We start from the raw sequence: 72,089 nt of genomic DNA, 5'->3' as shown, positions 1-72,089 counted from the left end.
AATTATAAGCTCATCAAGCATGATTTTAAACCATCATTACTTCAAATTATCACTAAATTATTACATCAATAAATCATCAAGCATGTTTTCATTGAACACAAAGTATCTTCAATCAAAATAAAAAAGCAATATGAAAATCATCAAGATACACATTATTGCTTCTTAAAAGCATACATAGGATTAATCTTATTAGGTGTATAAGCATTAAATTTAAATATAATATTTTGTTCCTTTATTATACGAGATACAATTGTCATGATCATTTTTTTTTTAATTTATCAAAAACACTAGAACGAGGAGCATGATATTTTTTACCCTTTTTTTATTTTACTACTAACTAATTTAAAAACAACTCATGATAAACATCAAATTATTTCAAAATAAACTAAGGAGATTTTGATTACCTTGTCGTCGAAAGCCGTTAAGGTGTAGTTTGCCACTTCGCTTTTGTTAGTTATTTTTTCATTTTCGGATGTACTCGATTCGTCCCAAGCCACCTTGAGTGTTTTTTTCTTCTTTTATAGCTTATTATTTTTAGGTTCATTTTTGTTCTTTAATTCTTGTTTTAAGAATTTTTTAAGCTTTGTAGTAAGAGTTTAAAGTCATCATCACTTGAACTTTCACTCGAGTGGTCTTCAATTGTTCTAAGTGCCAAATCCTTCATGTTCTTTGAAAGGTTGTTCTCAAGCTCTTCATAAGTATTTCAAGTCATCTCATATGTCATTAATGACCCGATAAGTTCTTCGAGAACAAAGTGGTTTAAGTACTTTGATTTTTAGACTATTGATGACATCCGTAAAACAAGTGTACATGTCTCCAATAGTCTCGCTTGGTTCCATGCGAAATAATTCAAAATCACACATCAAAAGATTTATCTTAGAATCTTTAACTCTATTAGTGCCTTCGTGTGTGGTTTCAAGAGTGTGCCAAATATCGAAAGCGATTTCGCAAATAGAAATATGATTAAATTTATTTTTATCTAAGGCGCAAAACAAAGCATTCATAGCTTGACATTTAAAGAGAAAGTTTTTTTCTCAAACTCATTCCAATCGTTTATTGGAAGAGAAGACTTTTGAAAACCAAATTTGACTATATTTCATAAATCGAGATTCAACAAATGCAAGAAAACTCTCATTCGAGTTTTCCAATATGTGTAGTCTGTCCTATTGAACATAGGAGGACGAACGATAGAAAAGCCCTCTTGAGAGCAAAAAAAAAATATTTCTCTTAGGTGTTAAACCAAATGAGAAAGACATGACTATGATATCAACCGTTAGGATCGAGTCGACACTGGGGGGTGAATTAGTGCAGCGATAAAAATATGTCGGTTCAAAAAATCTTCGTATGATAAAAATTAATTTCAAAAATATGAGTTTAACTTGAAAGCATATGAAAGAGTGTAATGGAAGTAAAGCAAGTAAGTAGTAAAGGTAAATTGCACAAAAGAAATGCAAACTAGATTTTTATAACGATTCAATCATCGTGACCTACATCCACTCCACCGATTCCCTTTCCGTTGAAGATTAACTACCCTTTTACACCCTTCTTCTCCTTTTCATAGGTTTAGGAGACAACCTTTTACAATCCTCTTTTACAAGGTATCCCTCATACACCTCCCTCAGAACTCTCTCTAAGCTTTAGGAGGAGGGAACTTAACTTTCTAATATGCTTTACAACTTTAGAATCATAGAGTTTTGCTCAACATTCTTGCTACTCCATGTAGGAATAACTGGGGTATTTATAGACCCCAAATAACTTTAAAACTTGGAGTCAAGATTCAAATCCCTGAGATTTCGAGGTACGGGTGGTACCACCGCCTGTAGCCTAACACTGGATGGTACCACCACCTAGAAGATTGTGTCTGAGCGGTACCACCGCTTGACATAGTTTTGGAGACAGTGCCACGACGGTTCCACTTGTTGGGTCATTGTTTGGGCCTTTTCACTTGGCCCAACATAGCCCAAACTTGAGCCCAATTGACCCCTAATTGAGTTGGTCCAATTGTAACTCAATTATATGCTAACTATGAATTTTAAGACATACACTAAGCTAAATAAGTATGGTAAGTCTAGGTTTCTTCCGGCGAGGTTCCGACGATCTTTCGACGATCTCTCAGCAATGTTCCAGCGGACTCCCGACAAGCTCCTAGACTTCACGACGATCTTTTTGGTGAGTTCCGATTAGTTTCTTTAGCAAGCTCCTGGACTTCTCGATCAATTCTGGTAGAACTTTCAACGAACATCCGGACTTTCGACGAACTCTCGAACTCCCAACAAAGTCTTGTTCTTGACTCCGAGACTTCATTTTGTTTTATGCCTTGATCACTATCATAGTTAATCCTGCACCCTTAAAACCTACTTCGATCTAGATAATTATTACAAAGCTTGAATCAAATATTGTCCGACATATCATTGGTTCATCGACGCTTCGTTCGATTCTTTAGCGCATCGTCCTCTCTTGCATCCTATTGTTTAATCGGCTAGTTGACCTCCGCAACTCCGATTTCCTTAATGTAATTTCTAGTCTTCTTGCCCGATACTCGAACCTATGGCTCAAAGTCTTCTATCGATACGTCGACCGATCCTTCGGCACGACATCCAATCTTTTGACATATTCTACTCTGGCCCAACATGATTCTTCCCGCTTTAATTGTCTCTCCTTGATCGAAGTTTCCCGTGTCACTCAAAACGCAGATCAAATAAACGCTATCAATTGGTTTCATCATCAAAATCTGAGATTCAATAGTGATGTCCATGGATATGTGCAATAAGAATCGGATCGTGATGAGATCACGATAATGAGATTAATTCACCTTTAAACATAAATCCTAAATAATCCCGGTCATAAATCATAACTTAGATTGATTTAGAAGATTGAGGATGAAGGATTCAACACTTTCAATAGAGATTGCAGATTTAAAATAATGTTTTTTAAGCTCTTTTCTTGCTCACTCAAGCAAGAATAAGTAAGATATATATAGGCCTAAAATGACTTTAAAAATAGAGCTAAAAAGTCTTATTCCTGGGTTTTCAGGGTACTTGCAGTACTATCGCTAGTGTTGGGTGGTACTGCTACTTGCAGCACTGAGTACTGATGGTATTATCGCTTGATAGTCTAGAAGATCATGTACTGGTAGGACTATCGCCAGTCTGGGTGGTACCTGTTGAATCTCGGATTTTGATGATAAAATCCATTGATGGGTTAATTTATCTAATCCATATTATTGAGTTAAGTGTGCAGGATTAACTACGATAACCAGAAAACACAAAGCAAGGATACCGGAGTCAAGTTCGATGGACGTTTAAGAGTCTGAAGAATCGTCGGAGATGCTGCCGGAACCAACCGAGAAGAAATAGGGAACCTGTCGGAATTTTTGAAAGTTCACCGAAGAGATTGTCGGAGGTTCACGGAGATCACCGAGAAGGCTCGGCTACTCATTAAAGTCATCACAAGTTAGGGAGCTAGCTGGGAGCCCATCAGAAGAAGTTCGTCGGAAAGCTCGCCGGAACAAGACTCGACGTTCGTGGTTGAAAAATTGCTTAGGATGTGTTTTGTTATGTAGTTCACTTATAATTAGGATTAGGATTAAGAGATAATCCTATATCCTGGTTAGGGGTCAACTGGGCCCAAAATTAGACTTGGTTTGGGCTAAATTTGAAGCCCAACAAGTGAACCGAAGGGTCTAGCGGTGGCACCGCCAGACTGGGCGGTTGCACCGCCCAGCGCCCGAGAGCTGGGCGGTGCCACCGCCCAGCACTGTCAGTGTCTGACACTGACAGGCGGTGGCACCGCCAGCATCGGGAACCCAACGAGAATTCAAATTTGGAGCCCAAATTTGAATCCTCTTGAGGCCTATAAATACCCCTCAAATCTCAGCTGAGATTACAACTTTTTGAGAAGCAATTGATTGAGAGAAAAGTCTTAGAAGAGTCTTTGTTAGTCTTGTTTTCAATTTGCTAGTGTTCACCTCCTTCTTTCTTGCTGAAAATCTGTAAGAGAGTGAACTGCTTGTAAAAGTTGTAAGAGGGGTATTTACCCTTCCCTTTCAAGTGATTTGTTAGTGGAAGGTGGGATCCTCATCGAAGAGGGGCCTCGCAAGTGGATGTAGGTCATTTGACCGAACCATTGTAAAATCGGCATAATCTCTGGTTTGCATTTACTTATCGTCATTTATATTACTGCAAACCATTTGTACTTTAATGCTATACTATTTTGTCTCCGTCTTACTTATCTCTTCAAGTTAAAATGCAATCGAAACGGTTTTAAATGAAAACGTTGCTTTTATCGTACGAAGTTTCCGAAAAGTGTTTAAATCGTGAAAAGTTTATCGCACTTCACCGCTGCACTAATTCACCCCTCCCTCTTAGTGCCGCTCCGATCCTAACAATTGGTATCAGAGCAAGGCTCACTCTCTTAATACCCAAAAGAGAAGGCTTACTCTGGCATGCATGAGGGTCATTCTATCACACGTCCACCTTTGTTTAATGGGTCGGATTATACTTATTGGAAGACTCGTATGAGGATCTTCCTCATTTACATGGATTTCGAGCTTTAGACTATTGTTGAAAATGGATTTCAAAAATCTTCTCTTCCGATGAGCGAATGGAATGAATCGGAGAAGAAGGTTTTTGCTTTAAATGCAAAGGCTATGAATGCCTTGTTTTGTGCACTAGACAAAAATAAATTTAATCGTGTTTTAATTTGTGATTCGGCTTTTGATATTTGGAGAACTCTTAAGGTCACTTATGAAGGCACTAGCCGAGTGAAAGAGTCCAAAATCAACATTCTTGTGCACTCTTATGAACTTTTCCGAATGAAACCAAGTGAGTCCATCGGAGACATGTACACCCGGTTCACGAATGTCATCAATGGACTCAAGGCTCTTGGTAAAGATTTTACTAACTTTGAACTAGTAACTAAAATCTTAAGATCCATCCCTAAAAGTTGGGATCCAAAAGTTACGGCAATTCAAGAGGCTAAAGACCTTAAAACATTCCCTCTTGAAGAACTTATTGGGTCTCTAATGACCTATGAAATGACATGTCAATCTCATGATGAGCTCGAGAACTCCCTTCCAAAGAACAGGAAAGATATGACACTCACATCACAAGAAGACCACTTGAAAGGAACATCAAGTGATGAGGACAGTGACAATGACATTGCACTTTTGACTCAAAAATTTAAAAAATATTTAAGAAAGAATAAATTTAAAAATAATACAAAAAATAAGTTCGAACACAAGAAGGACCAAGTAATTTGCTATGAATGCAAAAAACCGGGATACTACAAGAACGATTGCCCTCAAGCCAAAAAGAGAACATCAAAGAAGAAGACGCTCAAGGCATCGTGGGATGATTCAAGCGCTTCCGAAGAAGAGGAGTCCAACACCGAGCAAGTTGCTCATTACGCCCTAATGGCCATCGGAGAAGAGGTAATAGATTTAATTGATGCAGATTTACCTTATCATGAATTATTAAATGCTTTCCATGAGTTATTTGATGAATGTAAGACAATTAGTAGAAAATACAAATTGCTAAAAAAGGAACATGATAGTCTCACTTGTGATATCAATAAATTAAAAACTGAATATCATGATAGTTTAGCTCCATGTATAAAATGCCATGATCTAGAATCTCTCCAAAAGGAGAACTTGCTCCTTAAGGACACCTTGAAGAAATTCGAGGTTGGTAGCAAATCTTTGAATATGATCCTTGCAAATAAGGGTCACGTTCCTAAAAGAAGTGGAATCAGATTTGTGAGAAGTCCTCACCAAAATCCAATCACCTTCATTAAAGGCCCCGTCTTACATGTTCGGCACCAAAGCAATTGTAACTTTTGTTGCAAATATGGACATAAAACTTATAAATGTCCATTCAAGAAAATTAGTCTGAACAAACTAATTTGGGTTCCTAAAGGAACCATGATCAACTCTATGCAATATGATGAACAAGTTAAATCAGTTTTTAAGGCACCCAAAAGAAAATGGGTACCTAAAAATAATCCCTTCTTGTAGAAACATACACCATCACAAGCTAGGAGCAAGAGATGGTATCTAGATAGTGGATGCTCAAGACATATAACTGGAGATCCATCTCATTTCTCTATGCTCACTAGCAAAGAAGAAGGGTACATCACCTTCGGAGACAACAACCAAGGGAAAATCATTGGCAAGGGAACCATAGGTAACAAATTAAAATTTTCTATTGATGATGTCTTACTAGTTGATGGATTGAAACATAATCTCTTGAGTGTTAGTCAATTATGCGATAAAGGTTATATCATTAGATTTGAATCAAATGTATATATTATTGAAAAACCAAACCATAACATGACTATGATTGCATTAAAACAAAATAATGTCTACACCATCAACCTTGATAAACTAAGTAATGAAATGTGCTTCTCTGCTTTAAATGATGATGCTTGGCTTTGGCATAGGAGACAAGGCCATGCAAGCATGAAACTAATATCTAAGATCTCATCTAGAGAATTAGTGCGAGGAATTCCAAATATAAAGTTTATTAAGGACAAAGTATGCGATGCATGTCAACTAGGTAAACAAATAAAAACTAGTTTCAAATCAAAAACTCAAATTAGCACCACTAGACCATTACAATTGATTCATTTGGACTTATTTGGACCAATTGATACGACAAGTCTAGGAGGAAGCAAATATGCATTTGTAATTGTGGATGACTATACTAGATACACTTGGACCTATTTCTTAGCTCACAAAAGTGATTGTTTCAAGTGTTTCTCTAAATTTTGTAAACTCACTCAAAATGAAAAAGGTTTCATGATTTCATCAATTCGGAGTGATCACAGTGGCGAATTTCAAAACTGTGACTTTCAAAATTTTTGTGAAGTTAATTGATACAATCACAACTTCTCCACTCCGAGGAATCCCCAACAAAATGGAGTAGTTGAAAGAAAAAATAGAAACCTATAAGAAATGGCAAGAACTATGTTAAATGAACATAGTTTACCTAAGTATTTTTGGGCCGAAGCCGTAAATACGACTTGCTACATCATGAACAGAGTCCTAATAAGACCATCCTTATAAAAAACTCCCTATGAATTATGGAATAACAAAAAACTAAATATTTCCTATTTTAAAGTTTTCGGTTGTAAATGTTTTATTTTGAATGAAAAGGATGCCTTAGGAAAATTTGATGCTAAATCCGATGAAGGCATCTTTCTTGGTTACTCTTCTGTTTCTAAGGCTTTTCGGGTTTTTAACAAAAGAACTTTGGTAATAGAAGAGTCTATTCATGTAGTTTTTAATGAAATTTCTAATTTAAAGAAAAATGATTTTGATGATGATCTTCATTTTGATAATTTGAATTTAAATGAACCCCCTCCTCAAAATAGCAACTTAGATGCACCTTCTTTCAAAATTTCCTTACCCAAGGAAGTATATAGATGCTAATCCAAAGGAGCTAATTATAGGAGATACATCAAAAGGGGTTCAAACTCGTTCCTCTTTCAAGAATTTTTGTGCCAACGCCGCCTTCCTTTCTCAAATCGAACCTAAATGCATTGACGAGGCCATAAAAGATGATTTTTGGGTTATCACAATGTAAGAGGAATTGAATCAATTTGAGAGGAATAAGGTATGGAAGCTTGTTTCTAGACCTAGTGACCATTTAGTCATTGGTACTAAATGGGTCTTTAGAAACAAGCAAGATGAAAATGGTATCATGGTTAGAAACAAGGCTAGATTAGTGGCCAAAGATTTCAACCAAGAAGAAGGTATCGATTACGAAGAAACCTTCGCTCCCGTGGCTCGATTAGAAGCCATAAGGATGCTCCTTGCCTATGCTAGTAGTAATAATTTTGAACTGTTTCAAATGGATGTCAAAAGTGCTTTCTTGAATGGTTTTATTTCCGAAGAAGTATATGTCGAACAACCTCCCGGATTTGAAAATTCTCTTCTTCCTAATCATGTATTCAAATTGACTAAGGCTCTCTATGGCTTGAAATAAGCTCCTAGAGCTTGGTATGAAAGGCTTAGTTCCTTTCTTATTTTAAATAATTTTACCAAAGGCAAGGTTGATACTACATTGTTTATTAAATATTTTGAAAATAATTTTCTTATTGTGCAAATTTGTGTTGACGATATTATTTTTGGCTCTTCGGATGAATCACTATATGAATCATTTGCCAAATGTATAAGTCATGAATTTGAAATGAGTTTAATGGGTGAATTAACTTTCTTTTTAGGATTACAAATCAAACAACTTAGTGATGGTATATTTCTTAACCAATCTAAATATACATTAGAATTGTTAAAACGATTTAACATGGATAATTCAAAAGCAATAAACACCCTTATGAGTACTTCGACTAAGTTAGATATGGATGAAAATAGTGAAAATTTCGATAAAAAAACATATAGGGGAATGATAGGTAGTCTACTCTACCTCACCGCGACTAGACCGAATATTATATTTAGTATAGGATTTTGCGCTAGGTTTCAATCAAATCCTAAATTATCTCATCTTAAAAGTGTTAAAAGAATATTTAGGTATCTTAAAGGAACTCCAAATTTAGGATTGTGGTATCCAAAATCTAAAAAATTCGATTTAATAGCTTATGCAGATGTCGATTTTGGCGGGTGTAGGATAGATAGAAAAAGTACATCCGGAACATGCCAATTTTTAGGACATGCACTTGTTTCTTGGACTTCCAAGAAACAAAATTCAGTTGCACTATCTACGGTGGAAGCCGAGTACATTGCTGCAAGTGCATGCTATGCACAAGTTGTTTGGATGAAAAATACATTAAAAGACTATGGAATTCACTTTAAAAATATTCCCATAAAATGTGATAATACTAGTGCCATATGCCTTACTAAAAATCCAATTCAGCACTCTAGAACTAAGCACATCGACGTTGGGCATCATTTCATACGCGATCATGTCCTTAATAATGATGTTGTTCTAGAATTCATTGACACAAAGCATCAATTAGCAGATATATTTACAAAAACTTTGAATGAAGACCAATTTGAATTCATTAGAAGGGAATTAGGTATGTTAAATTGTCCATAAACAATAAACTTGTTCGAATGGATTTTCCATAAAGTTTTTCATCTTCTCTCCGTTCCTCGGTGAATCTAATCCTTCTCCTTCAATTCTAAATGACATGTTAAATTATCTTATCCTACCTTGAGTCAAACACCGCTCCAATCTACTCAAGATTAATGATTTTATGACATTTTGTGAATCTCAAAATTGATTTTTTTGATTATAAGTTTCAAGTTGACAATTTGAATTTGAATGAGTTTGTATTCGAATTATGATCTTGACTTATTGAAGTTACTACTTGAAATTTTTTATCCCAATCTCTTCCTTGTACATCTATAATTTCTGTTATTTATAGAAAGAAGAGATTCGATAATATGGATGAATGCTGAATTTTCCTTTAAGATGAACTTTGCGTAAATATTTTAGCATACTTAATTTTGAATGTTAAAATCTTTGTGCTTCAAGTCTCATTCCCTTTTTGTTGATGACAAAGGGGGAGAAAAGTGATGACTTGTATCATTTTAATAGCATGACTTATATGAATTGTAAAAGCTTTTCAAAATCCTTGAGAATATGCCTTGCAAAATCTTTGAGAATATCGCAAGATCGATTGATCATATTGAAAGCATGTCTAACATGTATATCATGAAATTCATGTTGAAAATCTTTATCTCCTGTCGTAGTAAAAATTGTCTCTTATCATTCGATTTGAAAAGGATTTTCATCGAAGTTTTGCATTTACATTATGCTTAATGAGAATAACGATAAGTTCTACAGTTAGAACTTATCGGTTTATGCTTGAATTCAATGGGATGGAATTCAAGTGTTTTTATCTTCTCATAATATGGCATATATATAGGGGGAGTTATGTTTAACTCCGTCATCAATTGATTGTCATCATCAAAAAGGGGGAGATTGTTGAATCTCGGATTTTGATGTTAAAATCAATTGATGGGTTAATTGATCTAATCCATATTATTGAGTTAAGTGTGCAGGATTAACTACGATAACCATAAAACACAAAGCAAGGATACCGGAGTCAAGTTCGATGGACGTTTAAGAGTCCGAAGAATCGTCGGAGATGTTGCCGGAACCAACCGAGAAGAAATCGGGAACCTATCGGAATTTTCGAAAGTTCGCCGAAGAGATCGTCGGAGGTTCACGGAGATTACCGAGAAGGCTCGGCTACTCATTAAAGTCATCGCAAGTTCAGGAGCTAGCTGGGAGCCCATCGAAAGAAGTTCGTCGGAAAGCTCGCCGGAACAAGACTCGACGTTCGCGGTTGAAAAATTGCTTAGGATATGTTTTGTTATGTAGTTCACTTGTAATTAGGATTAGGATTAAGAGATAATCTTATATCCTAGTTAGGGGCCAACTGAGCCCAAAATTAGACTTGGTTTGAGCTAAATTTGAAGCCCAACAAATGAACCGAAGGGTCTGGCGGTGGCACCGCCAGACTGGGCGGTTGCACCGCCCAGCACCCGAGAGCCAGGCGGTGGCACCGCCCAGCGCCCGAGAGCTGGGCGGTGGCACCGCCCAGCACCCGAGAGCTGGGCGGTGGCACCGCCCAGCGCCCGAGAGCTGGGCGGTGGCACCGCCTGGGGTGGGCGGTGGCACTACCCAACATTGTTAGTGTCTAACACTGACAGGCGGTGGCATCGCCAGCATCACAGACCGTGTGATGTGTGTGTACTTATGATTATTATTATTAGGGCATGTGAGCCTCCATTTTATTTCTTGTTTATTATCGGGCCTACGTGCTAATAATTAAGTTGTAATCACACGAGGAGGTGCAGTAGGAGCATGGGAGAGATAGCGGGACCCATGAGATGGACGATCGTGATGCATGGAGATGTGTTGAGATACCGACAGAACCGACGAGGATAAGATGTACGATCATACGACATAGAGATGCACCACTGCACACATAGATCTTGATGTGAGTGATTAAGCCCACTGGCTCGGGCCTGATCACATTAGGCGATGGTCCATGATTATCTAGTGTGATTGCTCAAATGATGTATGATTGCTTATATTCATACTAGATATGTATGTATATATTTGCACGCAATATAGATATATATTAAATATGTATATGTGTGACACGTTATATTAGGAGACAAAAAAAAAAAATCTCCTCTATTTATAACTTACTCAGCAAGTCACTTGAGAAGTTCATCTCATCTGAGTGTAGCAAAATCTAAATTTGCATCAACCATCAACGAAACCAACCGGCAAAAATATCTTTAAGTAGCGAGATCAACAATTAAAATGAAAGAAACCTAAAGAGAACTACTATAACAACCATGGAACATTTGAAGAATATCACCAATTCCATCTACCATGGAATAAAGACAAAGCATGAAATCAAATGGATATTACTAGAAAACACACATTGTAGGCTAAGAACAATGCAAAACGAAGTAGTTGTTTACTACCAGGGGCAACTGTGGAAAAGGTGACGATGATTTAAAAGACTAAGTGTAACTTCCATCACATCCTTCTCACCTCAACTTCTTTAACAAGGAAAAAAATCATTGAAACCACAAAGAAAGCAGCAGACAGATCAGCCAGAAACAGTTGTATTCAGAATGGACTATGTGCCACTATACCACACAGTTGCTGACACCATCCCAAGCCACTGTCCCTCTAATGCATAATCCTATAAATCCTATGATTTTAATGAATAATTATAATGCACAATTCCATGAATCAATGACAATATGGCAAGGGACCTAACGCAGGGATCCCATGATTTTAATAAAATTGCTCAGTTGAACTACAGAAATTTTACATGTATAACAGCTGCCATATATATGTCAGCTAAAGAAGCAAACTTTATAAGCATCAATTAGGCCAAAGTAGTCAGTCCTAACCAATTCTAAAACTCACAAGCCCAGAACTGTAGCCAGACTTTGTAAGTTGCATAAAAGAAAATCAAAAGGAAAAAAGGGCTATCACTGTCGAAGAGGTTTAAAAAATCATTAATTTTCCTCAACTGGCGTACATAAAGATGCACATAACTACCACCGTACAACTACAGTCAACTATTGTCGCTAGACAAATTCAGTACAAGCTTGAAACTTTTTATCAGATATTTCACATGCTTAAACTCTGACTACCCTGGTCATCAAAATAAAAAATTGCCTGGTGCAGTTGCTCAAGCATGGCAGGCTGGTCGGTGTAATAACTGGTCATAAATTGCTGCCATACATATGGATCAAACAAATAATTCTAGCACACATGCTCACGTAGTCCAACACACTAGCACATACAAGCAGGCTTAAAGGCAGCAAACCATGATCATAAGTTCAGATGTTAAATTATCCCAGAAGTTCTTTTTCATAGTGGAACAAAAATATAGAAAAAACAAAAACATCAGAAATCTAAGATAACTTGAAGAGAATAAATGAATGATATCCAAAAGCAATATAAATCCAGAAAAAATATGAAGTCAAAACCAATTGATTTTACATCTTGAATCGTGGGTTTGTAAAATATGAAGTCAAAACCAGAAGTTCTTTCTCATTTAAGCTATGTTTTCTTCAAATCTAAGTGAGGCCTTCTGTCCTTTTCTGAAACCACCAACCTTGATGCTCATTCATTTTTCTGCATATGATCCTGCTTATTTGTCCTATTGGTCCCTTCACATCCCTCCAATCATAATCTCCATCTACTACATTCAAATTGATTAACCAACAGTCAGATAGTACATGTTTGTAAGTTGCAATTAGTAACAAACAATGACAGATGTGGTCAAATACAGGCAACATTTTTAAAGATAAACTAATAGCTTGAGGGTATTTATCATTTCAGTTCTGGGGTTGCAATCTTTTTTTTTATTTGCCCATGCAACATGACTTTGACAGAAACTTAAAAGTCCACGGAACCACAGAAAAATTGCTGTGACCAAGATAAATGAATCATACCATTTTGTCTGCAGGAACAAACAAGCACTAGGAAATGCATGTTTATGGAGCAATAGAACACCCATCCCTGGGAAACTAGAGCAACAAACAAGAGAGAATATACCTCCTCCGCTTTGTAATCTTATCTTAGTGTGAACAAGATACCTCCTCCACTTTGCAATCTATCTTAGTTTAAACTATGCAACAACAATGAACGAAAGTCAAATTACCTGAACAGAGAGGTTATATATAAAGTCATCTGTGCATGTTCCCAGCGCCTTCTAATAACCTTTTACAGTTTTGACAGCAATCATTATGTCATTATCAACACATTTGTCAAAGGAACTCTACTCAACATAACAAAAAAAAAAAACTAGCTTTTGCACAATGTCAAACACTAAATTGCAGCATTGTATCAGCAAAATTTGGCTGTTGGTAACATTTACTAAGCATGAATTGTCAAGAAGCTACAATCTTAAAGGACTAACAGATTTCCACATCCTCAAATCTAAGAGCAATAAGCTAAAAAGGACTAACGGATTTCCCCATCCTCTCCAAGTTCTCCATCTTCAAGTTCCTCGTAACCACCATTTCTCCGAGATCCATCTCTATCTCTCTTATGCCTCTTGTGCCGATTTTCAGCATCAGAATCAGAAGCATAAGCATGCTGCGAAATTACCAAGTTAGCCTTTCCAATGTTATTAAATTTACATGTGCAACATTACTTTTCAGTAAATAAAGCAGGATAAAAATGTATACATATTACATCTTTTGGCACCTTTCTAGATTTCTTGCGATCACCACTATGTCTCCTGGACTTCTTAGACTCCTCTTTCTCATCCTTATCGGAGCTCAAGTCATCTGCTGTGCTATGATGACGTTTCCGGTGTTTCCTTTCTTTATCCTTGTCTCGCTTCCTGTCCTTCGAAACATGGCCATCGATCAGATCAACATTATCACTCTCAGTTTCATCCTTTCTTACACGATCCTTCCCCTTTTCTTTTTCACGTTCTCTCTCTTTTTCCTTTCTCTCTTTCTCCTTTCTTTTCTCTTTATCTTCTCTTTCTTTCTCTTTTTTTGCCTGTAATGCAATCATAAGTGATCAAGATCAATATTTCAGATAAGGAAAAGTAATTCACAAGTTCCTGAAACATAAACATTCCAAGTACTAGCCATTAACAGCTGTTCAGAATTCACAACTGACAAGATAGCACAAGTGGAACTTATTGATGAATATGAACAGATGTAGAGAAAAGTTTTAGGCCATTGCATAAACTAAGCTTCATGTTTGACCTGTTAATGCATATAACAAACTAAAGAAAACTGGAACAAAATTAACCCTATTTGTTTTAACCTTGACAAACTTTGACATCAATGGTAAAAGATACTGCAATTGTGGCATCAGATTTGTCATGCTCAATCCGTTTTGTTTTCTTGTTTCATGGAATGATAGCAACCATAACTAAAATATATTGTTTGTTCCAAACATGGAAATGAAAAGGTAATACTAATTCAATTACAAAATAAATAAACTACAGTTACATTTTGGTCCTAATGATATCTAATCAACAAAGCATTAAATGTCGGATACCAGCAGCATGACATCCAACATAATGGTCTTAAGCAATAACGTGAATATAGATTAATGTGGCAGTTGATCATATGACAAATAAATGTCCACTATTACAAGATACATTGACAAAAGGTGAGCATGCTAAATGCCCATAGCAGAGAGAACTCAGAAACCACTTAATTTGAGCTATAATAAAGTATAATAAAATTATTTAATACCCAACAATTCCATCATGCACATAATAACACAATATATATCAGTTGTCTTGAAAATGAAATTGATCATTGCTTAGGTAAGTAAGCTGTAACCAACAGTTCAGAAAAAACATTGAACATATATTAATCGCAAGATAACTTACTACCTTTTCTTCTTCCCTCTTGCGTTCTTTTTCTTTCAATTTCTCTTGCAAATGAGCAACATAGCCCTCAAAAATCTCTTTTCCGAAAGTGTCATCATCAATCGACCTTAAAACAAAAGTCACCAGATATTCATAATAACAGATACTTAACAATTAGATATAACACATGAACAAAGAGGATAGTCTGAATACCTATACTCTTGGCTGTCTTCAAAGAGTAGTTTGCACTCCTCCCACTTTGAAGATGCAGTTATTTCCTTCAATAAAACAAGAAACTAAATTTGGACACGGTGTCAAAGTAAAACATCAACACGTTGATAGACACATGAAACACTTAAATCTGTCCTGAACTTGGTGACTAGTACCTTAATCGAGTACAACAAATCAGAGAAATTATCTGCAAGACGTTGGCGCTTTTTAGCCTCTTTTTCTTCCTTCTCACGAAGCCTTTCCAGTAACTCATCAAACACAAGCTACAAACATTGAAAAGCCTCACATCAAGTCCATACCATAAGGCATCCAAAGTTGCTGATATTCAAGATGCACTCGTGCACCAAGGTATCTTTAAAGCTAGGACAAAGTACCTTAGAAAAATATAAATGTAGAAAGATGTAATCACCAGTCACTAATATTGAGGAACCCAGAAAAGAAAAAAAATGGCTCGTTGGGTTCAAAGGCTGGAGTGTTATGTCAATTGTAAAATGCATTAATACAAATGCATGAGAAAAAAGAGGAAGAAATCAGCAGAAATAGTAAACAACAATCATAGTGGAAAATAGGAGTAACAAAAAAAAAAGGGAACAAAGACAATGAGGACAATGAATTGATATGTCAAAGCCGACTTGATCAGTTTCTTTTCCTTTCTGATAAAGAAACATCATCTTTATTGCCAGGCCTTTCTCCTTTTCCCAAAGAGAACTTTGGTCTTTTTCTATAAATACTCCTACTATGATGCTTTGCATAACATGGAAACCAGAGCTAGCAATAAAGATCCAGGCCATCTACAAATGCCTTTTAAACACTAAGCAACTTGAAAAAACTCACCGCACAAGCCTCTTAACATGGATTTTAAACATGAGCAACTCGAAAAAGCCTAGAGTGCATGTGGACAATGTAAGTTCAATGAGGTTTATGCACCAAAAATGAGACTACGGCTCAAAACCGGTGCACCTTAATTTGTCCCAAGCATGCCTTTTATATAACAATGAAGACAGAAAAACAGAACAAAAAGGAGTATACAACCACCTTAGTCACAGTGTGAAACTTTGATGCCAGAAAAAACATACGCTGGATTTGAGAACAGCGAATAGGCTATTAGCAGAACTTACATAATGAATAGGATCACCAGATAAAATAGAAATTTTAATAAGATAGTTTGTAAGAACAATATAAGAAATGTATTTTATTAAGGTAGTTTAAAAATAATATCCATGGGTTAAATAAAAAATGAGGTACTTGTCAAACTTCAGATCACTTGAGCCCTAGATATGATTGATACAAATGTGTACAATAAAGAGCACACCTCAGTCGAACATTCAGACATATGTCCAAAGCAAGAGCAAAATATAATGCAATGACTCAAAGAACAAGCTTTTTTCCAGATATTATGCCTGATAAAAAACATAAACATTTACCCAAGAGTTTTGTGAAAGATTATAGAAAAATAAACAATATTCAATATTCCCCTAGACGAGAAGCATACCAAACATGATTTCAATAGAAGTCAATTTACTCATTTGCACAACTAGGACAATCGTAAGCATGTCATACCAGTTAGCAGCCAAATATAAGAACTGATTACTGACATTACTGGCTGAAAACACTTGAAATTGCAATTCCCTTTAGCTTTGCCATCATGCACCACTTTGTGGAAAGTTTAATCAGGCCATCTAAAATTTCTAAAATTTCATAGATTTCCAGACCGAGACATGAAATCATTTGTAGCTCTACGCCACCTCACCTTCAATTGAAGGTAACTCAACTGCTAGTCTAAATCCATATGAAGCAAAGAAGTATCTTTGGCAAGGAGGACATGTTATAAAATGGCATTTTCATTTGCAATCTTCTTTGTTATTTTTAGCATGTTACTGAGGTGAAAGACCATCATAAAGACACCTCATAGAGTTTATGCAATAAACTTTAGAGTACTAAGAAAGCCTTTGACCTAGGACTAACAAATAGTCCACAAATAAAGAAAGGGCATGCCTACAATTAAGAATAAGAATATGTATATGTTATATTTATGCTTTTCTCCTCCTGTCTAAGTAGGAACCTAAGGATAAAAACAAGGTTCTACTACAGAATAATAAATTAACATCCTATCATATGAATAGGGCTTTCCCGTAGTCAGAAGGTAGCAGGAACCTGTTGGTGCTGAAGGATCTACAGTATAAGAACAATGCTTTGTTGAATAAATATTAACTCATTAGCTACAGAAGTACATGTGACCCAAAAGAAGGTAGTATGATGTTTGTTGATAACAAAATACATCTTTGACAACTAACCACTCAGAAAATATGAGATAGTAAAAACACAACAGAGGAGAAGTTACCTTCAAGTTTATCTCAGATATTCCTTTCAGGCTATCAATACCAGCAACAGAAGCTTTGAAGTCCTCAAATGTCCACGATGAAGCCAAACTAATCTGGAAGAAGGTATTCATAATGTTAGGAGCCTGAACTGGATCAGAACATTCTGAATTTAAATACCAATAGATTACTTTTCCAATCTTCATGGCATCTTTAATTTGAGTCTTGTCTTCATGGTACTGCAATATAAAATAAGAGAGAGATAAGTTCAACATCAATAGGTTCTTAAGAATTAAAACGTTAACAACATTGGCATTGCCGAATAATGTCATCACAATTTAATAATTGTACCTAGCACTAAGCCTATTGCTTTATTAGTACGGAGTCCCTTTTTTGTTTATAAATGCACACCACGGCTGGCCTTTTTAACTTTTTCTCTTTTTTTTCTACTACCTACACCTCCTCCTCCTTTCCCTCTCTTTCTCCTCCTCCAGCTCCACCTCATCCTCCTACAGACAGTTGTACACAATGATACCAGTATTATGACGATCCAGTCATTGAGCAATATTGCTACCAGTCCATGATTGCATTAACAATCATGGAGATACAGTATGGGGCAAACGTTATTATCAATTTGTTCAGTTTTCTGTTTGGATATATTATCTAATAACACATAGGCTTTGATTGCCAAACATTAACTGACAAACATTGTTTTCCTCAAACATTCAGGTTATATCTTTTGTTGTTTTACCAATCCCCAAACTAGACTGTTGCACAATGTTTACCTACTGATGTATCAAGCTCTTCAACAACAGCAAAAATCCAGAATATGATTTTATTACAAAAATGATGGCAATCTTTTATAACATAAATCGTGTGCCTTCAAAGATAAAATCTAATTTTATTGCAACATCTCAAATAGATAATTAGCAAAAAATAGCATTACATAGTAGGTAAAATAAGGAAGAAAAGAAATACCTGCTTCTGAAGTTCCTCAGCAACATCTTCAAAGAGATCTTTGGGTGTTGAACCTGTTGCGTTTGATGCTACTGCTAAGTAAGGTGGCAAATCTTTGACCTGCAAGGAGCAGTTGCAATGTAAACAAGAAGATACGAGGATAAATATGTTTCCAATGAAATCTTATATAGCAAAAGTGACAAAAATCACCAAGTACCTGGATGCAATAATCACGCCAGTGAGTTTTAGCTGTAAGAATTCCTTCAGCTACATGTTCCTCCATCAACTTACGGAACTCATCACGATTTTTACGCTCTGCACGTCGTAATTGTTCCTGAAAGCCCAAAAAAAAAGATATTAGTATATTGCAAGTCAATACAGAATTTACAATTATATTAGGATTCTGAAGCACCTTTTGTATCTTCCTCTGTTCCTCCTCTTCTTTCTCTAAATCATGAATATATTCCTGTAATACAATGAGTGAGCAATAGAGCCTCTCATCATCAACAAAAATGAACAAATAACCTGGAAAATCTCCAATCGATCAATCTTTTCAAGTCGAGAACATCTTTCATCATCCTCCAGACGATCTTGGACTTTTCTCCATTGACTGTTTGCCTGAAGTAGAGAAAGAATGCAGAAGTCAACAAAACATCACAAACTTAACTATCTCATCATGTCCAAAAACAGTTGAGTAATGCCTTGCCTTGATGAAGTCACAGGATTCAAGAAAAGCTCTATATTCCAAAATGTATTTTTTATGATCCTCAGCAGCCTTTGCTCGTTCCTGCACCAAGATCGATATGACAGCAATTAATTGGAAGGCCCACAAATAAGTTGTACGAATAAGAAACATAAAGCTAGTAAGTGTGAGAATAATGCGGTCATCAGAAAAGGCATGAAAAGAAGATTCTTAACTTTTAAAACAGGGCAGTATCATAAATTTCACATTATACAATGTAGTTTGATGAAATGTAGCATACCACGGCACAGAATCACATTGTACTATTCTACTAAATCATCCTGTCCCAACTTATTTCTACAGCAACAATGAGTGCAGAAGCAACAAGGCACAACTGAATGCTCATCAACAATAAATATGTTTGTTTAATAAATTAATATTCTCATTAAGAGTGCCAATGCATTAGCATAATGATGGGACCATTATCATGCATGCCCATAGAAAACATAACACCAGGTCCTAGTGTCTCTTTGTAAAACAGGGAGGCACATGCACAATGCAAAGAATTTTGAATTTTATAACTGTCATACTGAATTGGGCTATGATATGCAAACATATATTTTGCATAAGTGTAGTATGGGCTTTTTGAGGTGGGAAGAAACAAGTAGTTTTTGCAAAAGAGCAATAGTGACTAGAAAGAGGAAAAAGGTATTTTTGAATCTAAAGAATGCTCATATCTTATCTTCAAATTACAAAATCAGTGCTTCCACCTGGTAAAATAAGGTAACTGGTCACTATATGAACCGCAGTATAGCAATCCCCAATTTGCATTTGGTAATAACACCTTCCTATGGGAGGGGGAGAGATAGAGAGAGAGAGAGTCACATGCACCAAACTAAATGCCAAAAATTTTAGTTAAATGTCATGGTCCTTTAAAGTACACAATTATGGGAGCACTTTCAGGCACCAAACTGACAGTTCAGGAACTAAAGATCAAGGTGAATGACAATAAGAGAAAGGAAAGGCAGTGCATAACTTATAGCCTTTGATTCTGGAAGTATGTTATATATTTCAGGTGATGCAAAATGAGAATAGGAGTCAAAAGGTTGCCAAAAATAATCTGCAACTAATTGAACTCCCTGCAAATGTGTCGGTTATTGATCTCAAACACATGCATGATTGATTTCAGTCATTTTTATTTATTACTTATAATCCAACATTACACTTTCTTAAGTTAAAGACAGACAATATCAATTGCCCAAGCAGAAGTACTATAACATTAACTATTCAAAATGTAAGTTTGACACAGCATTCACTCAACCTGGAGGTTTAATAAAATTATAAAGCTGCATAATTTCATAAGAAAAATCACTACTGCATGAACATAAGATTCTGCTAATTAAAATTTCTTCCTATTTCAACCTTCTTCTGCAGCTCCACTAAATAACTTTCAAAAAGATCCTCGCGCTCTCTTGGCCGTTCAACAGCACTGAATCGTTCATCATCCTCGAACATGGTTATAGCTTTACTGCAAAACAGAATTGTCATTTTAAGTATTAACTATGAACAAAATCCACAGAAAACATATCACAAGCTTTACTGAAACAAAAAACTAGATTCTGCATACAAAAACCCTGTAACCTAAAAACCACTCGATTCCACTAACATCATATTAATAGTCAAGAGCAAACCTCCATCTAGTTGTCGATGTGAGTTCCTTGCATTCCTGCATAATAACCAAATTATATCATTAAAAGCATGTTATTTGTGGACCATGTATAGAAAAAAAAAATGGAACTTACTTCTAACATTCTAGTAAAGTCTTCCCGTGCTTTCTTCTGTTTAATACGTCTCTCCTCAGCTTCTTGTTTTTTCCTTTGGCCCAGGTACTAAGACGAGAGAACTTTGATGAGCACTTAAACAAATTATTAAATGACATGGTTTAAGCACGTACTAGGGAAACTAAAAACCAAGCTTGCATTTTTACAGTACATCTGAAATTTTTCTCATGAGCTCACCTCATTAAAAGCCTGTTTTCTTTCTCCAAGTGTTTTCAGGGCACCATACCTTTTATCATTGATGATAACCCTCATTGTCTAAGAAATTTCAAGCAAGAAAATCACACAGAAAGCAGCATTAACAGACTCCAAGAAGTAAAGCTTCTGCATATCCTTTGCCCTAAAAGAAGAGGAACAGAAATCCAAGAAAAAAAGAAACATACCTGCTCCCAAGTCCAATCAGACTCAACATTGGAAGATTCCAGTAAAGACTTAAAAGCATTTTTTGCCTCCTAAAAACAAACATGATTCACAAACTTCAATAAAACAAAGAAAGTATCAACATTATGGACCACATTATATTACCAGCTTATTAGCATAAACCAATGGTTCTTCATCAACCGTTTTCTCTTCTACTGCAGTAACACTAATTTTCCCAGCAACCGGCATAGCCTTTTTGACTTCCTAAAGCATCAGCATAGACACATCACAGTTTATCCAAATTTTTTTAAACAAAGTGCTTAAGTGAATAACACACATTTTAGAACTATCTTCCAAAAAATACAGGCAACAGAAAACAATCCAGGGTGGGATACTTTTTGACGATATCAAGTTCTCAACTATAGAAATCAACACCCATCTAGGGTAAGATGGCAACTCACCCAAAGAGCCTAAAGCAGGTACTTTTGGAACTCATAAATCAAACAAGTCCACAAAATAGACTAAAGCGGTCAAAAATTGTTATGGTTGACTTTAAATTGAGTGGGTTGTTACAAACTCATCTTCCAGAAGTAGATGAATCAAGACTGCCTGGCTCAATACGTAGAAAGAACAGCAAATCATGGTTGTCAAAAAAAAAAAAAAGAAACCCAGCAATAGACCTACCATATAGATCAAATATCGCCAATACACCAAGGCAGTATCCTAGCTAACAATGTTAAAAGTCACCATCATTTTTAGAATCAGTACATAGATAAGTGAATTCTCATATTATTGTTCAAAAACCAACTTGTCTCAGTAAATCAAACTTTGAAATAGCAGAATTATAATATTCTAGAAAATTCAATAATAATTAAATATAATAAGTTGTATAACCAATTTGGCTCGGAAAAAAAAGAATGTACATGAATATGAACTTATCTTGAATCAATCAACTTATACTGAATATCTGGCACTCGTATTTTTCCATATTATAACTTGAATATATGCTTCAATAATATGGATACTTTTGATTGTATATGTTATATACTGAATTTCTAGGACTCATATTTTATACTTGAATATATGCTTCCATAATACTGATACTTATGATTGTAGATGTGCATACATAGTGATCCAGGCAAGTTAAGCATTCTCTCTCATTTCCACCACCCTCATCATCCTGATCTGCCCCATGGACCTGAGCACAACATCCACTCATTTGTGGGTGGCAACTTTCTATTTATATTCAGCCATGGCTAATACAGAGGTGATTTTTTTAATTAGTTAATAACAAAAATTGTTTATATAAAAGTATACATATATTTCCATCTTTATCCATCTAGTTTCCATTTGCTAACCTAAAAGTAGATATCATGGAATATTCCTGAGTGCTGGAGAACAGGTCTTCATTGCAATGATTACTTGTCAAAGTTTCCTAAATACAAGATTTAGCAGCGCAATAATTAAAATGGCCTGGTGCACTAATACAAGATATTACTATTTAGCCCCATAAAGAAAAGTTCTTAAGTACAGATGTTTAACAAAGCAGAGCCATGAAGGGATTAATTGATATATAAGATTTTTTTTTACCAGTCTTCAGATAAATAAGAATATAAGGAATAAAGTAAGCAGATAAATACAGAACCCACCACACAATCTCTCGGTAATAAATAACTTACATGTAATTTAAATCTTGACATTTCAATCCAAATCCTGTACTTAGTGTCAAGGTATACAATTTCGAATAATACCGCTTAGTACGGGCGGTCCATACCGGTCCATCAACTGACCGGTACATACATACATACATATATATATATATATATATATATACTTTTATAAAAGACGACGCCGCGTCGCCTTTTATAAGAATATTTATATATATAATCTTATATATACACGCGATGCGACGTCGCGTCGCCTCGGCGACATCGCCCCGCGTGGGAGAAGGAAAAGGCGACGTCGGCGAGGCGATGTCGCCTTTTATAAAAAATATATATATAAATATATATAATCTTTTATATATAAATATATATTTATTAATTTATATATATATAAACGAGGTGACGTCGTCGAGCCTAGGAAAAGAGAGAGGTGCCGACGTCACCGATATATATATATACCGAACGATATACAACTCTGTATACAGTGTCATACCGTACCGAGCGAACGTCGAAACTCCGATACGGTATGATATTTCAATCCTTGCTTAGTTCATTAGACAGAAACTTACTTAGAGCCTGATCTTACAATCATGCACTTGATCTTTAATAGGACCTAACTATAAAGTCATGTAACATGGTGAGAAACACGCTCAGTTCTACAACTGATTTGAATGTGCTCTTCATGGGAACCACCATCCATCACAGCATCACTAGCCCACCAAGGCCATGCAGACATTCAAGGATCAAAAAGCAAAAGAAGTTTGGTAGAGAAAACACATTAAAACCCAAGAATTAAAATTTTGACATAGAAGTGGTGCCATACAATGTAATGTGTGTCGGAATGGTTCAATAACGGCCAATACAAGCGGAAAGAGAAAAGGCACAAAGGAACAGCAACACAGAGTGGAGAAATGGCAGCAATGGGGAGGTGAACATGACGAAGAGGAGACAACCTCATAAAAAGAGAGACAAGGACAAAGGGGCAAGGCCAAGGTGGCCACAAAGGCAAAGTTTGAGACGAAGGCAAAAGAGGAGAGAGAAAAAAAGTGGGAGACAGACAGATAGAAAGACAAACATGTAAGCTTCAAATAAGAAACAAAAAAGAATCTGTTGTTGCTGATACCATCTAGTACAACTCAGGACAAATAATCTTACTGGCAGCACAGTAAAACCAGAACAGTAAGCTTACCAGGCAGCAAGCATTGTTCCGAACTGAACCAGTAGATAATGTTCTAGTGGTTGAGTACAGTCAAAATTTAAATACATACTATGATCTCTAAATTTTTATAACTAAACTATATAAAAACAGTTTTTATCTCTAGTTTTTTCATGAAGCACTTATCCAAAATCTATTGCTGATCTTTATTTTCTCAATCAGTCAAGGTTGAAAGCATTAATGGTTTCTTAATTTTTTATTTATTTAACATATTAGTCATATGCTTACAAGGGCAAGATTGTGTTCATTAACCCCTTCTAGGCCTTGCATTGGCAGGAGCCTCTCGTACACTACGTAATCCTTTCTTTACATGTCAAATCAGTTAAACATTATTACTGCAATAAAATAACGAAAACTTGATAATAACTTAATCAAAGATATTGACATCATACCTCCAGATCGTTAGCAGAAGTTCCATCAGGCACACTTGAAATATTTGTCAGGGATGAGTTGTCATGATTACTCCTGCAAGACATATTATGAGACACAAAGTAGGCTACATTTTCAACAAAAAGAAGAACAATAAGAAAACACATATTCTAAAAAGCCACATGTCCAAACCTTATTACAGTGGTTGTAGCATCAACAGGAACAGAAGGAAAACCAGTACTTGAAGAAGCAGAAGCAGATACAGGAGTTACCAAAGTGTGAAGATTTGGCACACCAACAGTGGGTTCTGTTCCTGAAGAAGAACTAGAATTGGTACCAGCAGATATTCCAACAGCAATAGATGTTGGTTTCAAAACTGTCACAGTTGATTGGATACCAGAAATAGCCGGCATCTGCATTTGGTTAGAAAACATCGGTTGTACAGCAGGAGACAGAGCATTTGTGGAAGAAGGCATTTCAACAGAAAGAACAGTTGATAAGACAGACGTAGCAGCTGTCCCTGTTTCTTTTGGTGCTGAATGAATTGCAGCCTTCTCGGCATGTTCCCGGGCTAGCTAAAATTGGAACAGAAATATTATCACAACTAAAACTAAATCAGGAAGGAAAGAGAATGTAAGAAACAAATAAGAAAGCAAAAACCTTGAGATCATCAGGTATCGTCCATTTAGATTGCTTTGTGACCTTGTTATAGTAGTATCTACAACATATCGAGAAGCAAGAAAATTTGCAGTTCTTTATTAAGGCATATAAAGAGTTACAAAATTAGCAGATATAAAAAAACCACTAAAACATGACACAATTACACACTTCCGACTATCTGCAGTGGTGAATTCCTTCCAATCAGTCGATGCATCTGCCCTCTGCCACAGATGAACATGTTCAGTAACTTCCAACAACTAGTGCAACACTTCCAATAAGCCAAAAAGTGAAAGGTAAAATCTCAACAAAAAAATATTGTACTATAAACATAATTATGGAATAGACCATGATCATAGATCAAATAAAGTTACAAATGCCATAATCTATGGGTATTGGTGTGATGTTGTAACATACAAATATCAGGTCAAGCAATTATCTTAGCAACACAATGTTTCATTTTTCACTGAGAATGACTCTACATACTCAGTAATCAGGACCGTTAAGCTCAACCAACTTTATCAGAAAGCAAATTCACCAGAAGAACAATGAAGAGAATTATTGATAAAGACTGCAGGATGTGAAACACAAGCCTGTAAGATGAACTAACCCTCACTTAGGACACTCATCTTATTCAAAATAAGAACAGAAACAAGGAAAAAATATCAACCTGCAGAAAGTAGAATAAGATACAATCTTATAGACAGAAAGATAGAAGTTACTCCATTGCAGAAAAAAGTGAATGGTCATGTTTATAAGTTGAATCTGCTGTTTGACAAATAAAAGACAGTTAAAGAAGTATAATGAAAAGAAATAACAGGATAACATTAGATATAATCACGAATTCAAAGAAAAATCATATATGAAGTACATTTAAAATTCATAAAGTGACAAAACATTATTTCAAGAAGACACTTTGCAGATAGCATTAGAAATGAAAATGAGTTTTATAAATAGGCGAAAGAATTGATAGATGCATCTAAAAAATGAACATACAGAACAAAAACTAAGAAAAAAGAAAGGATGAGAGTGCCAGAAAAATTGAAATAAGTTAACTACAAAGAACACTGAAAACTAAAACAAAGGATGTTTTTAAATAGTCATGTCCAAACCCTGGAATATGGTCTGAACAAGTGGTCCATTGCTTAAGCATGGTCACTTCAAGAAAATCTCAATTTAATATTAGTAAGAAAAACTAAAGGAATATAAAGTAACAGGTACTCGATAATTATGAGAATAACTAAACAAGATGGGAAACCGAGTAAAGCTTGGACACAGATAAACTAAGCAGTTAAAGCAAAATTATTTAACCAGATGAATGAACACAATTATTCAGCATATCTGTGCTAGTTTCAATAATATATAAACTATAAATACAGAAAATGCATTCCACCAAGCATATGGAAGTCCTTTTTTTGTGATATTTCAATTTAATGCACTTGTGCCTCAATAATGCATAAATTATAAAAAAATTAGTTTTAATTAAGATGTATTTTCTGCAAACAAACAAATAAGAGTTCTCGCATTGTACAAGAATAGGCATGGCAAAGCTGGTACATACTAGTATTTTCAAAAGGCGCTCAAGCGCTCGCCTAGGTGCTCAAGCGAGTAGAGGCGAGGACCGAGCGCCTCACAAAACCCCCAAGCATAGTGCTTCAATGAAGCACTACTTGGGCACTTGCCTGAGCCTAGGTGCTATGCGCCTCGGGCAAGCGCCTAAGCCAAATTTGGTCAAGTTCAAACTTTGGTTCAATTGGACTTATAAGTTGGTTCAATCGGACCAACTAACATAGTTACCCTAACACCGTCCAACCCCCTCGCCCAACCCAATAAAAGAAAACAATGGTGAAATGAAACCCTACATATGTCGCCTTTGTTCGCTATGCTAGCTGTCGTCGACAACCTTGTCTAGTCTCGTTCACCGCTGCAGCTCAGCTGTCGTCACTGCAACTCGTCCGTCATTGCAGCTCATCCACCACTGTAGCTCGTCTAAACCCTAAACCTCTTTCACCACTATAGCTCTGTCTGTTGATGTAGTAGCACCGTCTGCCACCAATGGCAAACTCTTCCATTGCTTCCATCGTCCACCGTTGTAGCTTTGTCTGTTCGCAGCTGCATTTTCGTTCACCACCCTCTACTTCCCCCACCTTCCCATTAGTTAAACTGCTTTGTCCATTCCCCCACCTTACCGTTAATTAAACTGCAAACAAACGTGCAGCAACTCGTTTGGAGCAGTTTAAATATATTTGTTGTATCTAGGGCAATATGCACTTTGATTTATACATGAAACTCCGTTAGCTTTTACTTGATGATGTCTTAGAGCAGCAAAAGCTTCCTGGTTAACAAGATGCGTTTGGAGCAATTTAATTCTAACATAGGTCTTCATAACCATGTTTAGTACATTCTTATTTAGCTACATATTATTTTAATTATAATATTTAAGAGTACCTCGCTTCGCTCGGACGAGCGCCTAGCACCTTGAGTGTTTTGGAACCTTGGTGCTTTTTGGTGCCTAGCAATTTTAAAATTACTAGTACACACTCATGGAATTCACTGTACCAATGAGACACAATAACATGGAGGATATGCTATTGTGAAAATTATCATGCATGTGACACCACATCATGCCTTGTGAAAATTAACAAGGTGTGCAGTTACAACCAACTTGATAAATGCTATACTTATTCAGATGCTATCTGATAAATCAGAAATAATATGTCAAGGAGCTATTGGATAATTTGTTTCATGAGTTTTGGTCCAATGTTCAGTGAATTGTGTTGTTCGGACATCATGATCTGTCCTATAAATGAACTATCACAAGGCAACAATCAATCTTATATGGCATCTCATAGCAACCACCTTCATTTTAACTCCTATGATAGGCATCCAGATAAAAGCAAAATGTGTTATCAAACAGAACTTCTCAAACTCTTCTACAGTATATAAAACCATTGATAGATCAGCTGTCACGTGTGACAAATATGTGCTAGCATAGCATGCCATGGTATTTTACAGACAAGTGGAAATATCCACTGTATTATACTATGCACCAACAAGCTCAAAACTGTTATGGAAAATAAAGGAAGAAAGGTTAATAAGGCCCACACAGAATCTTGTTAGTAGAAACATGCAGCCCTATGTATCACACATATCAAGATGCTGCAATCCGTCTTTTTGTAATGGTTGTTTGGTTTAAGTGTGACATGTTGCCCAGGTCCAGCCAGCCGTGTCGTAGAACAATGTTGAACAACAGGACTCCATAAGCATGATACACTTATTTTGTGCTAGTTTCCAATTGACATGGCAAAAATCAAGATCTAAAGTGCTGAGCCCATGCCTAGTGTACATTGGTGCTGACTCCTTTCATTAAAATGCAGACATCACGTGCAGGGCATGTGCACAGAGACCGATGCAAACAGATTATACTATCTGCCTCCAAAAACTTTACCGCCCAAGTCGGTATGGTATGGGCCATATGGACCGGTCCAACTAATGACCGAGACATGGATCACCCGAGTCCCTATCGGCACGCCCCTACGTACTATGTGTTGGTACACCAATACAGACCGATATATAATGACTCAACAAATCTCCAAACATGGTCCAATACCCAAAATAGTGAACCATGTTTTTGCCAATTAAATTAGCTGCCTAAAAAAGGTTTAATCCTTCTCGATAGCAATAAAAAAGCAAAAATGAAAGACAATTGAAATCAGGGTTCTCAATTTCGATGAGTACCGCCCGATACGGGCAGTACGTACCAGTCTAAGAAGATACAGGTACATAGACCATCCTCTACCGAACAGTACCAGTGTTTTGACCAGTACCAAGGCGTGCCGACTGGTACCGAGGCATACCGATTGGTACCATGACGTACCAATCGGTATCGCCTCAGATTTCGACCGTTACTAAGGTATACCGATTGATACGCCCTGACATGATAGGTGAAGGTATTTTTAAAGTATTATAATGTACCATAGGTACGCCCTAGCGTACCGACAGTATATACCGATCTGCTCAGTACGCCGATACGGACCGATATTCAAAACCCTGGTTGAAACTAAAAATTCTGTATAACTGCACAAGTTATTGGGTATTATGAAGCACAAGGTCAAGAGGACAAAGGCGGTTTCATGCATTCAAACAAATAAGACAAACTCAGAATAGAAGAGAAAAAGGCTCCATTTATTATAAGTGATGAATTAATCAGACATCAGAATAAACTTCATAAATATTCAGAATAAGAAATTATGCTAATAAAAAGATGGCATAATAACAAGTGCTAGGAATGTAAAGATTGCAAACCAACAAGAGAAAAGAGCAGAAGAATAATGCCATTAGCCAACTGTGCCTATAGAATTCTATAAACAGCAGTTAAGAGTTAAAACCTAGTAATTTGGCTTGAGAGATATATCATATGATGAGAAAAGTAAAAAATTTCTAATAAAAAGGAAAGGTAGTTTCTTGGATAATGTAGCAAAGAAACACAAAGAATAATCAAACATTTCTTGCATAGCCACAAATACTAAGTAGCAAAAAAATTCATGACAAATAAAAGGTAATAAAGGGATTAAAAAGACATTTAAGCAGTGAGTAGTCGACTAGTTGTGTAATGATCAACTACAATTGGGCAAGCAGGCATTATGATCTCAAGAAATGAAAACCGAAAAGCATACAAGGACAATACTAAATATTAGCTTCAGCAAACTATTCTCACATTCACCAACAAGAATATAGCTGGTTATAATATTTATGCAAGTTACAGACAAATGTGTAAGATCAGATATTTTGAAAAACAGATAATGCAGAAAACATTCACACATAAACCATACCTCCTTTGTGAGAATTTATATCATGTACCTGTTAGCAAACTTAGAACTAATTAAGTAAAAAAAACAGCATGAGCACATTGAATTTTCCACCATCATATACCACAGTATGGAAAGAATTCAATTCATTATTCATTTGAAATGGGGAGGCATTAAGTTATCCTTCAAAAAGTAAAAAATCAAAAATAACTAATTAAGATGTACCGCAGAAAAGAAAAAGATTTGACCATTTTGTGCTTTACAAACATTGAGCGAAAATAACCTCAAGAATAGATTTTTTCAGCCATTGGATATCTACAATTACCATCAAATTCTGTTAAAATAATTAGGCAGTTGATAGTTAGGACAAATGTTGTTTGCACACCTTAAAAGACAAAGTCTTGCATCATACTAAGTATATATTGGCACTATCAAGTTTCAGCATGTAAGTTGCAGCATCCGATTGAGAAAAAATGATTAATTAGATAAGGACATGTGCTATCAGGATCCATGTGTGATATTCTAACTAAACTAGTCAGTGTCACATTTAACAGTTGAGAGAATCTTTCTTAGGGTCACAAAATACTGATCAGATATTGTCCACTTATTAATACTAAATAATCTTACAACTAATGGGAATTGTTCACCATGTTGTGAAATTTTCTAGAAATAAATAAAACATACAAGCTAGAATACTAAATTCCATATATGATTTGAAGTGCAAACATAGACATTCAATATGCATACAGAAATATTATGGATCTTGAAAGTTTGAACTGTCTAAAATGGCATAATCTCAGCATGCAAGCAGGAGCATATGCTAATATATCAAAGTGGAAAATGAAACTGCAAATTTGTTTGACTAATGCAGTACAAGAAATATCTAAAGGTACTTCTACAATAAGTAGTGATCTCAGTAGGTGAAAAGCTGTGCAGATGCAACCTACCAAAACCTACATTGGCTGAAATGAAAAGAAAAGAAGCACCACCAAACTTTCATGTTAACAGCTTAAGAGTGGTAAAATGCATCTGGTCTTGGTAGTTTGTGTCTACTGGAGATTAGACCCACCACAAACAGTGAAAACTGCCCCTTAATAAAATAAAGATAAATAGCAACAATTGCCTGCCTTGAGAACAGTGAAACCTCGCCTTCATAATGACCATATAGGGCAGTCGTTTTTAGCTCCAGACGTGCCAAAAGACATCTACAAACCAGTAGAAGAACATGCAAAGAAACAGAGGATACAAATAAAACATTTTTTATCATCATGGTAGCTACAACTGTCAGGATTCATGAAAGGAACCATAATTTAAATCAATCAATGGCATTATCAAATGAAGTTCTATTGCAAGAAATAAGAATATACATGTTTAATCAAGTGATTCACCTCAATAGGCGTCATTAACTCAAGTGGCTTCTCCCAGACAGATTGCCTAGTCTTCTTATTATAATAATATCTAAAGAAGAAAATATTTTGATGAATTAGAACAAAAAAATTGTACCAAAACCATATGAATGAAGTAATAAATATGAGATAAAGTGCTGACATAATTAATTTTAGTTGAATGTTAGCATGGAATATCAATGATATTAATTGAACAGTAGAAATCAATTGGTATTGATTAAATAGCAATTAATAAAAAAGAATACAGTTTTTTTTAGCCAGAGAAGACAGTGAGCAAATTGTGTAATCATTCAGCACAGACCTTTTACCATCTGCAGAAGTGTGCTCTTGCCAATCAGAAGCCTGTTCAGTAGAGCTAGGTTGTGTAGTTTGTGCCTACATTCAAAGAGGAAAAAATGTTAAGAGAGAATAACTAATATTTACTGGAATAAATATAAGAGTAGGCAATTCCTCCCAGAGAAACTAAATAGCAGAAAAGTTTCGCACAGGTGCAGTGACAGAAGAAGCTGATGGTTGCTGTGCAATCTGGATCACAGGTGTAACATGGGGTATACTCTGAGTCCCAGGTGTAGACCAGGGTTGTGTTACTGAAGGGGCAGGAGTTTGCATCTGTGATGCCACCTGATACTGGGGAGGAGCATTCATACTATTTGGTGCCTGGCCATAAGATGTTGCAAACTGCAACAATCCAGCATCGAAATATCAAACAACACATCAATAAAAGCAACCAAAAAACCTAGGGAAAAAACTTAAATATATGGCTTGCAGATATTACCGTATAAGACGAAGAAAGGGGCATTCCTACACCAGGCAAATTTGGTAAATTGCTTGGCACCTGAGCATTCTGCTGAGGTGGCAGTGATCCGGATGAGATAGGTCGACTTGCTTGAACATATGGCAATGGAATCGCTTGTGATGAAGGCGGCACTTGACCTGGTTGGCCTGAAATTGGGGGCAAATGCTGTGTTGATTGAGGAAAATGAGGCATTTGAGATTGACCAGCAGGCATGGCAACATTTGGTCCAGGCATTCCTTGAGCAACGGGCCGGAATTGCTGAGAGGCTGCTGGTACAAACTGATGTGTTTGCGGAGTTGGAACCATTGTTCTAAACTGCAATATAAACATAATAATATCCTTTCAGGAAAACAGATGGAGGAAATCAAACAAATCAAGAAAGCCAAATGCAAACAATGAACTGCATATACCTGCATAGGCATGGGGGGAACAAAATTTTGAGGTGGGCCAGCAGACCCAACTACTGCAGGCCTAAGCGGCTTTAAAATGGAAGGCAACACATTATTTTCATGACATGAAAACAATAACAAACAGAAAATAAATTGAAACAGAACAACTCAAGATTGACTACTTTTATGTGACCTTCCACCAGTCAAGTATAGAAGGAAATTGAGTACAAATTCAATAAGGGAGCAAAGTCATTTGAAAATTATGTGCTACCTGTGCCCCAGAGGACTGTGGAATATTGGCCATTCTCCACAGATATTTGAGTGAACAATGAAAAACAGCTGTAAACAAAAATCAACCACAAAAATGAATCTCCAGGTTGGAATGAATATAAAAGATAAAGTAAAAAAATAGTACACAAACAGAAGAATTGGAGGAAAAAAAAAACACGAATCGTTACCATGAAAAAAACTTGAGCCTCACAATCAATTTAGTGACTTACATATGACATGTATGGACAAAAATCTCATGATGTTAATCTGAATACAGCAATTATCAAACATTAACTGACACTAGTGAATGGCAACAGCAGCAACTTCAAACGGCACCGACATTTTGAGAAGATGACAGTGGCGAGAAGGCTCGCAAGACATCAAACACCAACGACAATGACAACAGTGCCGTGTCAAGATGCCAACGGCAAGAAGAGAGCTCACGAAGTAGCGATAGCAGCGTTGCAAGAAGAGGGCTTGTGTTCGCGAGCCCTAGTCGCTATTTTAGGTTTTTTTTCTTTTTTAGATAGTGAGTTGGATGGGGCCTATCGTTGTTTCAGTTTTTTTTTCTGAGTTAGATTGGACCGCCAGAAACAGGGGTGGTCCACGTACCAATCCACGCCAAAAACAATAGGTACCACACATTTCATGTTGTTTCGGGTAGCACGTTAGCCCTTGGGCAGGAACATCAAAATGCACAATGGTATCCCAAGAAATTTAAGCTTGTTGCCTTGTCTAGAAAAAGAAAGTATACAACTTATGAGATTCAAGCACAGATACATTTAATCATTTTATTCATATCAGTGACATGTCAAACATAAATAATTTCTAGTTCCTTGTATATTATCCATAGTCATCAAAATCAGACCGAACACAGTGGTTAGACTGAAAAAACTGGGAATCAAACCATTGCCCGATCCGATTCACTCATTGAATCAGTTATGTTAAAAAGCTAGAATGAACCAATTGACATTATTTATTTTTGGATAACCCACGTGATCTGATCGGCTTTTGGATAACTCGCTGATCCAATTGGTTTTTGGATACCCGCATGAACCTATGGGTTTTTCAATAACCCGCATGAACCGATTGGGTTAAAAAAAGATCTTTTTATTACTTGCTTAAGAGGATATCTATGTCAATTTTGAAATTAAGATTAATGTGACAAAGAAGATGATTCTTGTTCAATCGTTTCTCTCTTTCAACCACATATCATCCTTCGATCACCTCTCTCCTCCGCCTCCACATTTTCCTCCAACTATCGTTATCTCTCCACCCCTTCTCTCATGTATCCCCTCTTCACCTCTTCTCCCTTTAGTCATCAAAATGCACGAGTAGTAATCGGCATTTTGATTGCTAAAAAGCTATCCATTTTTATCTTAAAAAATCTCAGATGCATATGTTATTTAAGTCATGATCACTATGTTGGATAAACCATTTCTTCTATATCGTTGAACATTATATTCTGAGTTGGATTCAGTAATTATTTTTTAGATTTTGTCATGTGTTATTAAATATAGATAAAAGTTTATATTTATAATGTTGGTTGATGTTATCATGTTTATCATATTCTATTGCATTGAAGTTGTGTTCTCATTTATCTAAAATTGTACCTTTTTTATTAATTTCATATTTTAGATTTTTAATATATATAATTTTAAATTATTTATATAGTTTATAATAATTTAAATTAAATATGTGGTTCGACCATTTAACCCACCGATCGAATGACTCAATGACCTAAAACCTGGTTGGACTGCTTTCCGATTCGTTTTTGATAACTACGATAGTAACCCCCTCATTTTTCTCCATTGTCTCCTTCCAACCAAACACCAAAAGAACTTTCTTGCTAGCTAAATTTATATGCAGGTAATCATAGTCTAAAATGGGATGTTTGGTGGATAAAAAGTCATTGGTTCTTTAGTTTTACTTAAGAAGCAACGAAAAGAAAATTTGACAAAACTCCAATTGCTCATTGTTCAGATGATCTTTCTAAATCTATTTTAATTCACGTATTTAAATATCAACTATTCTGTAGAACCTAGCATGCCAAAGAAATACTAAGACAACACAGAGAGGTGTAACCCTTAATGCATATCTACTTTGTAGCTTGTATTGCTTGATCCTAGACAACATCAGTAGAAAAAAGAACTTGGTAAGTGCTTATACAGTGTATTAAGTACCATGCCAACACATTATTAGTAATATTTGGCAAAGAAAATTTTAGTCCTTGATTGTCTTTGGCCCTTGTCTTCTTTAAATTTATTCAAATATTGTTATGATAAACATAATGCTACTGCAATTTAGAAACCAGCACCATATCCTTCGACTTCATAGATTTAATTATTTTCCATTTTACTGCATAAAATATACCTAAAAGCAAACTTATCATAATCCTTATAGAAATTACCTTGAGATCTGTTTGTTCAAAATGTTATGCTTGTAAAACTTAATTGTCAAAAAGTGACAGACAAGACATGAAGAGAGATCATAGCTATACATGTAACAAACCAAAAAAAGGCCAGGAATCCATATAGAGAATTTCTATAGCAAGGTAGGTCGAGATGAAGGTCACTAATTGTCAATCAATTAACCACTGGATTGCTGTAAAGAATACTTGTGGTTACTAGTAAACCAACACTTGTGGTTACTAGCAGACCAAATATTAATTCCCCCACTTTAAAGATGCTCCAATCTCACGCTCCTAGGATGAAAATTTAGTAGGACTTCATTCCCACTTTTTTCTTTTTTTGCTGCTATCCAATCTGGTTATGAGAACATTGTCCATTTTCCTTATAATTGGACTGCCTTACCTGTAAATTGTATGTTATTAAAGATTTTGTTTGTATTGCTTGAAGCTCCTCAAGAAATGTAGAGTTAAAACAAAGTGTCCCGACCATACATTCATTGTCGAAAAAATGTCAAGATGGTCTAGCGCATAACAATATACTCATTGCCCAGAAAACCTACAAGATAATCTGTCTTAAAATGGTTATGAAAACAAGCATCCCATATATTCCCATAAGTTGATCAAACATGTCCAGGTTGCTGAAAAAAGTACAGAAATTTAAAACTTGTGTTTTGTTCTGCAATGTACGATAGTTTATAACTTGCATAAGAAATGTAAAAACAAAAGGCAGAGAGTAATAAAAGGAATAACAACTGACGAGCAAAGAAAGAAGAGGCTGTTTACACTCCATAACAGGCCATCGTCTAAGGGGATCAAAATCAACGAGGGAGATAAGATAACTCAATGAAGGCAGGGCGAAAAGAATCAAAAAAGAAAGAAAGTGGGGTAACAAAGAGATATACTCCTCCTTAATCTATTAAGAAAAGAACAGGGGAAAAAGGAATAAAAAAGAAAGAAGGGAAAAAAAGAACAGAAAGGCCCTCGTTGATCTATCAAAAAGGAAGAATGCAACCCCTCTCTGATCCGTGATGCAACAAAGAGAGAGGGTAGAGGGACAGCAAGCTGCCGTCGAAGGAAGCAAGAGCGAACCCTAGGGTTATCTTTTTCCGATCGTCGTTAAATTACCATCCACAAGACGACGTAGGGTTTCCGGAATCACGACAACTAGACGGAAAAGCAACGAGGATCAAAAAATACATCCGTATTTGAGGAATCAAAGGTGAGGTTTTCGGGATCACGAAAATTAGAATATAGGGGTTTGGGGATCCAGCAATTACCTGTCCTTGGGAAATCGAAAGCTCGATGGGCGAGAGGAAGGAGGGTTTCTCCTGGCCTATCCACTCGCTCTTCAACACGAGACTACGAAGGGCGTAGGCGGACGCGAAGGCGGAGACGGACGCGAAGCCGGAGGCGGTGAAGACGGGGTTTTGCGCTACAACGTGAGTATGCCCACAGGCGAACCGCTTAGGTTTGGGCACAACGGGCAAAGAGCGGCACCATATATGTGGCCGACCGCGAAGACCCAGCAATTGTGATCGGACCCAAATTTGATCTTGGGCCGCCTGGTACATTAGGATTGGATATTCTTGTAAGAGAAAAGCCCAACGATGAAGATGTTGATGGGCTTTCCAGTTATGGAGAGAGAGAGAGAGAGAGAGAGAGAGAAAAAGAGAGATACATATATATATATATATATATATATATATATATATATATATATATATATATATATAGAGATGTTGATGGGCTTTTCAGTTATGGAGATATATATATACATATATATATATATATGTATATATATATATATAATGATATAAGTAGTCTATGATAATTTTATCTCTCTTATTAAAAATTCTAAAAAAATTAAAATTGTGAGATAGCTCAATAGTTTGAATGTAATGATTTTTATTTTTGGCACAGATTGATTGTAATGTCCCTCTTTTGTGCACTTCTTTCTTAAAATCTCCTACTCTCATATGGTCTCTGTAAAAATAAAAAATAAAAAAAAAGACAATAAGATGAATATATATATATATATATATGGCATCCTTCTTGCCTCATCTTAACATAATGATGTGGTCATAATACGATAATAATGCTTTTACAATATATTATTCTTTTGCTTTGAATTATGTGATATTTGTCCCCAAATTTAATACATTCTCAACATTCAATAAGAGTATAACAGCATATTTTATTAAACATTTTATGTCAAATCTATATAATTGAGTGAAAATGACATAAAATTAATAAATTTTATAATTTTATTTAGATTTTATTTTGAATTTGGAGGTAATGTATTCAAATTTAATGTATTTTCATCATCATATTGTAGTTGAATATTACACCTTCAATATAAGTATAGGAACACACTACGTTCTTTTTTAGCTCATATTTACACAATAAAGTGACCATAACACGATAATGAAGATTATAATTTATAGTTATTTTTATTTTATTTTTGAAAAATCATATTCATATTTGGTACATTTTTAGCATGATAATATACCTGAACATATATAATGATGTTCAATATGATTATAAATGACATATTTTGTTACCAATTTTAACTCAGATTTACATGATATTATGAATGTCATAAAATGATATCTTTTTACTTTAATTTAAATTTTAAATATTTGTATCATGGAGGATTGGCACATTTTCATTATCATGCCTATCTGTCAAGAACGATCGTCGTGCGCCTTCAACAACTCTATTCAACGAACTGTTGGTCGTTTGTGTTTACTTGTACAGTTGCGTGGCAATATGTTTTAGTTTCGTTTTATACCTTTTTGCTTGTAAAAATGTAAGTTCAAACAAGTTACAGCACTACAATGCGATCGCTCAACGAACCGAGCAAAACAGCCCAAAACAGCTTAGTTTTTGCAAGCCATTGGTTGTTTTCTGCAGTCTGCTGCTACACGTGAAACGTCAACCATCTCAGCACCCTGGAACCACCCGAGGGGCACCATGGGGGATGGGACTTCGATATAGTGTCGGGCATTGAACAATCTGTTGAATCTCGTATTTTGATGATGAAATCACTTGATATATGTTTATGATTTAATCTGCATTTTGAGTGACACAGGATGCTTTGATCAGGATGAGACAATTAAAGCAGGAAAATCATGTTGTGACGGAGGAACATGTCAGAAGATTGGACGTCGAACCGGTGGATCGGTCGACGTATCGACATAAGGCTTCGGGCCGTGGACTCGGGCATCGGACCAAGAAGAGCAGGTATTGTGCCAAGGATATCAGAGTTGCGGAGTCAACTGGCTGATTAGGCAATAAGCTGCAGGAGAGGACGATGCGCCGAAAAATAAAACGAAGTGTCGAGGGACCAATGACATGCCGGACAACTTGATTAATTGCTTAGGATTAATTGTCTCGATCGAAGTTTTGTTATAAGTGTGCAGGATTAACTACGATAAAAGTAAGACTTGCAGCAGGAGTTACGCCGGAGTCAGGAATATGATCACGTTAGGAGTTCGAGAGCTAGATGGAAGTCCGGACGGTCGTCGGAGGTTCTACGGGAACAGATCCGAGAAGTCCAGGAGCTTGCCAAAAGAAGCTCGTTAGAACTCGCCAAGTGGATCGTCGCAAGTCCAGGAGTTTGCCGGAAGTCCGCAGGAGCATCACCGAGGGTTCATCGGATGATCGACGGAAGTTCGCCGGAAACTCGTCGGAAGAAGCGATTGACGCACCGGAGCAAGCTGCAGAAATTATCTTAGGATTTATCGTAGTTAGCACAATAATTAAGTTGGAAATGGGAGGTGATCCCATTAGCTTAATCTTGGGGCAATTGGGCCCCTGAAAAACCCAAATTGGGCCGAATGGATCTACCCATTCGGACCCTGATTGCTGTGGGAGGTGCAATCGCCCAAGCCAGGAGGTAGCACTGCCTGGGCTAAGTCTCCCAGGGAGACTGGGCGGTGCAACCGCCCCAGCCAGGAGATAGCACCGCCTGGGCTCAGTCTCCGAGCGAGACTGGGCGGTGCAACCGCCCTAGTCAGGAGGTGCAACCGCCTGAGCTCGGTCTTCGAGCTCTGGCAGAGAGGTGCAACCGCCCCTGACAGGAGGTAGCACCGCCCAGAGGCTCAGTCTTCGAGCTCTTCCAAGCGGTGCAACCGCTCCAGTCAGGAGGTGCAACCGCCTAATCCCGGAATTTCGGGAATTGACAGTTTTGAGCTCCAAATTTGAACTGGGTTGGGGCCTATAAATACCCCACCCATTTAGCACTGAAAGGTAACAAACTAACACTCGAAATCTTGATCTCTTTCTGTGATTCTTAGAGCTCAAAATTGTTGTAAAGGCCAAAAATTCTCCTCCCTCTATTCTTCAAAGTTTTGAGTTGTAAAGAGAGGAGAGAAAATTTCTGTAAGGGTTGTCTCCTAAGCCCGTCAAAAGGAGTGAAACTGTAAAAGGGTGGTTGGCCTTCGCCTATTGAAGGAAGGCCTCTAGTTGACGTCAGTGACCTCGTCGGTGGAGGAAGCCAAAAGTGGAGTAGGTCAAGATTGACCGAACCACTCTAAATCTTGGTTTGCATTTACTTTGAGCATATTATCTTTACTGCAAACCTCCTCTGAAGCTTACTGTTTTCTACGCAACGCATATACGATCGGGTTTCAAGCTTTGCACTTTCCGAATCAGCGTTTAGATGTAAATCTGCTTTTTCGTACGATCATCATATTTCAGATTACGTTTACATTTTGATTTTTACCATAACTATAAACTGCCTTTATACCCTTGCTTAAACTGCATCTCGCATAATCAAGTGATTTACGAATCAGCATTTAGACGTAAATCAGTTTCTTCGTACGAATATCGTATTTCAGTTTGCGCTTATATTCTGGTTTTCATCATAACTGCAAACTGCCTTCATAGATTGACTTTAACATCATCTTGCTTGATCTTAAGTTAAAGTAATCTTAGAATCGGCTTTCAAACAGAAATCGTTTTTATCGTTCGAACACAGTTTCGTTTTAATCGCAGAAAGTTTTCCGCTGCACTAATTCACCCCCCCCCCCCTCTTAGTGCTCTTGATCCTAACAATTGGTATCAGAGCGGGGTTAACTCTCTAACGGATTAAAACCCAAGAGAGATGGCATACACCGGAAACCAAGAGGGTCATTCTATTACACGTCCACCCATGTTCAGTGGGACGGACTACACCTATTGGAAGACCCGAATGAGGATCTTTCTTATTTCTATGGATTTTGAACTTTGGAATCTTGTCGAAAACGGATTTTCGAAGTCTTCTCTTCCAATGATCGATTGGAATGAATTGGAGAAGAAGGCTTTCGCTCTTAATGCAAAGGCTATAAATGCCTTATTTTGTGCACTTGATAAAAACGAGTTTAATCGTGTTTCAACTTGTGAAACCGCATTTGATATTTGGCACACACTCGAAGTGACTTACGAAGGCACAAGTAGAGTGAAAGAGTCAAAAATCAATCTTCTGTTACATTCTTTCGAACTTTTCCGGATGAAACCGAGTGAAACCATTGGCGACATGTTTACCCATTTCACGGATGTCGTCAACGGTCTAAAAGGACTTAGAAAATGTTTTTCGAATTTTGAACTCGTAAATAAGATTTTGCGTTCTCTTTCTAAGAAGTGGGATTCAAAAGTAACTGCAATACAAGAAGCTAAAAACCTAAACAACTTACCACTTGAAGAACTAATTGGTTCGTTGATGACATATGAAATAGTGCACAATGCACATGATGAACATGATGAACAAAGTCACCTTCCAAAGAACAGGAAGGATTTGGAACTCCGGACAAATGAATACCACTTGAGCGATGACTCAAGTGATGAGGACAATGATAAACTTGAACTTCGAACACTAAATCTTAATAAGTTTATTAAACAAAAATCTAAAATAGACAATGAACTTGAACGAAGAAAGAGGCCAAAGAAGAGGAAGGCAACCAAGGAAGAATCAAGAACTTTCAAAGGTGAAACGGCGAATTGGGCTTTGACGGGCTTCGACAACAAGGTAAGTAACTCAACTCTCTTGAATTATTTTGAAATTACTTGATGCTCTCATGATGTATTTTCTTTTTTAGTTTAGAATTAATGTTAAAAAAAAATTATGATCATGCTAGTAATTTCGAAAATGATAATATTGCACATTTTATGATAAACAAACAAAATAATTTTGATTGAAAATATGAAATCATGGTTAAGAAGTAATAATGTGTATCATGGTGATGTCCATTGTTATTTCTCGATTTTGAGTATATTAAATCATGTTTAATTTGAAGTTACGATTAATGAGTATATATTTTTGAAATTATGTAGGATGATTCTTGATAATTGTGGATTATCGATTTTCATGATAATAACAGTGGCTTTAAAAACTGATGCATGTTTTCATTTGACATAAATGAAAAGACATGTTTACATGAAATCGATCACTTAAGATGAAACACTTGAATGGGGAAAAATATATTATCAATGAAATTATGAATCTATTTATGTTATAAATTTTGTGAGCCATAAAAATGATTTTGATGATTTAAATTTGAAATGAGTTTTATCAAAATCATGATCATGATTTGTCAAATTGAATGAATTGAAAATGAATGATGATTTTTCTCTTGAATAATTTTTCTCTTGAATGATTGTGATCTGTATTCCTTGTATTCATGATATGATTTTTATGCAATTCTGTGTATTTATGAAAGGTTTATCTCATCACCCAATTATTTTCTTCTTGATATTCCTTATGTGATGATATGAATACACGAAATATTCATTAATTTATTTTAATGTATACAAATGAAAAGTTATGATCATGCATGATAGGATATAATTTAACAAAATTGATACCATTATGATATGAAATATTTATGATTTGCAACGATGCATGCAATACTTGAGCTTTTTAATTATGATGTGATGCATTGCATATGATGTGAATCATGATTTAAAATGCTATGAGTTGTTGCTAAAATGAAGTATTATAAATGTTGATTTAATGTCATGAATGCTCTAAATGATGAATGTTTGGCATTATGATCAAAATGAAGTGATAAATACTTAAAAAAATATTGATTTAATGTTCAGTATCATGAACACTTTATTATCATACATGAAAATGATAATAAATACTTTGAAAATAAATATTTGTATCATGTTAGATGGTTTGACATATTGTGCATGATAAGCTATAAAGATAATTGAAACAATGATTGAAATAATAGGAATGATGATTTGGAATCATATAATAATGAGTTTATATGTTTTAAAAATATATATGATAATAATGATGCATGCAATGATGAAATATTCATGATAAAATAATTGTTTTGACAATCAAGACTTGAATTTTCATCAATGCTATTTACCTTTGTCATAATTTAGAAATTAACGTAAAGGGTCTTCCCTTCTTTTTGACAATGACAAAGGGGGAGCAAAACATGCTTAAAAGCTAATTTGTAGCTCATATAATTCAAAAAGAGGGAGAAAGAAAATAATTACACTTCTCAAAAGAAAAGGAATTGCTATCTTGAACATCACCAAGAAGTGCTATCTTACAAATCTCAAGATGCACAAATACAAACATGCAAAATTTGTAATTTTGCACATCATTAAAATTTATGATGCTTTGGTGATTATGCATGTTCTAAAATGTTATAAGATTCACTAGCTTGCATGATGTAGAACTTGCTATATTAAACATCACCAAGGAATGATATCTTGCAGAAGCAAAAAGTTAACTTGCACATGTAGCAAAACCTATATTTGAAGAAGCAAGAGTTGCTTTCTTGAACATCTCAAAATTACTAGCTTGCACGTCTTAAAATTCTAAACTTGCCATCGTACTACCATGATGATGAGCATGCCTTATCTTCATGATTGTATTTGAAAAACTATGGTAAAAATACGTCCTAATGATTCAACGTGTTAAAATTATTTTTTTTGAACTTTCTTATGATCAAATCACTTGATTGGCATAATGATTTTACACAATTACATGTTGGAAATTATGTGCTTGAATACAAAACTTCCATGATAACAAGCATGCTTTACCTTCATGATTATAATATCTATAGCAAAACCTTGTCCGAATGCAAGAAAGAGTCAAATTTCATTTTCGGATTCTCTTGATCCCAATATATCAAGTTTACTCTTTTCCGAACTCAACAAACATATGTCATATCAAGTTTAGTTCATATCATTGATTTTTGACATATGTAATCAACTAGCAAATACATCTCTCATACACATATCATGTGAAAAATATGTTTTTTTTTAGAAATGGATTTGATGAATATGGATGAAAGTGTTTTTACTTGCAAGGATTTGTTTCACATACATATCTTGATCCTTATAAAAATGAAGCATGATTTAATCTCTCATCGATTCTAACTTCACTCGAAGTAAACTCACAAATAGCATGTATCACAAATAGTCTTCCTCCTTCATGTAAAAAGATAATAAAAAAAAAAGAAGTTTTCAAAGCTATCTCCATGTCATGTTTTCCTTGAGATGTTTGTATAATTGATATCCTATCACTCATTATTGGAAAATGACATGAACCTAGTTATGACATAAATAATTACAAACACTTATGCTTAAAATTTGCTTATATCGTTCTCCGTTTTGTTGATGACAAAGGGGGAGAAATATATGAATTGATGCTATGAACACTGATGATATGCTTGCATCATCAAAGAGATATATGAATTGATGCTATGATTGCCAAACTTGCATTATGCCATGTTTGCATCATGCGTTAAGATATCAAGAACTTGTATCGTAATTTTACGCGTTGATATCTTACCATGCGATGAAATGCTACAATTGATAAACACTTGAAATGTTTGCGTTATGATATCAAAAGCTTACATTGCAATTTTACATGGTGATATTTGATAATAGCAAACTTGCATGATGATAAAACTTGATATTATGTTTTTCATGCAATGAGTTGAACTAATATTTCAAACACTTGATTGTGGTACTTCTCCTTTTTGTTGATGACAAAGGGGGAGAAGTATGTTGATGACATAACATGTTATGCATAAGTTTATGCATAAGTTCATGATGATGTGTTGCAAGTATTCATGATGAATATTGCAATGACTTGAATTCAGTTTGAACTCAAGGTTCTATCAATATGACATATTGATAGGGGGAGTGTGTTTAAACTCCGGGAGTTAAGGTTAACTCCGTCATCAAGTAGTTGTCATCATCAAAAAGGGGGAGATTGTTGAATCTCGTATTTTGATGATGAAACCACTTGATATATGTTTATGATTTAATCTGCGTTTTGAGTGACGCAGGATGCTTTGATCAGGATGAGACAATTAAAGCAGAAAAATCATGTTGTGCCGGAGGAACATTTCAGAAGATTGGACATCGGGCCAGTGGATCGGTCGACGTATCGACAGAAGGCTTCGGGCCGTGGACTCGGGCATCGGGCCAAGAAAAGCAGGTATTATGCCAAGGATATCGGAGTTGCGGAGTCAACTGGCCGATTGGGCAATAGGCTGTAGGAGAGGACGATGCGCCGAAGAATAAGACGAAGCATCGAGGGACCAATGACATGCCGGACAACTTGGTTAATTGCTTAGGATTAATTGTCTCGATCAAAGTTTTGTTATAAGTGTGCAGGATTAACTACGATGAAAGTAAGACTTGCAGCAGGAGATGCGCCGGAGTCAGGACTATGATCACGTTGGGAGTTCGAGAGTTTGACGGAAGTCCGGACGGTCGTCGGAGGTTCTGCGGGAACAGATCCGAGAAGTCCAGGAGCTTGCCAAAAGAAGCTCGTTAGAACTCGCCAAGTGGATCGTCGCAAGTCCAGGAGTTTGCCGGAAGTCCGCAGAAGCATCACCGAGGGTTCATCGGATGATCGACAAAAGTTCGCCGGAAACTCGCCGGAAGAAGCAATTGACGCACCGGAGCAAGCTGCAGAAATTGTCTTAGGATTTATCGTAGTTAGCACAATGATTAAGTTGGAAATGGGAGGTGATCCCATTAGCTTAATCTTGGGGCAATTAGGCCCTTGAAAAACCTAAATTGGGCCGAATGGATCTACCCATTCGGACCCTGATTGCTGTGGGAGGTGCAACCGCCCAAGCCAGGAGGTAGCACCGCCTGGGCTAAGTCTCCCAGGGAGACTGGGCGGTGCAACCGCCCCAGCCAGGAGATAGCATCGCCTGGGCTCAGTCTCCGAGCGAGACTGGGCGGTGCAACCGCCCCAGTCAGGAGGTGCAACTGCCTGAGCTCGGTCTTCGAGCTCTGGCAGAGAGGTGCAACCGCCCCTGACAGGAGGTAGCACCGCCCAGAGGCTCAGTCTTCGAGCTCTGCTAGGCGGTGCAACCGCTCCAGTCAGGAGGTGCAACCGCCTGATCCCGGAATTCCGGGAATTGACAGTTTTGAGCTCCAAATTTGAACTGGGTTGGGGCCTATAAATACCCCACCCATTCAGCACTGAAAGGTAACAAACTAACACTCGAAATCTTGATATCTTTCTGTGATTCTTAGAGCTCAAAATCATTGTAAAGGCCAAAAGTTCTCCTCCCTCTGTTCTTCAAAGTTTTGAGTTGTAAAGAGAGGAGAGAAAATTTCTGTAAGGGTTGTCTCCTAAGCCCATCAAAAGGAGTGAAACTGTAAAAGGGTGGTTGGCCTTCGCCTATTGAAGGAAGGCCTCTAGTTGACGTCAGTGACCTCGTCGGTGGAGGAAGCCAAAAGTGGAATAGGTCAAGATTAACTGAACCACTCTAAATCTCGGTTTGCATTTACTTTGAGCATATTATCTTTACTGCAAACCTCCTCTAAAGCTTACTGCTTTCTGCGCATATACGATCGGGTTTCAAGCTTTGCACTTTCCGAATCAGTGTTTAGACGTAAATCTGCTTTTTCATACGATCATCATATTTCAGATTACGTTTACGTTTTGATTTTTACCATAACTACAAACTACCTTTATACCCTTGCTTAAACTGCATCTCGCCTAATCAAGTGGTTTACGAATCAGCATTTAGACGTAAATCAGTTTCTTCGTACGAATATCGTATTTCAGTTTGCGCTTATATTCTGGTTTTCATCATAACTGCAAACTGCCTTCATAGATTGACTTTAACATCATCTTGCTTGATCTTAAGTTAAAGTAATCTTAGAATCGACTTTCAAACAGAAATCATTTTTATCGTTCGAACGCAGTTTCGTTTTAATCGCAGAAAGTTTTCCGCTGCACTAATTCACCCCCCCCCCCCCCCCCCCTCTTAGTGCTCTTGATCCTAACACAATCTTTCGTAAGTTCTCATATTACCTTGACGGGAACTTGTTGTCGCACCCGACACCCACTGAGCAGCTGTTTGTGGACTTGCAGCTGTTCGTTCAACCTTTTAAAGTCATTGTTTTCTCTCCCTCTTTTCTCTTGTGCATGTAAGGTGTTTGCTGAATTACTTGTAAAGCTTCCCTTTTCGTGAGACATCGGGATTTGTCCATCACTCGTTCTTTGAATTAATCAACTTTCTCTTTTACAGGTCCTTCGGGACCTTAGTGAGGTTGCAACTTAGCTAACTTTTGCAAACGTATATCGCAAGGACGCTTCACGACTTAGGCAATCCAAGTTAAGTTCACGTCTTGACTGCAATGGTGCATCACGGCTTAGCAATTCTAGCTAATCCCGTGACATATCGTTGATATAATAATATTTAATGCTAGTATAATAATATATTATATTATTCTTATTATTTTATATTCACATAATAGATTGATCATAATACACTGTTAGATTCATCGTAGGCTCTTCGCATTGACTGGTATTCTCTCACCCTCTGCTCATATCTTCAATAGTTAAAAGAGAACGAAAGAAGTCTATCAAAAATCAATCATTGGTCGATGACCCCCTCACTCCCTCACCCTTCATCGGGAATTCACGCATAGACAACCCTCAGTTGGTTGAGGACCATGGCCCCCTCCCGCCAACGATCTCGCTAAACCTTGTTAGCACATCTCATCTTCGTTAAGAGTTTTTTTTAAATAATATATTCTTAGAACCTAGAGTAAACCTCATTATCGTCGTTTAAAGTAATGATGAAATTGGATAAACGACTGCATGCATACGCCATGTGTGTTGGCTTTGCTATAGATTACCTCGATAAAACACTTGTCCGAGGCAATGTTTTATGATATTTTCTTAAGAACTTCGCATGGTAAACGATGAAGGTGGAACCTTTCTTCTTATTGCCCTTTAAGAATGTCATAGTTCTTTTATTACAATTGCCATGACTCATCTCTTTCGCCTAAGTAAAGCAAAAGTGTGAAGACTTGGATATTCCTATAGTCATTCTCTTCTTCATTTGCAGAAGGAGAGAAACCATGGGAGTATGCGTTGAAAAAGATAACAATGAAAATGATGAACAATACTATAGAAATCAACTATAAATAACAAACACAAGATCAAGAATATTATAAGAAATGTATTTAGGCTTGAAACGTATATAAATACTTTTAAAAAAAGATATTTATATTATATTCTCAATAATATTGTTATGAGTTTGATGTAAATAGTTTTAATGGATATGATAAACCTTTAGAATATCTATATTAAGCAAGCAATAAAGAATATTCAAAGAAGAATTAAAGAGTGTTCAATTCAATCACTTGAAAAGTTATTTTTGAAGTCAAGCAATAAAAAAATTAAAAAAAATTATTTATAATTTACTCTCAAATACCTATTTATAGATATTTTCATAAAAAACATAATTTTTGATAAATAACTACTAAAATAACTACAAAAGAAATTACCTTTTCAAATGTCCAATAACTATAAAAGAAGCTACCCTTTTTTTAATATTTGAATAATTTATAATAGTTATTCAAATATAAAAAAAATTCTTCAAGTGATTAAATAGTATTTATGAATAAAATAATATATCCTTCGATTTGAATATTATCTTAGTGTAAGCATCATATCGAAATCCCAAATAGCATAAGGGCCTTGAATTTGTTATTTCTAGTGATAACTTTGGTGACACCACACACATAAATATAATATTCTAATATTCCTTACAAATTCTCGCTGAGCATTAATATGGCATTGGGCTCATTCAAGTTCATGAACTTTTATGAGAAAAACTCCAACTCTTAATCGAAGTGATACCACTTTTAAATTCATATATGTGAAGTTTTTACAGTACCTTTATCACTTTTTGATATACTTTCCTAACTTAACTAAACTTCATTAAGAGTATAATTAACTCAACCTTCTTTCGGTGACAACCAACACTTTAACATTTTTAGATGAGACTAGTAAAATATTTCAAAATGCTAAATCCTTCCACATGTCAATGATTTATTCTTACTCTTTGAATTCTTCGTTACTCATTTCATAATGTTGAGTAGGGTTGCTATCATTGGTGGATCTTTTATTCAATGAGTTTTAGCCCTATCCATTTTGATATTAATCTTATAACTCCTCATGTAAGAGGTTTGATAAACGGATCAGCCAAATTCTATTTATTTTCACAAATACGAGTGAAATAATCTCACTCTTAATTAATTTTCTCACATAATCATGTCTAACACTTATGTGTCTTGACTTTCCATTATATATTTTATGTGTCTTGACTTTCCATTATATATTTCATCGTATATGCTAAAATGACTTGACTATTACAAAAGTATAGAAATTAAATTCACACTTTTATAAATCAATATAATTTATAATAGAAAGTCCTTCAACCATTTAACCTTTGCTTCTATTAAAACAATAAATTCTGATTCAATAATTGAATGAGTTATATATATTTGTTTCTTACTCTTCCAAAATATAGCACTACCTCCCATGATGAAAACCCAAGATGGATTTGTTATCTCCTAATCAGTGCTTTCGAAATAAAATTTTAATTTAAAAATTTTTAATCGAAATATATATATCAAAAATATATTTAACTTAGAATATTAGTAAGAGTAATGAGTAACTAAATTAGTTAGTAATAGCAAGGAAAAGTATAAAGAGAAATGTAAATCAGATTTATAGCAGTTTGGTTATTCCGACATATGTCAACTCCCGATTCCTCTTCCCCCGAGACCATCAGTTTTTATTACCTATCTTCTTTTTAATGGACGAAGATCAACTACACTTATTACCACTCTTTCTCCTTTTCACAAGCCTAGGAGAAAACATTTATACATCTCTTTTATAAGAAAACATTATACATACCTTAGAATAATTTATAAACTTAAGAAGGAAGAGATAATACTTTTCAAGAGAGTTTACACACTTCAAATTACAAGGTTTTCATGTTTTTACAAAATAAGCAAGATATTTATAGATCTCAAATAACTTTAAAAATAAAACTAAATATTTAAATTTAATTTTTAAAATATTAACAATACTATCACTTGCGTCGGGCGATAATAGCAATCAAAAGAATGACTTGATATAAAAAAAAGGTATAGCCAAACCAAACAAAAAAACGAGTTGCGAGCTGTAAAGTTGACAAAGTAATATGTCATGTTATTTACATGTCTGTTATGAAAAGTAAACGTCGACACGTTAAGGATTCACGTCAATCGTAAGATGCGATTTTTGTCTCCAAATGATTCTACTGGTCGTATTGAGTCAATTCACGACCTTTGTAATCAAATTTAACCCATATGTACTTCAATCCATCCTGTTTTGCAATTGGTATATATCTAAGATATATCTTTTCTTTTGGTCTATTTGGATTATATATATATATATATATATATATATATATATATATATATATATATATATATATATATAGTTTAAACTATGAAATTTTTCTAGCATGGATTCTACTATTTGATCCATTAATATTAACAAACGAGATCGAGTAAATCATGGAACTAAAGGAAAATGTAATTTTGAATCTCACATCACTACCGCAGAGCTCTCTCCCTCGAACATTTTCATATATATTATTAAATCATATAGCGGTATTTTTCAATATAGTGGAAGAGAATTTGACTTTTCTCTCTTTTCTTTTGAAATTCAATTTTTATATATCGATAGTTCTCGGAAAGACTTATAACTAAAGGTCATTTTCTTATTTGACAATTGGTTATCTATCTAACTCAACATTTATTATTTCCTATCATTTATCTATTTCACATGTCAACATTAAATCTTATGTATGTTATCTCAAAATGTGAGGTTTATTTATTTATGAGAATTATGATATAATATATTTATATAAATATAAATAATACACATTATTAGGCATATTTAAATGACTATTTATATTAATTTACATTTAGCACATTGTAATTTCCTGATGCTAAAATGTTATTGGAAATGTAGGGATTTCAACTTGCATATGTATAGGTATTAACACTATTTTAATATATATGAATTTTATTTAATATATAATAATTTATAGGATTTTCATTATGATTATTAGTAAATGCATATTTATATTTTATTAACAAATTTATTAATTAATATTTGATTGTGTATGCAGTTATGTATATGCACGATTTATATCAAACATGAAATAAATTACATGTTTATTCTTATTATGAATGTTACCATAAAAAATGACACGATTATATGATTTGTCATAACAACCTTAATAAATACACTATTGCCTTGATATAATCGAGTACGATAGGTTATCATATAATATATCGTATAATAGTATAAATTCAACGTCTGATATCTTATAGTAATGAGATCGAATATGGCAACAATATTAAAGAAGGTTATTGTCACATTAAACCCAATGTATAAATGGCCTTAATAAGGGTTATAATATAGGATTTTTTGAAGGAGATTCAAATAATAATAAGTTGATTAATTGACCAAGGTGCATAATAAAAAATAAAACACATATTTGGTCAAGGGATATTATTTTATTACTCTTAATAGATATATCAGAAGAGTGTTAAGTTTGAAAGATATTCAAAATAGTATTTTTCACGAGATGTGACTCTAATTATATGAGACTCTTTTTATTTGAAAGAATTCGTAAACGATCATGACTAAAGATTTTAAATTTTTTTTAAATACTTTCATTAACAAACTAGTTATACTTTACTAGGAATGTGAAATATCTGAAGTTGTATTTTACATCATGTGTGAGTTAATTAAGGTTTGAATCAAACGAACATAGTTCAAATTTGATTTGCTTCGTTTCCTTTATATAAATATTTACTTGGAAATATAACTCACTATCCCACGGTAGATGCACCATTAACTTTTTATTTCATTATTTTTATTTTTTCATTCACTTATTTGCTTATTTGTTATAATAAAAAAAAATTAAGGATTTTATGAAAAAATATTAGAACCTAAAGGGGAAACTTAATTTACCTTCCAGATACTTTTTAGTCGAACAAAGAGAATTCTTCCTCTTGGTATATATTCAAAATCACTTAATTGTGTTACGAGAAATGTTGAATTTTGGATTTTAATAATAAAATCAATTGTAAATGGTAGAAAAGTGTGCAGGATTAATTACGATAGTAATAAGACATAAAGCAGGTATTGTACCGGAGTCCAAATCGAGATCTCGTCGAAAGTTCAAGAGTTCGTCGAAAGTTCGAACGTTCGTCGTAAGTCCGGACATTCTGTCACGGACAAACTTCTAAACAGGATGTTTGATATAATGCTTATGTATATTTGTGACTTTTGGTATGTTCATGCTTTGTACAGCATGTAGAGGGACGGCCGAAGGCTTAATAGTCCCATTTTAGTTGGGTTGATGGCCGTTTTAGGCTTGTAAATAAAGGTTGTGTCATGTGGACATGTGTGAGAGATTTTTGATCTATAATTAACCATTTTACCCTTTGTTGTGCAACTGTTCAGAGCTTGTAAAGTCTGTTTGTAATTTACATTGTCTATAAAGTGTTTTTCGGAGATGTTTGCTTGTGAATCCCGAGTGAGGCGTTTTCTCTGTCCTGTTCTCTCTTTTGTGGGTCCTAAGGGACCATGGGAGGCTGACCTTTGCGGACGGACACGCAAGGGTGCCGCACGACTTAGGCAAAACCAGCTAAGTCCGTGACAGATGGTATCAGAGCGGGACAAGCACTCATAGAAACACTTAGCATGCAAACATGGGGGACCTAGCGGGGATGCGTTGAGGGCAGTCAGCACACGCGCGACCGTTTGGGAGAAAACGAGCATGGAGATATAGGGAAAAGGAGTCGCTCGGAGGAGCGGGCATCTGAGATTGGCATTCAGAGGAATGGCCAACCCTTCGCGCAAGAGGCACCACGAGAACAGACAAGCTTGGAAGAATGCGAAGCGCACAAAGGTTGGGATGACTGAGTTTGAGCTACTACTCAACGTTGACAACCATACTTAATGGTGTTCAAGGCAAGCGAGACGCTTGGTAAAGGATGAGACCATGCAAGGTGGAATGAGTTGCTCAACGACCAAAAAAATTATGCAAAGCTCACAGAGGCGAGGGAAATTGCTAGCTCGAAGAATTTGGTACTCATGCATGGGCTTGTATGCGGACAATGGAATGTTCGTGGCCATCCCAAGGTGACCGAAACTCGGTGCCATGGAGCATTGAAACTTTCTCTTCGGCATGTGAAGGATACGTCCATAGGAGGCTGAAGTGTGCAATGAGTTCAGCATGTTACTAGGCCTTGAGTGGTGCAGCGGGAGCTATATTGACGTGGAGTCACAATCTAGTAAGGGCTTTTTCAGGAGGCAGAACAATGCACAGTTTGTTCAGCAGATCAGAGTAGTCCAAGGGGATGGTGGTCTCCGAAACGAAGAGAGATGTTGCTTCAACGGGACAGTTATCCAAGAGGGATAAGTCCCGGCTCTCCAAAGGGAGAATCATGTGGGATGGACCTCACAAGTTGAGAAGGAGTACCTTAACAAACAACAACTCCACGAAGCTCAATGGACTGAGCAAGTGGCGAGGAGTCGTTGCATAATCTCGCTTGAGAGAATGCATTGGTGGATGCATTGCGAGATCAAGTAGGGGAGCGACCCAAAGCAACACAAATGAAGGCACATTTAGAGTCGATATGGAGATCAGACTCAAGGGAGGGCTGACCCGTGGAATGGTGGACGCGAGGGCCACCATCAACTCAATGCAAAAACGAGGAGCGGAACAACTTGGGTGTAACTTGGCGAAGTACCCAAGCCGCATGAAGGGAGCCAGCATAGAAGATGGAACATGGAGCAGAGACATAGCGATTTTCTTGGACAGAGGTCAAGGACATGAACTTTTGCAGAGGCAAGAGCAGGATCATGTTGTTCTATGGGTCATTCATTCTGACGGAGCGGACCCATCTTGCATGGTGCCAAAGACGAAGGGAGCTTTTGGGCACATGCACTTTATCTCAGAGGAGCATTTGATGGAGGAACTAAGGCGACTCAATTTGCGGAGGTGAAGTTGAGTTCAGAAGGCCTTAACACGGGGCAAGAGGACGCAGAGGCGGGTACTCTTGAAGAATATGTCACAGTGTTGCCATTCAAGTTGCTATAAAGGAAGCGGTGCACAACGAAGATTGTGCTGGTAGGGGTAGAGGCCTAGGATCCAAACAATGGTACACTAATTGCAGCGAAGTCAAGGGACTTTGGGAGCTACTAGGCGATGGACTGTCCTAGAGCGGTGCTTCATCTTGGTGTGACCCAAGAGTGGGTGGATGAAGGTCGATTGCTAAAGGAGCGAACAAAATCGAAGGTGGAAGAGACCCTACGATGTATTGGCAGAGGCCACATATGAAGGGTTCACAATTCGAGTTCATCCCACAAGGATCGTAATGCAATGGAGATGTCACCAGGAGGCGACATGGTGCAGCGGATCGTGGTGGAACAGTTTGTGGTAATGCGATACACACAATCTTGCCCCATGAGGGACTAGATCATACGGAGGTATGATTGAGAGCTACTGGAAGCTCTACTTCGGTGAACAACACGACGGCAAGAAGGGCTATGGATTCAAGGAGTGAAGGCCATGGTACCACAGAGGCGGGTCTTCCGTGCATGAATCAAATTTTGCATCGGATGAAAGCCTTGGTCATCAGCATATGAGGGATGTGTTCCACCAAGGGAAAAGTTTGAATGCAAGTACCAGTGAGTCCTATGGGAGGGACTTGATCATACAGCGGTATGATCGAAGCAGTTGGAGAGTTGGAATGCTCCAGAGCTCGTATTCGCTTAAGGGAGCCCGACAAGTCAGAGGACAAGGTCGATTAAGCGAACGTTGCTACCAAGGAAGCTAAGGAGAACAGAATCAGTGCAAACCCTACAACGTGATGGTAGAGGCCATACATGGGAGTTGCAGTCTGTCTTTCCATCGACCAAAGGGAGCTGCTTGGAGAACACAGAGGTGTTGAAGCAGGGGGTCGAAAGGGGCGAGGAAGCGACGATGAGTCCAGAGAGACTTAGCTACCCAAAATCAAGCATCAGTTAGAATGGATGTAGACTCGGAGGAGTACCACAGAGGCATATCTACTGATTGTGAAGAAAAGGGATGTAGATGCGAGACGACGGATAGTAGTGTCATGGGCATGGCAGCACCATGGTACCGCAGAGGCGGGACTTCCGTGAAAAGCATTGATCCCTTGCTCTCATGGAGGGAGAGCGCTTGGTCGTGAAAGGGGCTGAGGAGGTGGAGCATGCAGAGGCAAACTCCAAGTATCGAGACAAAGCTGAAGGGCAGAGGCCAAGGAACTTCGTAAGACCGGTGTCAATGAGTTTCTCATCAAGATAGCCGAAAGTGAAGGACTTCGGGTCATGCAAGAGTACACAACTAAGGAACGAAGTAGTCAGTACGTGGTGCTGTACCTTCGTTACTCATGGGAGTAGGCGGTAGGGTTGATGGAGAAGACGGTACAATCCCAAAGGCGACCAAATCTATTAGAGAATTATTCCAAGTTGGGTTGAAAACTTCCTGCATTCCAGAAGTTCGATGGCATTGAGAAGGTGAATCACAATAGCTAACTCAACGCAAGGAGTGCAAACACTTCAAGTACTTCAGAAGTGTGAGCAAAGAGCAGGTGAAGGCTAGTAACCAACTCGATGCATGGAGTACAACCTCGAGGAGGCAGGCGAAGTCAAGTAACCTTTGCCTTCTCAACCCTTAAGAGAATGGGCAAAACCGAGTACCCCAATTCTCTTATCTATCTAGTAGAGGAGCTCTGCAAAAGTTCAAAGACCCTTCGAAGATAATGGAAGATAATAGTTGTCAAATCCTCACCAACGGTGATCAGTGCTACTGAGAGTAGATTATCCGCTTCATTTCCCAACGAAATGCCAATCGAAAGCGGAAGTGATGCGAACCTACTTGGATGTGACAACTAAGTGAAAGAAGAGTCAATGAGCAAATTTTACGGAGGAAGGACCCAAAACTTCAGAAGTTTGCGAGACGATGCTCGTTAAAGCTCCAACAAGCATCCACCCAATTCAAGCAGCATGAGGCATTTGAGAGACTGGCGCAGTAAGGATGGTCTTTTCCTTCATTTGAAGGATCCGCAGGAATCAATAAGGATCAACACAACTCAGCCAACCCCACACTGGAGTCAGAGTCATTGGTGAGTTGAAGCAGCATGACGGATCAAAGGTTCGACTACTCAAAAACAGCAGCGGAGAGCAGTTGGGAGCCAAGAGACGCATTGCAGCTAGAGCAGAAGATTGAAGACTCAGCAGAGGCGAGGAGTTGCAGTGTCGACAAAGGCTTCGACGAGGACGTTGAAGGAATAAGTGGGGAGAATGTCACGGACAAACTTCTAAACAGGATGTTTGATGTAATGCTTATGTATGTCCGTGTCTTTTGGTATGTTCATACTTTGTACAGCATGTAGAGGGATGACCGAAGGCTTAATAGTCCCATTTTAGTTGGGTTGGTGGCCGTTTTAGGCTTGTAAATAAAGATTATGTCATGTGGACACATGTGAGAGATTTTCGATCTGTAATGGACCATTTTACCCTTTGTTGTGCAACTGTTCAGAGCTTGTAAAGTCTGTTTATAATTTGCATTGTCTATAAAGTGTTTTTCGGAGATGTTTGCTTATGGATCCCGAGTGAGGCATTTTCTCTGTCCTTTTCTCTATTTTGTGGGTCTTAAGGGACCATGGGAGGCTTCGGATGTTAGGATTGAGAGCACTAAGAGGGGGGGGGGTGAATTAGTGCAGCGAAAAACTTTCTGCGATTAAAACGAAACTGTGTTCGAATGATAAAAATAGTTTCTGTGTAAAATCTGATTCTAAGCAAGATGATATTAAAGTTAACCTATACAGGCAGATTGCAGCTATGATGAAAACCAGAATACAAGCGTAAACTGAAATGCGACATTCGTACGATAAAACCGGTTTACGTCTAAATGTCAATTTTGAAGATACTAAACTTTGAGATATATTTTATAAGTGCACAGAAGGCAGTTTGCAGATATGATTGAAATCAAAACGTAAACGTAAACTGAACTGTGATGATCGCACGATAAAGCCGATTTACGTCTAAACGCATATTTGGAAAGCTCTGAACTTTGAGACTTGTTCGTAAAAGCGCAGAAGGCAGTAGCTATTTAGGAGGTTTGTAGTAAAGATAAAATGCTCAAAGTAAATGTAAACCGAGATTTAGAGTGGTTCGGTCAATCTTGACCTACTCCACTTTTGGCTTCCTCCACCGACGAGGTCACCGATGTCAACTAGAGGCCTTCCTTCAATAGGCGAAGGCCAACCACCCTCTTACAGTTTCATTCCTTTTGACGGGCTTAGGAGACAACCCTTACAGAAATTTTCTCTCCTCTCTTTACAACTTAGAACTTGGAAGAAAAGAGGGAGAAGAACTTTTGGTCTTTACAACAATTTTGAGCTCTAAGAATCACAGAAAAAGATCAAGATTTCGGTGTATGTCTATATTCTTTCAGTACTGAATGGGTGGGGTATTTATAGGCCCCAACCCAGTTCAAATTTGGAGCTCAAAACTGTCAATTCCCGGAATTCCGGGATCAAGCGGTTGCACCTCCTGACTGGAGTGGTTGCATCGCCTGGTAGAGCTTGAAGACTGAGCCTCTAGGCGGTGCCACTTCTGTCAGGGGCGGTTGCACCGCCTGCCAGAGCTCGAAGACTGAGCTCAGGTGGTTGCACCTCCTAACTGGGGCGGTTGCACCGCTTGCCAGAGCTCGAAGACCGAGCTCAGGCGGTGCTACCTCTTGTCAGGGGAGGTTGCACCGCCCAGTCTCTCTCGGAGACTGAGCCCAGGCGGTTGCACCTCCTGACTGGGGCGGTTGCACCGCCTGCCAGAGCTCGAAGACCGAGCTTAGGCGGTGCTACCTCCTGTCAGGGGAGGTTGCACCGCCCAGTCTCGCTCGGAGACTGAGCCCCAAGCGGTGCCACCGCCTGCCTGGGGCGGTTGCACCGCCCAGCTTCGCTGGGAGATCCTCTCTTGGGCGGTGCCACCTCTTTCACTATTTCAGCTCACTTGGTTTGGCTCCAAACTTGGCCCAAACCAGTCCGAACTTGGGCCTAATTGGCCCCTACTTGGGTTATAGGATTAATACCTAATCCTAACCCTAATTAACATGCTAACTATGATTTTAAAGACATTTTCTAAGCTATTACAAAGTCTACAAGTCAAGACTTCTTCTGGCGAGCTTCCGGCAAACTTCCGGCGGTCTTCCGATGAACTCTCGGAAACCATTCTGCGGACTCCCGGCAAGCTCCTAGACTTCACGATTTGATCTTAGCGAGTTCCAACGAGCTTCTTCGGCAAGCTCCGATCTTTCTCGGTGAGCTCCGCGAACTTCCAACGAACCTTCCGGCGAGCTTCCGAAAAAACCCTTCGGCAAGCTCCCAACTCATTCTCGGCTAGTTCCGGTAGCATTCCCGACGAACCTTCGGACTTCCGTCGAACTCTCGAACTCGCAACAAATCCTTCGCGCTTAACTCCGACACTTTGTTTCGCTTTATGTCTTCATCGTTATCATAGTTAATCCTGCATAATTAAAGCAAAACTTCGATCGAGACAATTAATCCTAAGCAATTAACCAAGTTGTCCGGCATGTCATTGATCCCTCGACGCTTCGTCTGATTCTTCGGCGCATCGTCCTCTCCTGCGACCTATTGCCCAATTGGCCAGTTGACTCCGCAACTCCGATATCCTTGGCGCAATACCCGCTCTTCTTGGCCCGTTGCCCGAGTCCACGGCCCGAAGCCTTCTGTCGATACGTCGACCGATCCACCGACCCGACGTCCAATCTTCTGACATGTTCCTCTGGCACAACATGATTTTCTTGCTTTAATTGTCTCATCCTGATCAAAGCATCTTGCGTCACTCAAAACGCAGATTAAATCATAAACATATATCAAGTAGTTTCATCATCAAAATACGAGATTCAACATCGGGGAGGTTGACCTTTGCGGACGGACACGCAAGGATGCCGCACGACTTAGGCAAAACCAACTAAGTCTGTGACAGTTCGTCGGAAGTTTTACCGGAACCAACCGAGGAGTCCAGGAGCTTGCCAAAAAAGCTCATCAGAACTCGCTAAGAAGATCATTGTAAAGTCCGGGAGCTTGACGGGAGTCCGTTGGAACATTGCCGAGAATTCGTCGGAAGATCGCCGGAAGCTTACCGAAAGAGAATTGACATACCGGAACAAGAGTGCTTTGATTATGTCTTAGTTATTGTAGTTAGACAATAGATTAAGTTAGAATTGAGAGGTAATCCCACTAACTTAATTAGGGGCCAATTGAGTCCTTAACAAGGCTGAATTTGGTTGGATTAAACAGCTCATTCAGCCCTTGAAACATGGCCGACGGTGGCACTGCCTGGGAGACCCACTCTCCCAGGTGGTCTGGGCGATGGTACCGCCCAGTGTCAGACTGTAGATAGTAGTACCTCCCAATAATGATGGTGGTACCGTCAGTACCCCGAAATCCGGGGATGTGATACTTTTTTGCTCCAAAGCCATTGGGGCCTATAAAAATCTCACCATTTTTTGCATGAAAAGGCACGAAAGTATTGGTATAATCTTGAGTTTTTAAAGTGTTAAAGAGTTGTAAAAGTACTAGAGTCATCCTCCTCCTTTTCTAAGTATTGAGATCATTCAAGAGAAGTGTGAGACTTATAAGGGTTACCTCCTAAGCCCGTGAAAAGAAGAAAGCGCTATAAAAGGTGGTTGGTCTTTGCCTATTGAAGGAAGACGTCGGTGATCTCGACGGAGGAGGAATCCGAAAGTAGATGTAGGTCACGATGACCGAACCACTCTAAATTCTGATTTACTTTTTATTTGTGTAATTTATTATTGAAACCTCCTTAATCTTCTTTTTGTACTTTTACGAAAGCATTTAAATTTAATCTTTCTCCAAAACGGATTGAATCGAAACGAATATTTTTTTAGAATCGGGTTTAATCGTGAAAGTTTTTTACTGCACTAATTCACCGCCCCCTAGTAGGAAGAAGATATGACTTTCTCTCTTCTTCTTTAAAATTAAAATTAAAATTAAAATTATTATTTATCTATGGTGCTTGAATCGTTTTCAAGCGGAATATTTTTTATTTTTAATATTGTTAATCGTTTTTATTAAATTTAGATTTTTGTTATTGTTCTGACACAATTGTTCAAACGCAATTAAGTGAACATCAAATCACAATTTATATTTAGTTTGTTGAGAAAGGGAAAATAACTTTCTTATCACAAGCAGCCGAACACTATATTAAGATTAGATCGACTAATTCTCAATCCTCCTTATAGAAGGTGTTTAATGCGAAGGCAATATAGCCAAAATTTACGTGTCTCCTTGTGGGTAACATTCGAACACGAGAGACAGAATATAATTCCACCTGTCTTTACCCCTTTGTGTCTAATCCATATGACTGTTTAGGCATCGACATAGCCGCGGGATCGTCCCGGGACGCGCGGGTACGGCTCCGACGACGACGAGTCTCCTGTCAATTTGGGCCGAGCGGGAAGGAGAATCATGCCCCGGGTGTGGGACCCAAGTTTCACGGATATGCTTTAAGTGTATCGTACATATAACGCCAATAACAGGACAGGTAGATGTGACGGGTACACGATTCACTGGTTGCAAAAGATTTCCTGGACCCTTCTCCTCGTCCGCCGTGACGCGACGTGGCGCGTCCGCTACCAAGCAATACCTTTATCATCTTACCTGTGACCCACGCGGTGGGGCCCAGCCATACGGCGACACCACCTGATCCAATGCCTGAGACGGGTAGCCGACGACGGGGTTGGAGTAGGCATTCTTCGGATCCCCTCCCCGCTACGCGGCCCGGGGCGAGCGGGACTCGATCTCCCACGTTGAGGAGACGTGGCATGCTCCAGAGAGTGCCACGTCCGCGATCTTTTTGCGGGTCACTTTTCCACCGGCCTTTATGGACGCTTTTTCGGCCCCACCTCCTTCACTCGTGCTTCGAGCCCGGGGCCGGCTACGGTACGCACCGGGGCGCACTTTAGCCGCGGCCCGTGCCTGCGACGCCAGGTTATAGATCTTATTGGGATACGGATCATGGCAATGAGAGAGAGCGAGAGGAGGAAGAGGAGGGGGAGATTTGAAGGGCTTATGTGAACATCGATCGGCGCCTTCTCCTCTTGGGCATCTCTTGTTGCCACTCTTGCTACCTCATCGGCTTTGCTTTACTTGGATTTTCGTCTTGGTGGTTTACAGTTCTTATTTGGTGAAGGGATGGGGCGATAGTCAAGGGAGGTAGAGGGTTTGATGGTGGTCGCGAGGATGGGGGGAGAGAGGGGTGAGGAGAAGGGAGAGCAGCGGTGGAGAGGCCGTAAGGAAGGGGGTAGCGGCGGTGATGGTGATGCCGGAGGCCACCAGTTCTTGGACCGGAGCAGGGTAAGGATACTGCTGTGCGAAAACGATCCCAAGAGCTCGCAGGAGGTTCTTCAGCTCCTCCTCAAGTGCTCCTACCAAGGTATTATCCTCCTTTTCAGCTCATACGGATGCATAGGCTGCATCAGGTTTTCTAATCAAAGCCTTTATTTGGTGGTCGTTAAGAATCAGAAAGGACACATCTTTCTGCAAATGAATCCTTTGTTCAAAGGAAAAAGAAGGGGGAAATCGCTGGGGAAAATATATTCAGCCTTTTTCTTCAATTGGTGACTCTTACACTAGTAATCAATTAATTTGCGAGGAATCATTTGCATCATTGCTCTCTTAAAATAATTATTTCAAAAAGCAGGAAACCATATCTCTATATCTACGAAATAAATGGAATCTTTTTCGCGTTTTGGTGCAAATCCCCTGATTTTTTTCTTATTTTGTTTTGGTGGTAGTGTGAGCCAAGATTTTTATTTTTCTTGTTCACGTGGTGGCCGATTAGCTGGGTCTGTATTGTACTCTTTCCTTACTTGCAGTAATGTTTCTGATTAAATAAATGGTGGGATTTTTGTTTGATATGGTGGTATTTCTGAAATCCGAAAGAATAGATGGTACTACCTTTTGATTCACAAGCTTTAGTAAAAACATCCAGCTGATTAAACTTGTCATGTTTCAGTAACCTCCGTGAGGTCTGCCAGACAGGTGATTGATGTGCTTAATGCCCAAGGACCAGAAATTGATATCATTCTTGCGGAGATCGAGCTTCCAATGACCAAAGGACTAAAGATGCTTAAGTATATCATGAGGAACAAGGATTTGAGTCACATTCCTATCATAAGTGAGCTTATTTAGCTAGGAGCTATTGCCTTTTCGCCTCCTGTTGGAAGTCAATTAAAAATCCTTGTTGCTTACTTCCCATTTCTTCCCCAGTAATGTCTGCTCAAGATGAGGTGTCAGTTGTCGTGAAGTGTTTGCGACTTGGGGCAGCTGATTATCTTATGAAGCCATTGCGAACAAATGAGTTGTTGAACCTTTGGACCCACATGTGGAGAAGAAGATGCATGGTACTGCTTGACATGAGTTTCCTTGATTTTTTGTCCTACTTCTGATGTGTGAAATATGTAATTACTTCAAAAGTTAGAAGTGGAATTTATTTGTATTTTGTTCACCAGCTTGGCCTGACGGAGAAGGATGTCTTGAGCCATAATTTTGAGATACAATTTTCAGATCCTAGTGATGCCAACATGAATAGTACAACTCTTATTTCAGATGACACAGATGATAAACCCAGTACAATTCCAAATTCAAAATCGAACAAGTCAAATTATCCAGAATGCGAGGTAAGATCATTCTAGATCTTGTTACTTTTTAGTTGAGGTGTATTTGTTGAATAACGCAGACTCCGTTGATATTCTTTAAGATTTCACTTCATAGTCTGTCACATATTGCTTGGGTTAGGGTTATTTAATTTTCACGAACCTAGATTCTTGCAGAAAGAGCATTACTTGTCATAATTTTCATTCTGTAAATCAAACAATATATGCTATGTGGATTGACATTAACTGATATCATATTGTCCAGTCCCATGTCTCTTCTGCGGTGCATGCTTGCAGTAATCCTTTACATGGTGTACAACATATTCCAAGGGATTGTGATCATGCAGGTAACTACTACTGCCTTTCTGTATGTGTCTTTAGTTTTAAGAGGCTGCCTTTGTATAGGTATCTTTTTCTCCAATTGTCATCGAGAAACTAACTGTTTTACTAATATCTTCAGGGGGAGTAATTTCACTACCTAAGAAGACTGAATTAAAGGTCGGTGAATCTTCTGCCTTTTTGACATTTGTTAAATCCAGTATGGCAAGCAGAACTCCTCGTATTGGTGTTGACATGAATTCTACTCCATCAAAACCCTCAAATTTTGAAGAAAGCTCTATTGCAGTCAGGCATGTGGAGAGATATACTCCTGGAAATGGCATCATAACCAGTGGGCACATAACAACGCCAGAGTATCCCACATTATGTCTATCTTCCATTGAGGAGCCACCAACGAGGAATGAAGTTCAGCCAGATGTTTCTGGAGTTCCACTTGTCTTCTCTTTACCATTTTATTATCCAGGTGCGATGGATCAGAACATTATACCTACACCTGGACATTTGTTTCAGTGTAGCTTAAATGATTTGCAAGAGCACTCTTCACCAGCCTTGCTACCTCACTTTGTTCCTCATATTCCTCTGATGCCATCATTCCCATATCAGACATTTGGCATAAATTTGCAATCAAGTCACATTGCTGCATCAACTGTCTCTTCATCAATGACTAGCTCTCCTATGCTTGAAGTTAAATCTGGTCGAATAGAAAAAAGGGCAGCGGCACTCATCAAGTTCAGGCAGAAAAGAAAGGATCGATGTTTTGATAAGAAAATTAGGTATATAAATCGAAAACACCTTGCAGAGAAACGACCAAGAGTTCGAGGGCAGTTTGTGAAGCAAGTGACCAATGTGGATCTAAACCAAAATGTGCTTGGTGGCAGTGATGGTGATCTCAGGGATGATGAAGATGATGAACCTACATTGAAGGAACTAGAACTTATTTCTTCTCCGGAACAGAATGCTCCTGACTGTTAAATCAAAGCTGGCAATTACATCATAGACTGCTGATGCTTAAAATGCAGACGGAAGATGTAATGGTCCCAGGATTTTCCACACTCGGTGTTGGCAATACTTCCCATTCAGGCTGCATATTGTCAATGAATTGTGTTGTTGCTGCTAATATGTTCAAGAATTTTTTCACAAAAGATATGTTCAAGCTGCTAATATGTGTTCAAGCTGCTATAACTTTTCTTCTCTGGAGCAGAATGCTCCCGACTGTTAAATCAAAGCTGGCAATTACATTGTAGACTTCTGATGCTTAAAATGCAGATGGAAGATGTCATGGTCCCGGGATTTTCCACACTCGGTATTGGCAATACTTCCCATTCAGGCTGCATATTATTAATGAATTGTGTTGTTGCTTCTAGTATGTTCAAGCTGGCAATTTGTGAGGATGATAACATGAGGCGGCAAAGACATTTAGGTGGTATTGTTGATTAACCTTATTCATATAATGTTTTTTTTTTTTTTTTGCATACATTCGCTTAATATAGGTGACTTATTTATCAGAGTCACAATCTACTATTTTCAAATAATTTGATCTCCTTAACTTTATTGTGCATTCTTGAACATTGTGATGCTGGTATGAATAAAACCTTTATAGGAAGATGCAGATACAATCATTTAAACTCCTTGTAGATTATACTGCACTGTGTTTCGTCTTTAGCAACAAATTTCTAGGAAATCCATGCATCAAAATAGGTAGATGCAGATACAATCATTTAAACTCCTTATACATGGTGCCGCACTGTGTTTTCGTCCTTAGCAACAAATTTCTAGGAAATCCATGCATCAAAATTTAATAGGGAACTGCATTGCACTCTTTTGAATATCAGGCTCGCATCATATACAACATCTATGATGAATAACCAGCCATATTGTTGGGTGCAAAACTGTAGCCTTTCCATTTATTTGCATCACTTCCATCGAGTTTGTAATTAATCCTTCTATTATATTTGAGTCCGTTTGACTAAAATTAGTTTATCTATATGTTGGGATAATCATGAACTATACTGCTAGAACTGAACAATAAATTCACTGATTTTATTGGATTCTTGTGCAACCAAGTAATGCAGTTGGGCCACCCAATCGAAGGTCATACACAACACAAACATAGTCCAAAGAAGCCTTTGTTCAATGTGTTCAAAGGTGTGTTGAGGCCAAGGTTTCAAATCTTAACCATACCGAGTGGTACAAATTGGTGATTATCAGTGTCCAACCATTATGACACAGCTCTATACTAGTACAATGCTTTTCCCCTCAAATTTTTATTTTTTAATTCATTGATATTGGATGGTATAGGACAATATACTGCCACAACCATACAAATCCAGTAAGTTTTTGGACCAAATTTAAAACCTTGGCTGAAGCTAATGGTCATTTATTTTTGGTTCAGGTCAGGTTTATTTCAATTCTTTGATTTGATAGCGTCCAGTTTAACTGAGTCTGTGTGGGTTCAGATCTGGTTTGGGTGTTAAAATGCACTGATATGTAATTATAGCATGAACAATAAGGCTCCCAGTATCTTGATCAACATAGATCAAGATACTATTTCCCTCCTCATAACATGGATTTGAATTTCAGTCTATGCAGTGTCTGCCAGCCATATCATCTATCACGCCAACATTCTATGGTTTAAACATAGGGGCCCTTGTCTGTCAGTGGGCTTATTATATCTTTAGCTATTAATTGACCACTTGACAAGATTATTTTGTCTTCTTTACATCAAGCAAGAAACTGTGAATGTTTTTACCATACTATGTGAAATAAGAGATGTTGTGGTGTTTTGTTAATTGTTAAAGGAGTAGAAAGGAGAGAGTTCATGGCTCATTAAGTTTGTTTATAGAAACTGGTGGTTTTAACTTCTGTGGCGACTTATGCATGTACCAGTATAAATTGTTGTAGTAGAAATCTTTCACTCTATGTATGGGTTATCTTTGAGCCATTCATAAGTGGGAGAGGCTATTAAAGCTTGCTTACTCGTGCAATTTGATCTCTTGGGAGGGATCAAATTATTATAGTTTGCCTCTAGTAGCTACTACACGGAATGGCAAATTTGTTTGCAGCTACTTTTTCTTTTTCCTTCACCACTAGTCTCTTTTACTTTTTCTCTTCTAACATTTCTCGTTTGACTTTTTTGTCCTGGTTAATTGAGTGGTTGTCATTATTCTGGAACAGATTGTTGGTCTCCATGCAATGACCGACCCCTTAATTCAGTTTTAGGTAATTGTCTAAATTGCAAAGCATCAGTATATGGGCTGTCATAACACTCAAAAAGTATCATACTATGTCATTCACCAAGTTTGCTACTTAATAAAAAAAATATTTTTTTAAATTAAACTATGGATGTTATCAAGGTCTAAAGACCTGACTCTAAATGGTTGGGATATCAGAGCTTATCGTTGTATTCAAAAGTGCATTTGGACAATTTCTATTGTTTAAAACTCTACACTAGTATCGATTGCAAATGTGTGTCAGATTCTGTTTGAATTGATTGACAGCATTCCTAAGATGAACGATGTTGATCTTATTATTCTGGAGTGTAATTTAATTGTGAGTTGAATTTATGAATCCAGATAGTATCACTTCAATAGTAGTGTAGTGTTTACTTCATTTTTTATCTGACTTGATATAGAATTTATTAGCACATTTATCTTCTGTTTTAAAATGTTACTTTTTTTTTTTTTTTGATTTAAATCACAGCAAAAGGGTGTTATAAGAATAATGATTTCCGTTGCCGGGACTCGAACCCGGGTTTCTCGGGTGAGAGCCGAGTATCCTAACCAACTAGACTACAACGGAAGGCGGGAATCATGCGTCGTATTATTTATATATTGTGTTTTTTTTTTTAAATTTAGTGTTATGATTCTGCTAATTTCTATTTAGAAATAAAAAACAAGCTCCGTATAAAGCAACAATAGCCAATGAACCACTTAGATGAATAAGAATAGAATATCATGTTATTGCTTATCATTATGTCGATTTGAACACGTTATTGCCGTGCAAAAAATTCATATGATTAATACATAATAATAATTGTTGTTGTTGTTGTTGTTGTTGGCTTAGTCGATTCTTCACATTCCCCCAATATAATTATTGCATGAATTCAACATTATCTTCTCTTACTGTTTAAAAAAAAAATTAATTTATATAAGATATTAGGCATCTCTCTATCTAATAATTTATTCAAACTTTTCAACTTTTTGAAATATTTTAATTATCAGAGGAGTGTTTATTGGGCATACCCGATAATATCATCTTACAGAAAATCCAATTGGGCATCTTCGTATTTTAATAGTAGCCTGGCTATGATGAATTGGGATCTTAGAGCTAATTTAGTTAACTTCAAATCTTCTCAGATACATCGAACAATCAAAGTCTATCGTGATAGCAACCAACAATCAAAATCTATCGTCATAATGGCATCATCATTCGCTAGTCAAAAAACCAACACATACTAGTTGGCGATGATGATGATGCCCTGATTCCTCTTTCAACCGTATCCCACAGACAATAAAAACTTCTGAAAAGGTTTATTCATACAACATCATCCATGCAAATATACCTCACCACCTCAGTCCTATTAAACCTATTGATATATTCCATCACCCATCCCAGTAAATAATGCAAAATATGGTCCACACAATGTGTGACACTCGTGAAAGTTTCGGGACATGTTGCTCCCAATTAGGTTCAAATCTATCATACACCACACATAGGGTTCTTTCGTCGAATCATGTGAAGTAATGTGTCGCTTGGGGAGTGATTGGAATCGGACCACTCGAGTCAATTTTTTTGATGGCTCCACCAAAACCATCGAACATGTCATGGCTTATGCATGGCCATGGTGGGGATAGATGGCAACCATAGTGGCATCATAATAACATCATTTGGTCTGTAGCATGAGAGACCAAGTCTACCATATGACTGCCGATTGCATCTCGTGGACCTGCCATCGAGAGAAAGTAATCATACACCACCCTTTTTTTTTGGTGTCTTGACTTTTATAATTTTTTGGGGGTAGAATTTTATTGTTTCCATCAAATGGAATAATCAATATCCAATTTTGAAGTTAAGCAATCGATAATTCTCGGTAGTAAATAGTAAAATGAAAGTTTTAAGATTCTGCCACAATTTAGATCCCTACTTGGAAGTTTTTAAGGAAAACAAAAAAAAAAATAATCCAAAATTACAAACCATTCTACCTAAATATTATAAACAATTATTTAATGACTCTATTTATTCTTCATTCCGAAAATTATATTTATGGGGCTAAAGAAATCTCCGACTGTTTGATAGTGCCACACTCAAATTAAAGATGCATTGCTTTTGTGGACCATGTTGGGACAAAAAATCAAAAGAAAGCACTTGAGGGGGGAATTGTTGCAGGCCTTTAATCTTTAATTATACCATTGGGTAGAACAATTCTAAGTGGGAGTGGTTCGCAGGAAAGATGCTGTCACTCACTCACTCACTCCTATGGCAATAAAATGTGGAGATCCCTTTCATCCGACATTATCTCGCTCGTCTCTTCTATGAAGTTGCTTGTCTCGGCAAAAGTGACAACAAGGCATGAAAGCTCCTCGGGAGACGGTGGCAACGCATCCAAGGAACCATCGGTATCATATGATATGATATGACTCACTAAAAATACCGATAGACAAGTGTTAAAATTATATATGTATCCCTTTGAAGTTTGTGATTTCATATTTATCCTTCCAATTTAGTGCATATATAATATACATATGTGCAAAACTCAACAGCTTTTATCACTATTGTTAGTTTAAAATAGTTGATCATTAATATAGTAATATTAAGATTTAAACTAACATTAACATCGGTCTTAAAAAATTGCTGGGAAACGTGATATGCCAAATAATTATTGAAAATAATAAGGCACATTTGAGTTTATCGGTTTAGTAGGTACTTCAAATTTTTAATATGTTCTTTGGTTTAGTAATAACCATGGCTAATAATAGTCATCAATTTGGGTTTATCAAATATTTAAATATTTTGGTATATATATATATATATATATATATATATATAAATATAGATTATTTGGAAGGATATCTAGTACTAAATTTAGAGGAAGCAAATATGGTAATTACAATCCTTGGAAGTATAGATATGCGAACCCCACTAAGCTTTGCTAAAAGAAAAGTGGTGGATGTCACTACAAGTGGATTAAGCTTTTACTAAGCTCTATCTATATCCTCTTCTTTACGTTATCTTCTTTATTTGATATCTCTTCATGCATCATCCGCCTCTATGAGCAAACTTGATGGTATGTATTCAAGAGAGAGTGGAGAAAAGAAAAGGCATGTTGACTACTTTTTACAGGATTCAACTAATTATGAGTTTTTCTTTTTTTTCGGTGATGTCTTTGTCGATAACCTCATTAAGCATTCTGGTTTCCATCTTCATCCCTATCTTTTTCTTTGTTTCACCTTTCCCTTCAGCATTAAGCACTACGAATGATGGATAAGACTGTGATATCATGGGAATCTGATGCCAGAATGAGATTTGCTCAATCTGGCTTCTCTTCTTTGTAACTTTTGAACGTTGACTTTCACGTTGCTTGCTAGATCTTTGGAAGCTCTTGAACACGGTAGTGTCTTCTTCTTCTCTTCTTCTTCTTCTGAGTTAGATTTTAATATATTTAATTGGTTAACTTGTTATTTCCTTTTTGGAAAGATGATGAACATAAAAAGAAAGAAGAAGATAAATTAAGGATGATAGAAAAGAAGAATAAAGACACTTGAAGACAAAAAAAAAAAAAAAAAAAACTTTTATCAATCACAATAACTTGTAAATGATACCATTTCGATTCCGATCTAATTTGAATTTTAAATATTAAGTATCATTTCTCGATCGAAGTTGATCAAATTCATGCATAATGACTCAAATATATCGTAGTCTTCTTCGAATCATCATGATATTATCTCATCGATTTGTAAATTTATGAATTAATAGACCCCATCTTGTAGATTGAATGATAATGATGAAAAAAATTCACATGCCATCGTAACGAGAGATACACATTAGTTAGTGTTATCTTTTCGATGGAAGTGAAGAGCACTAGAAAAATAATATATGAAACAAAATCATTCCCCTTGTCCAAATATCACTTGTCCTTTTTCTTATTTTTCTCCTTTCATCCCATTCTATTATCTATCGAACAGTATCTTAATAGTTTTAGAATTTTTATTAAAATAATTATGTTTAAACAGAAATAAGGAATTGATGTCGTTCATAGTATGTAAAAATGCATAATAAACATTTGCAACTAATTCTAACAAAAAGATTTAATATCATTTACCTTAAAGAATCCTTTCTTGATTTCATTATGATTTGATGGCTTCATCTTTCCTCTCTATAATTTGGGTGTAGAACATGTGGCACAAGAAAAATGAAATATAAGGGAAAAGCTACCTAAAAAGAATAATACGAAAAATACATAATTTATTCATTTAAACAAAATTTCTTCTAAAAAAAAATTATTTTTATATTATTTAGCTTTGCAAAGTTTATGATTACTATTTCTGTCTCTTAAATTTGGTATATATGTGTTGAGTTTTGGATTTTGATATCGAGATCAATTGATAAATTTTATAAATTAATATTATATTAAGTGATGTAAAGAAAACTTCGACAACCAAGGATAAATATCGAGCCATAGAGTTGGATATTTTGTTGGAAGATTATCATGTTGGAAATTGGATATTAATCTTAAGGATTGATCGATGTGTTGAAGATAGAACTTCATGCTAAAGATTTGAGTATCACATGGAATATCACGTAAGAAGATTAGATGTTGTGTTAAAGTCAACTTATTGGAAGCATGAGTGATGTTTAAAAAAACGAACAACATGTCCAAATATTTGATAAAATATCGAAATAATTTATTATTGTTTTAAAATCTTATGCCAAGATAATTTGGTTTGTAATTGAGTTTCAATTAAGTTCTTTTATATTGGGCTAAGATCAAAATAGATTAAATTTGAGCTAAATACGAGTTAGATTTCGATCTTTATTGGGTTAATATGTTTGAACGATGGTACCATCCAAAGGAGTAGTACCGTGGATTGCATAGGTGATGTCATTTCGGTATAGTTGGTAATAATATAACGACAGTAATATTATTAGTAACACTAAATTTGGATTTTTCTTTTTTATGATTTACACTTTTTTTTTAATTCTTTGAGTTATATAAATACCCCGTTATATGCATAAGGTTGAGAGTTATCCATTTTTATCTTTTCGAAATCTCAATCGAGTTACTAAGTTTAGAAAATGTGAGATTATTAACAGTAATAAGTATAGAAAGAACTTGTTGTAAAGATTTATTCATCTTCATCAATTGAAAATAAGATTTATAGTGAAAGTGGAGGAAAAATAAATCGAGATAGAGATAGATGGATGACCGAATTATTATAAATCGATATATTTATTTTTTAGTTAAATTAGTTTTTAATGTTTATTTATTTTCTTAATAAAAATTTTAAATTTATTTTTAAATTTACAATAATACTGATTCAATATCGTAATAATATGTTACTCTTATCCTTCACGCTTACACTGACATATCAAATATCTATCTAACAACTCGAGTTAATTACTAATAAATATATTATAATAACTAAATAAAAATAAAATATAAGATATTTAAAATATTCTTAATATTATACTCCTAATTATAGTCGATGATAGTTTCTAGAATGTATTAGCTAAAGATTATCAACAATAAGTATTGGAATAATTATTTGATTATCTTAGGATCATTGCCTCTTTAAAGTAAATTCGTCTCTTTTCTTGAACATTTACGGGACTCTATTTTTCGTTTAGTGAGACGGGCCAATACAATTCAACAAGAAACGACATACACTTCATATTAAAAAGATCATTTAATTCGAACAAAATAAATCTCTCTAAAATGAATACTTTATAAGAATGATTAGGAAAAATATCAAAATAAATTAATTTTTAAAATGAAGATTATTTAAAAAAAAGAAAAGGACTAGTAGTAAAGCATGAGTCATTCAAAACTAATTCTTTTTCACATCGATGTGACAAGACGTGCCACGACTCATGTCGCGAAAAGGAACAGACTGTCATAGACTCTTTATTACATATTTTTCATCGTAGAGTTTTTGAAATAACATAAAAAATTACCACTATGAATATTAATATAAGAGTAGATTTTTCAAAAAAAAAAAATCTCTTTTTATGTCTCCCCAAAAGTGCCTTCTATTTTGAACCCCTTATTACTATTAATAAATATTTACTATTTATAATCCCTTAAAAATTAATAAAACTATTCATAATCCTTTAATTTTATTTTTATCATTTTTTATTTTCTTTCCCAAAGTCTTTGCCCACGCACCTGACCTAGAAAATGATGTTTTCTATATAAAAATATTAAAATATTATAATAAATACTAAAATTTATTTCT

The 72,089-nt window shown here is 36.6% G+C and overlaps 2 protein-coding genes and 1 non-coding gene across 5 annotated transcripts; 1 reads left to right on the top strand and 2 right to left on the bottom strand.

The window, feature by feature from the left end:
• Positions 1 to 13,294: 13,294 nt before the first annotated feature.
• Positions 13,295 to 36,687, bottom strand: LOC103998423 (pre-mRNA-processing protein 40A). Of its 2 annotated transcripts, XM_009419897.3 has the most exons (30): positions 36,496 to 36,687; positions 32,810 to 32,877; positions 32,560 to 32,628; positions 32,129 to 32,464; positions 31,840 to 32,031; positions 31,655 to 31,728; positions 31,336 to 31,405; positions 25,311 to 25,363; positions 25,143 to 25,200; positions 24,880 to 25,057; positions 24,675 to 24,795; positions 24,506 to 24,578; positions 21,399 to 21,497; positions 21,257 to 21,325; positions 21,054 to 21,131; positions 20,838 to 20,924; positions 20,727 to 20,761; positions 20,458 to 20,563; positions 19,060 to 19,140; positions 18,879 to 18,971; positions 18,766 to 18,819; positions 18,571 to 18,687; positions 18,375 to 18,473; positions 17,588 to 17,635; positions 17,420 to 17,512; positions 15,234 to 15,341; positions 15,061 to 15,125; positions 14,872 to 14,974; positions 13,704 to 14,018; positions 13,295 to 13,604 (listed from the first exon to the last, which is right to left on the bottom strand). In XM_009419897.3, the coding sequence occupies exons 2-30, from the start codon at positions 32,840 to 32,842 to the stop codon at positions 13,470 to 13,472; spliced, it is 3,042 nt and encodes a 1,013-aa protein (XP_009418172.2). In that variant the 5' UTR covers positions 32,843 to 32,877; positions 36,496 to 36,687; the 3' UTR covers positions 13,295 to 13,469. The 2 variants fall into 2 exon arrangements, with proteins under 2 accessions (XP_009418172.2, XP_009418171.2); XM_009419896.3 differs by having other exon boundaries at positions 13,716 to 14,018; positions 24,675 to 25,057.
• Positions 36,688 to 60,495: 23,808 nt separating this feature from the next.
• Positions 60,496 to 64,003, top strand: LOC135593477 (two-component response regulator-like PRR1). Of its 2 annotated transcripts, none has more exons than XM_065083564.1 (6): positions 60,496 to 61,076; positions 61,681 to 61,820; positions 61,913 to 62,046; positions 62,155 to 62,322; positions 62,564 to 62,645; positions 62,759 to 64,003. In XM_065083564.1, exons 2-6 carry the CDS (start codon positions 61,751 to 61,753, stop codon positions 63,607 to 63,609), a joined length of 1,305 nt encoding a protein of 434 aa, XP_064939636.1. In that variant the 5' UTR covers positions 60,496 to 61,076; positions 61,681 to 61,750; the 3' UTR covers positions 63,610 to 64,003. The 2 variants fall into 2 exon arrangements, with proteins under 2 accessions (XP_064939636.1, XP_064939635.1); XM_065083563.1 differs by having other exon boundaries at positions 60,549 to 61,076; positions 61,659 to 61,820.
• Positions 64,004 to 66,362: 2,359 nt separating this feature from the next.
• Positions 66,363 to 66,435, bottom strand: TRNAE-CUC (transfer RNA glutamic acid (anticodon CUC)). The gene has a single exon. It is a non-coding gene; the product is annotated as a tRNA-Glu (tRNA).
• Positions 66,436 to 72,089: the final 5,654 nt, after the last annotated feature.

The sequence above is a fragment of the Musa acuminata genome, chromosome BXJ1-9, assembly GCF_036884655.1.
Source record: "Musa acuminata AAA Group cultivar baxijiao chromosome BXJ1-9, Cavendish_Baxijiao_AAA, whole genome shotgun sequence".
Taxonomy (NCBI): Eukaryota; Viridiplantae; Streptophyta; class Magnoliopsida; order Zingiberales; family Musaceae; genus Musa; species Musa acuminata.
Note: the sequence above shows the minus strand (reverse complement) of the source record. Positions and strands in the feature narration are given on the sequence as shown.

Coding starts and splice junctions, on each gene's coding strand:
- LOC103998423 (XM_009419896.3), bottom strand. CDS start 32,842: ATGGCCAATATTCCACAGTCCTCTGGGGCACAG. Junction 31,729..31,839: donor CTTCTTCTGTCACTGCACCT/GTGCGAAACTTT, acceptor CTTTGAATGTAG/GCACAAACTACACAACCTAG. Junction 25,364..31,335: donor AGTTAATGACGCCTATTGAG/GTGAATCACTTG, acceptor CATCTGTGGCAG/AGGGCAGATGCATCGACTGA.
- LOC135593477 (XM_065083563.1), top strand. CDS start 60,869: ATGGTGGTCGCGAGGATGGGGGGAGAGAGGGGTGAGGAGAAGGGAGAG. Junction 62,047..62,154: donor TGTGGAGAAGAAGATGCATG/GTACTGCTTGAC, acceptor TTTGTTCACCAG/CTTGGCCTGACGGAGAAGGA. Junction 62,646..62,758: donor AAGGGATTGTGATCATGCAG/GTAACTACTACT, acceptor TAATATCTTCAG/GGGGAGTAATTTCACTACCT.